Raw genomic sequence first — 72,089 nt, forward strand, 5'->3', positions numbered from 1 at the left:
AAAATGTTCTGGCAATGGAGGGAGTGCATAAATGTTTACCAAATTGATTTCAGAGATGGCAGGACTGATGTACGGGAAGAGACTAGATCTGTTAGTGGTGGGGTCCTGAACCAAGAACCAAACTGCATAGTGCTCTGCATTTACTCCTTTGTGGTGAACACATCACACCTTGACCAGCCTAGAGACGGAGGGCTGGAAAGCTGGAATACGGCACAGAATCTAACCGTCACCCCTTGACAGTCAATCAGTCAATGGTGTAACTATCATTGAATTCCCTACTGTCAACAGCCTGGGGGTTCCATTGACCAAAAACTGAACTGAATTCTTCATACAAACACAGTGGCTACAAGAGCAGGTCAGGGGCTAGGAATCCTGTGGAGTGTTTCTCACTTCCTGACTTCTCAAAGCCTGTCTATCATCTACAAAGCACAAGTCAGGAGTGTAATGGAATACTCCCTACTTAATACCCAAGAAGCTTGACACCATCCAGGAAAAAGCAGCCCCCTTGATTGGCTCCACATCCATCAACATTAACTCCCTCCATCACTGACATTCAGTAGCAGTACTGTGCATCATCTACTAGATTACAGAATCTTTTTGGTGCAGATAGAAGCCATTCAGCTCAATACATCTGCAAATGTCACAAAGAGTATCCCAACCAAACCCCGCATTCACCATGATTAATTCAACTGACTTGCACATGTTTAGACTGTGGGAGGAAACCAGAGCACCCAAATGAAACCCACACAGACACAGGGAGAACATACAAACTCCAAATAGTCATCCGAGGCTGGAATCAAACCCAGGTCCCTGGCACTGTGGGGCTGCGGTGTTATCCACTGTGCCACTGACATGTGCTGCAAAAATTCACCAAAGATCCTCAGGCAGCTCGGCCAAACCATGACACTACCATCTATGAGAACACCACCAGCTGCAAGGCCCCCTCCAAGCCACTCACCATCCTGACTTGGAAATATATTCTTCAGTGTTGCTGGGCCAAAATCATGGAAATCATGGCCAATCCCTAAGGGCCTTGTGGGTCTACCTCCAGCATATGGACTGCACTGGTTCAAGATGGCAGCTCAATTTCTCAAGAAAAACTAAGGGTCAAAGGTTATGGGAGAGAAAACAGGAACAGAGGAATGAATTGGATGATCAGCTATGATCAGATTGAGTTGTGAAGCAGGAGGAAAGGCCTGAAATGGCCTACTACTGTACCTAATTTCTAGGTTTTGTATTCTCTAATTAGTGTGGATAATAAACACTGACACAGCCTGCAATGTCCACGTCCCATGAACGACTAAAAAACATTTGACTCACAAATAGGAGGTTTTATTGGGCCCATCAGTTTGCAGGAAGACTGGGAATTTCCTGCACCACATTCCCTTCATGCTGTGGACAAGGAGATGCTGGTCAGGAATCTAAATCCAATAGAAAACCTGGCCTCCTGCCCATAGGACTGAATTGGTCTTATTTCACACCCCCATCTCCTACCTAGTATGACTCTCAGAATACACCCAGGACAAAAATGCAGTTTTCAGGCCTTACAGCTTGTTATTCAGAAAAGAATACACTGAATGTATAGTTCAGCCAATTTTATTGCGTAAATTAAGTAAAAAAAGGCAAATTTTTTTGCAAATCCATTGGACTGCTAAGTGCATACACATTTCTATATTTTATTGTTTAAAGTCTACACATCAACACATAACACTGCAATTTTCCCTTTTACGTCCAGTGCATAAGGTTTACATCTACATAAAACTAACATTTTTCTGCAGAAAATCTTTAATGTTAGACACCAAGTCCAGTGGTGAAGGGAGACTCCAAATCAGAATGACAAATATACTGTTGAACTGTTTGAAGGGCCCAGCTTCTTGTTCAGTGTGTGGGATTGGTCCTTCATACCAATATGAAACATGCCAACTACCAGGTCACAATGTTGCAATAAGTTTAGTTCAGTGGCTTGTAAACACACAAAACCCCTGCCAAAGCGACATCCCTCTGATCCAAAATCCATGTCAGTGTTACAGAGCGGTCTGTGTGTGACTGTGTGTCTGTCTGTGAGAGACTGTATGCATGTATCTGAGTATGTGTGTGCGAGAGTGTGTCTTTGTATTTATATCTGTGTATGTGGGCGTGTGGGTGTGTGTGCAAGGGGGAGGAGAGGTGAAGGTGGCAAAGGGTTCACAGCTGGAGTATTGCAATTAAGTCTCCTGTCACCTTAATGCATTCACCTTTCGAGTTACATATCTAATAATCTCTCCCCTGTCATGACCCGTCAGCTAATAAAGTGCGTTATTACATACAAAAAAAGCAAAAAGATTTTTTTTAGAAAGAAAAGAATCCAAGGCCAGTTTAGATCCGAAACCACTGTGTTTGAGGGCTTTAACATAATGATCGTGTGGCTGACAGATTCCCTTAGGACAGAGACCTGCTCGATACAATCGGGAAACATTATGCTGCTCTCAAAGACTAGGCACCTCTAGCACTTTGTTCTCAAGATGTGGGCCATCCTCCGGCCGACATCGGGTTTCCAAGCCTGCACAAAGCTCTTCATGTTGACTATCAGATAGCCTCTCTGAATGTCCTCACGCCCTGCGATTAGATATTCTGTACCTGTGAAGAGTGAAAGTCTCGAGTTAATGCAGTGCTCAGCACTGGGAGGAGGATGAATGCTGCACATGGAAAAATAGCACCAATAGTCATTTAGGAGTACAGAACTGGAATACTGCGTTCACTGGTTGCAATACACTGACATCCTAATGCCATGACTGGTGCTACATAAATGCATGCCTTTCTTTTTGAAATGACACACTTTGAAGGTTCTTGCCAATCCTTACCAGCGAGCACTTCCTTTACAGCTGACTGTGTACCAATTGCAGGCCGACCAGGAAATCACTCATGCAAATAACTATCAGGAAGTATGGGCCAGGATTCATTCATGGCAGTTGTGTGGAATTAATACAAAAAGTGGTGAGATCGGCAAGGGCAAATCATTTTACAGAATCGCTCTGTTAAAGAAAAGGAGGAATAATTTCTTCAGCATCTTCAATAATAGATTGCATTCAAAGATATTGAAGGAACAGCCATATTAATTTGGAGGTACAGAACTCAAGGTTTGCTGACAAAGACATTTTATCAAAGTTTTAATCTTGCTCTCATCTAGAAATACTATATGAGAGGGTAGTGTCGATTGGCTGACGAGACTTTGATTGGCACGAGCATTACCATGGAGAGTACACCAGTTAATTATGACTGACAGTTAACTGTCAAAAAATAAAAGACCAAAAGAGAAAATGCTGGAAACTCTCAGCAGGTCTGGCAGCATCTGTAAGGAGAGAAAACAGCTGACGTTTCGAGTCTAACTGACCCTTTGTCAAAGCTAAAACAAGGGAGAAATCGGGAGGTATTTATACTAGGCTGAGAGAAGGTGAGTCATGACTCCAGAAGCAAAGGTAGCAGTAAAGAGGTGATAATGACAGAGTGCATAGAGAGATTATAGGGAGATTAGGAGCTGTGAATGACCAAGGCTGAAGCCGGTGCTATATGACAAAATATGTGGGGGATGGGGGGCATGGGTGAAGCAGAGGCAAAATGGAAAACAGGGGAGAAGAGGAGAGGAATTTACGGAGCAGAATGAAAACAGAGGGGTCGAGATGGGATAATCATCTGAAGTTGTTGAATTCAACGTTGAGACCGGCAGGCTGTAACGTGCCCAGTCGGAAGGTGAGATGCTGTTCCTCCAGTTTGTGTTGAGCTTCACTGGAACATTGCAGCAGGCAAAGAACAGACATGTGGGCACAGGAGCAGGATTGTGTGCTAAAGTGGCAAGCCACGGGAAGGTCCAGGACCTGATTGCGTACAGACCGAAGGTACTCAGCAAAGCGATCACCCAGTCTGCGTTTTGTCTCTCCGATATAGAGTAGACCACATTGGGAGCAACGGATGCAATAGACCACATTGTTAGCCTGACTGATAATATAAAATTGGGTATGTGCAATTATGCAGGAGTAAGACAATTGAAATGTTGGACTTTATTGCAAGGGATGGATAGAACATAATGGTGAGGAAATCTTGCGAAATATAGAGGGCATTAGTGAGACCACACCAACATCGTATACAATTTGGTTTCCTTGCGTTTTGGGAGAGGTCAGTGCAATGAGCTAGTGCATGGATCAAATTAACACCACCAGCACAGGATTCAATTCTTGTCCCACCTAGGTTGGTAGAAAACTTGCCTCCTCACCTTCAGAGCTCAAACTGGTTTCAGGATCCATGGTCTTTTGAGGCCAGAGAATTCTAGATTCCCACCCTCCGCGGTGTGAAGAAGGTGCTTTCTAATTTCAGGCCTGAATGTGCAGGCCAGCTGCTTTGTTGAATAATGTACACAGAGCATTGTGCTGGTAGCTAATGGCCATGCACCTTGTGTAGGTCTGCAGCCACATGTAAGTCAGACCAGGGAAAGCTATAAAGTCATACAACACAGAAACAGACCTTTCAGTCTAACTCCTCCACGCTGACCAGGTATCTTAAACTGAACTTGGCTTTTTTGTCTGTATTTGGCCCATATCCCTCAAAACCTTTTCCATTTATATACCTGTCCAAATGTCTTTTAAATGTTGTAACTGAACCTGCATCTACCATTTCCTCTGGTAGTTCATTCTGCATACGAACCACCCTCTGAGTGAAAAATTGCTCCTTAGGTCCCTTTTAAATCTTTCCCCTTTCACCTTAAACTTATGCCCTTGAGTTTTAAATTCTTCTACTGATTTCCTTCCTGAAAGAGGTGATAACAAACCAAATGGCTTTTTACAATAATTACACGGTCACCATTGGGCAAACATTTTGGTGTGGCACAGTGGATTTGTAAATGTAGGAGAACAACATTAAAATGAGGAAGAATAAAATTATAAAAATTAGAGAAGTAAAATGTAAAGAAGAAATGAACAGATTAGCACCTTACGTGAAGTAAGAAACAGATAGTGCTGGAGAAACTCAGCAAGTGGTACAGTGGCTCAGTGGTTAGCACTGCTGCCTTACAGCACCAGGGTCCCAAGTTTGATTCCACCCTTGGGGGACTGTCTGTGTAGGTTTCCTCTGGATGCTCCAGTTTCCTCCCGTAGTCCGGAGATGTGCAGACTGGATGGATTGGCCATGGGGAATGTGGGGTGACAGTGAAGGGGTGGGTTTGGGTGGGATGCCCCTCAGAGAGTTAGTGTGGACTCGATAGGCCAAAAGGCTGCTTCCACACCACAGAGATTCTATGATTCTTAATCCAGATTTTCTCTGAATTGAAATTTCACCATTTGCCCTGATGGGGTTTGAACCCATTTCCTCAGGACATTAGCCTGAGGTTCTCTGTTACTAGCCCAGTGATATGATCACTGCACTGCCCATTCTCTTGGTGGTGATTTATGTCCCTCTGTTCCATCACAGCTCTGCATCTCTCACCATTGGGAAAATAACACCAATGGTTGCTCACGTAATGTGAAGAGATTCCTTTATTCTGACTGGTCATTGATTCTATAGAGATCTGCTGAGCATAGTTGTGCTTCAGTAGCCTTTACTCCCAGTGTGGCGTGACAAGGTAACTAGTTTCATTTGCATGTTGGGTAATGAATATTCATCATGATAGTGACAGCTTTGAGCTAGGTGCTCTGATGTTAACATGTTTCTTACCAGGATTCAGAATTGGGCATGTGCAGCCTCGGTTTGTCCACGATTCTAGGTACAGGACTCTTTTGCCCCGGTGAATCTTCAACTTTGTCAGTTTCAACACTTTCTTGACCTTCACGACGACCTCTGCATGTGACCCTTTGTCATGAGCTGAGAGAATCTTTACTTTCAGGACTGTTGCAATGACAGGAAAATGGATAGACAATGATTAAAACCAAATTCTGAATAACAGCATAACATTGCAGATGCAGATGCACAGAGAATGCTGGACAAACTCAGCAGATGTGGCAGCTTCTGGGGAGAGAAACAGAGTTAATGTCTCAAGTTTGGCAATGAAGTCTAAAGGTGATTCATACCAAATGGAAACATTAACCCTGGGTTCTGAAGAAGGGTCACTGGACTCTAAACACTAACTCTGCTTTTTCTCCAGAGATGCTGCCAGACCTGTTGAGTTTCTCTGGCATTCTCTGTGTTTGTTGTATTAAACCAAATTACACTCACAAGACAAGGCAAAACCTGGAAAGTACCAGAAAAGCGATTCCTACACAGTCAACATATTATTCATAACATTAGCGCACAGCATTAACTTCAGGGCTGTCACTTCAGCACAAGGTTTGAAGACTGATTTACGAAGCTATTCAATTAGATTATTCATTCTAATTACTCATGGGTATCCATTATTGCTGATATAATTCCTGTTATTTCGCAATAAGGAAGGAGAATGATTTTATCGATGGGCTTGTCATGGAGTCATAGAGTCATAGAAATGTACAGCACAAAAACAGACCCTTCAAAGCAAATTTTCCATGCCGACCAGATAGCCTAAATTAATCTAGTCCCATTTGCCAGCATTTAGCCCATATCCCTCCAAACCCTTTTAATTCATGTATCCATCCAGCTGCCTCCTAAAAGTTGTAATTGTACCAGCTTCCACTACTTCCTCTGGCAATTCACTCCATACACACACCACCGTCTGCCAGAAAGGGTTTTGCCTTAGGTTCCTTTAAAAGTTTTCCTCTCTCACCTTAAGTGTACAACCTTTACAAAAAATAGTATGTCATACAACCTCAGGGACATCATCTAGTACATTGCAGCCAATACGGTCCTTTTGGAGGGTCGTCATTGTTACAATGTAGGCAAAAGGAGCAGCCAATCCATACACTGCAAGATCCCACAACCGACACAAAAGGATGACACAGATAAATATCAGTCTTGGTTGAATTCTGCGCTCTTCAAGTAGGGCTATGAGACTTTGTACATCTAATGGAGCGGGCAGGCGCACTGACCTCTACACCGCTGATGCCAAACGCCAACTCGAGGACACATCTTCCTACTGCCCTCTCGACCATGACCCCACCCCTCATCACCAAACCATCATCTCCCAGACCATACAGAACCTCATCACCTCAGGAGATCTCCCACCCACAGCTTCCAACCTCATAGTCCGGGAACCCCGCACTGCCCGGTTCTCCCTCCTTCCCAAGATCCACAAGCCTGACCACCCTGGCCGACCCATTGTCTCAGCATGCTCCTGCCCCACTGAACTCATCTCTACCTACCTCGACACTGTCCTATCCCCCTAGTCCAGGAACTCCCCACATACGTTCGAGACACCACCCACGTCCTCCACCTCCTCCAAGACTTCTGTTTCCCCGGTCCCCAACGCCTCATCTTCACCATGGATATCCAATCCCTCTACACCTCCATCCACCATGACCAGGGCCTCCAAGCCCTCCGTTTTTTCCTCTCCAGACGTCCCCAACAGTACCCTTCCACCGACACTCTCATTCGTTTGGCCGAACTGGTCCTCACCCTTAACAATTTCTCCTTTGAATCCTCCCACTTCCTCCAGACCAAAGGGGTAGCCATGGGCACATGTATGGGCCCCAGCTATGCCTGTCTCTTTGTTGGCTACGTAGAACAGTTGATCTCTCCACCCTCTCCTCCCTGACCTATCACCTTCATCTCCTCCCCCACTCACCTATTGTACTCTATGCTACTTTCTCCCCACCCTCACCCTCCTCTAGCTTATCTCTCCACGCTTCAGGCTCTCTGCCTTTATTCCTGATGAAGGGCTTTTGCCCGAAACGTCGATTTTGCTGCTCGTCGGATGCTGCCTGAATTGCTGTGCTCTTCCAGCACCACTGATCCAGAAGGTGGAGTCTCAGCTGAACATCACATGTAAAAAACAGCACTTCCAACAGGGTAGCACCCCTACAGCACTGCACTGGGAGTATCTGACTGGACTTTGTGTTTCAGTATCTGGGGTTCAGTGATCTGACTCAGAGCTGACAGCATGCAACTGAGTCACCGCCCATGTGTGATTACAATTCATTCCCTCATGGGATGTGGTGTCACTGGCTGGCCAGCATTTATTGCCCGTTCCGAGTTCCCCCTTGAGAAGGTGGTGGTGAGCTGTCTTCTTGAACCGCTGCAGTCCTTATGCTGTAGGGAGACCCACAATGCTGTTAGAGAGGGAACTCCGGGACTTTGACCCAGTGACAGTGAAGGAACAACAATATATTTCCAATATATATTTCAGGATGGTGAATAGCTGGGAGGGAAACTTGCAAGTGGTGATGTTCCAATTGACCTGCTGATTGTCTCGATTCCCTGTCTATAGAGCACAACACTGGGGTGATGGCTCAGCAAATGGTGATTTTACACAAGAGATGAGGTGGAGCCTGATCATGCACAGTGTGTGTGTGTGTGTGTTTGTGCCCGCGCGCGCAGGGCCTGGTGCTCTGAAGTGCAGTTGAGATAGCGTGTCACACCCGAACAGTGGGAGTGGGATTTTTGGCACCATCAAGGTGGCTTGGCAGAGCTTCAGTGGCACCAGCTCTGCCAGGCCACTTCCGCCAGCAAGTCCAGGTTCAATCGTTATCTTCTTTCAAAGTAGGGGTCTCTTATGAAACTTCAGCTGGCACAATGTATAGAAACATAGAATCCGTACAGTGCGGTAAGAGGCCATTTGGCCCATCAAATCTGCACCAAGCCTCTGAAGGTCATCCCTATCCCCACAATCCCACATTCCCCATGGACATTATGGGCACTTCAGTCCACCTAACCTGTACATCTTTGGACTGTGGAAGGAAACTGGACTATCCAGAGGAAACCCACACAGACATGAGGAGAATGTGCAAACTCCACACAGACAGTTGCCCGAGGGTGGAATCGCACTTGGGCACCTGGCACTGTGAGCCTTTATGCTGCAATGTTGGGTGGAGGGTGTATATTTATACATACATATACACACACACACACACACATGCAGGTACCCACACATGCAGACACACACGCGCAGGCAGACACACGTGTAGACACACACACACACACGTGCAGACACACACACACACACGTGCAGACACACACACGTGCAGACACACAGCCTTTGGCATGGAACAAGGTGGAGGCAGTACATCTGCCCATGGCCCCCCTTAAACTGGGCATTTTGAATGGCAAGGCAGGTTCCAGCAATTTTCAAAATGGAAAACAATGAGATGAGTGTCTCCACAACTCACCAAATGTATACTTCATGTTGCAGAACACTTTGGGATTTCCTAGGATTTGCTTCCTGCACTCACACTTCCCTGCAAGAAAAAGTTAACAGGTGAGATCAGAGAGAAGAGCATTAGTTCCGCCTTAAGTATCAGAATCTGGATGGAGACTTGACAAATCCAGGAGGAACAATAATGTATACCAATTGAAATCTTGTGCTGGATTTCCCTCTCCCAATGCTAAGTGAATCATGTCACTGGTTCCTCATGTGGGAAATGTGCTGGGTCAAAATTCAATACTCACATAAAGCTACAAAGGGGTAGTTTAAATGGTGGATAATTTAAATGTTTTGAAAAGGTTCTGAGCAGTGATTTATTTTGATTGATTCATGAGGAGAGAGTGTTTTTACAAGGGGAATCTCAATGATTGTGTGTTTGAATGACAGTTTTATGGCTTTCTAAGTGGGGTAAGGTTTTTCACCTGGAGTTTGAATAGCTGATTTTTTTTCCTTTAACTTCCATGTCCTTTTCCTAAACTCAGGGTTATTATAAAGCTCTGTACATAGTGAACACTGTGTGAATGGATATTAAATATAGGAATGTTGGGAGCAGGATCCTGTCCTGAATGCATCAGCCACTGAAAAGCCGTCAGAAATGCACTCAGTGCAGGAATAGTGTCACAAGCAGAAACTCACCCGTTTTTTGACAGTTGCTGTGGAAATAGTTCAGTGGGGAAAGACATAAAACCAGATGGTGATTCATTACCACTGTCTGTAAAGCCAAAGTACACAAACCAGCAGGAAGCAGGAATCCTTGAAAACATTTTGATGTAAAGTGTGAAGAATGAGGGTTCCTCACCTGAGTGTCTAAGAGCAGAAAAACCTTGTTCATCTTCCCAGTTCCAAGTGAGATCTCTCTCAGTGAGAGTGGACAAGAGGCCCTGGTTGGGAGCTGCGTCAGCAGGCTGCTGGTACCAGTTTACATCGACAGCACTATCGGATTCAAAGAACACCCATCAGTGGCATTAAGGAAATTTTAAGAATTCCATCTGAATTAGCTTTCTCCTCAATATCTTATGAACGGTAGTGGTGACCTGCTCCCTCTATTCCAAACCCAGCAGCTACCCGACAGGTTTTTTTCCAAGATAAAGTCCCTGAGGACATCAGCCAATCCCAGACTAGAAGATTGGGTTTTGACAGGATCAGGGGGAGCTATTCTATTCCAAGTCACAGCTTCCATCCCACATGCCAGGCTGCTCATCTCTTAAGAAAGCATTCCTTCAAAATTTATATACCAATGATGTTTAACGATTTAATGATGAAGACAGATTGCATAAAACTCTACTTTGAGTTTTGAAGTTTGAAGTGTGAATTGAGGGATTTGATGGGATAAACAGATAGAAATTACTTCCTCTGCTGGGGGTGAGAGGCGGTACTAAGTCCAAAAAAGGAACCAGAACCTTAAAATTAAGGCCAAGCTGTTGGATTGGGGGTGAAATCAGAAAGTATTTTTTGAGACATTCTGAAATTTTTGTCCCCAAAATGCTGGGTGTGGAGGGACCTTTTCAAGACCAACATCGACGGCTTTTTTTTGGTGAGGGTATAGGGATAGGGACCAAAGGCAAGTTAATGAAATTTATCAGTCATGATTGAATTGAGCTGATTAACAGGCTTGTGGGGCTGAATGGTCTCCTCCATTCATGTGTGCCTGTGACCCAACTGACAGAACACAGTGTACCACATCTGGGTTACTTCAGAAGGCATTAAGGACATATTGTGGATTGGAGGAATGAGCAAGCCTGAGAAAGTCAGTAACTTATCTTCCTGGAGGGATATCAGGGAAATAATTGAAAGTCCACAACAACCTAATAGTTTTTTGATGGTAATAATTGCTCTCTGGCACGAGCCACAAAATGATTTAATCGTTCTACTTTTGTGAGGCTGGGCTTTGAACTCACAACCTCAGAGTTGCTGGTACAGTATCCATGCCACAGTTAGGCTAAAAGGCATGAATTCGAGCTCTGTTTCTGTGGAGCTCTGCTGGGTTGCACCCTCTCATTGGAGCCTGTGAACCTACCTGCTGGTACAGTCCCCAGTGTAAGGATCACAGCTTTCAGGGCAGTCACATGGTCGGCAGCCATATTCTCCAAGGCCCCAGTATCCCAGCATACACCTGTCACACTGGGGCCCAGTCACACCAGGTTTACACAAACAGTCACCAGTCACGGGATCACAGGGGGCACGGGGCTGTGAAGGTAACATGGCAGAGCCAACAGGGTGGCATGAGCAGGCTAGAGACAAACAAATAAAGAAAAGATTTTCAGCACATCCAGCAACATCCTGGGGGTCACTTCTGACCAGAAATTCAACAGGGCTTGCCACATAAATACAGTGGCTACAAGGGCAGGTCAGAAGCTAGGAATACTGCAATGAGTAACTCACCTCCCAGCTCCCCAAAGCCTGTTCATCCACAAGGCACAAGTGAAGAGTGTGATGGAATTCTCCCCACTTGCCTGGATGGGTGCAGCCCCAACAACTCTCAAAGAGCTTGACTCCATGCAGGACAAAGCAGCCCACTTAATTGGCAGCACACAAGCATCCACTGTCTTCACCACCAATGCTCAGTAGCAGCAGTATTTACAAGATGCACTGCAGAAATTCACTGAGGCTCCTTAGATAGCACCTTCCAAACTCATGACCACTTCCATACTTCCATCTAGAAGGACAATGGCAGCAGAAACATAGGAACACCACCCCTTGCAAGGTCGCCTCCAAGCCACTTACTATCTTGACTTGGAAATCTATTACCGTTCCTTCACTGCCGCTGGGTCGCAATCCAGGAACTCCTTCCCTAAGGGTATTGTGGATCAAGCCACAGCACATTGATTGCAGCGATTCTAGAAGGCAGCTCACCACCACCTTCTCAAGTGCAGCTAGAGATGGACAATGCCTACTGGACTTCAGTGGGCACTTGCAACAGATTGGGATGACCGTGTGAACACAATAACAATTTCGAGGTGGACTCTGCCAATCAAGGAATTATTTTCATTAAAAAATCAAAATAGAAACAGCAGACCTGTCCATGTTTCTTTAGGTAATGCCAGGGGAACACACAGACAGTGAGCAATGCTGCTTTGCAGGCATTTGCTAACATTTCAACAGCTTTTGCAGTTTGTAATTAGAGGTTTGTTTTCCTGAAGGCAACAGAATGCAATCAGGACCATGCTGACTTGAGGGTGCCACAACCCTCACTACTCAGCATCTGGAGGTGCAACACCCTGCACTTTCTAGCATAGCTGCTTTTGATTTGCCTCTTAAGACTCTTCCCCTCCTTCATACGTCACTAATGGAACATCACTGGAATTCTGCAACTGGTTTACAGATCAGTCTATCTGTAGAATTAGAATTAGCTTTCTTGTCATGTACTCAAATGAGTACAGTGAAAAGTGTACAGTCACCACTTTTGGCATCATCTTCGGTACAAAGGTGTCAAGATACAGATTCTGAAGTACAAATTCTCAGGGGAAGAAATATAGAAAAATAAAGAAATAAAAAGTTCAGAATGTAGAATGGAATTGTTTGAAACTGTCTGCTCAGGTGGAGTCAGGAATTATGATTTTTTTTGCTGCTGCCAACATAATCCCTCAAGCCTACATCAAAAATCAAGGAGAGAAAATCATTTCCATTCACAAATCTCTGGGAATGTTGGACATGGAATTTAACTTTGGGGAAGATTTATCACTAGATATGTCCCTGAGCCAATACTGACCCCAACACAGGGTATTCATCAATTTATTCCACTCATGTCTGGAATCAATCTTGAGACACATCTCTCTCCAGCTGTATGTGCTCAGCCTTTACTTGTTAGAATGATACAGTCACACGGGATAGGAGGAGAAGACCATTCAGCCCATTGTGCCAGCACATTTTTCACAATGTGGTATATTGGAGATGCAGCATGTGAGTTATGTAAGATCATAAGCCATTGCCTTTATTATCCCTCTCTAAATTTCGCCACCACTCTACCTCAGACACTCCTTCAAAAGACTACCTTTGACCAAGCCATTGGGTCATTTGACCAAAGATTGCCTTAAATGGCTCAGCGCCATTTATTGTTTCATAATTCTTCTGTGAATTACTTTGGGATTTGTTACATTAAAGGTGTTATATAAATGTACATTGTTGATAGATGATATATATTTGCAAGTAGGAAGTGATTTTTGAACCTGTGGCTCTCAGAGCTCTCCAGTGTGTGGGTTTTCGTTGCTTCGTGACTGGTCTGCTATCAACTAATTGATCAAAATGTCGGGTCAATGTACCATGGGATTCACAGAGCCAGAGGATGCAGGGTAGTGTCTCTGTCTCAGTTTGCTGATGGCCGTTCTGGATCAGATTGGTGCCAAGCCAGAACAGAACACTTCCTTTTCTGGCCAGGGTGGTGGAGATTATGACACTGGGTTACACCTGCCTTTCAGACAGAAAACCAAAGAAGAAGTGAAGGTGGCTACATTTCTCCTCTACTCCATTGTGTCTATCTCCCTCCTGGGTCTGTAAGCACTGTGAATAAAAGTGATCCCACAGTAACAGCATCACATACAAGGGGGCCTCCATGTTAGTAACCTGAACCAGGAGTGTGAAGGTGATGATGAGGAATCAGCAGCCTCCTGTAAGCTGTGCTGGCTTTCTTTTGTATCAGGCTCCTAGCAAAGATCAATTTCAGCCCAGGCCATTTGGCCCATCTAGTCCACAATAATCCCAATAGTGATGTTTTTATAATCTGAATTCCATTTGTTGCCAAGAACCTAATTCCTTCTTAAAACCTATAATGCGGTCTTATTTCATTGCTCATAACGATAATGACAATTATTAAAATATTCTACAACAATCAGATTCCATCTGCTTAAAGTGTTAAATTGTGGATAATAATAATAATGAGGAGATTAGCTTGGCTAAGAGTCACGTTAATGCAATCCAATGCAACTCCTTTGCAAAGACTGTAAACATAGTGGGAGAGACTAAGAGGCAGTTCAGCATTAATTCAGAGGTTTATTAATCCATATTCAGCAATGATTCAAGCAGTAACACTCTTACCGAGGCAGGTATCCGGAGCAGACAGGGGGACTCTGATGTTTCTGTAGAAGCCAGTCTGGCACAGTTGGCAGTGCTGTCCCTCGGTGTTGTGCCCACAGTTGTCACACACTCCACCACTATGATTACCTGATGCCAACCAAACCTTGAGGTCAAAATGGCAGCTGTTTGCATGGTTGTTGCATGTGCATTCTGTTACATGGGGAAAAATAATAGATAATAATCGCTTCAAGCGAGCAAGACAGAACTAAAACTCATTGGAACAAACTCATTCAGAAATGCCAAATGATTCATTTGTCTGCATTAAAGTTTCTCCTGGATGACTTCCCTACCTAGAAATTGCCAATTTTGGCCAACCGGATTTTATTGGTCTTTATTCTCTACACAAATGGTACTTAATTCGGAGATCAGAATGTTTCAATCCCCCTTTGCCATTTCTTTAAAACAGGGCTTTAAAAACTCAGAGCTTGATTGAAAACCCCCAGCACTAGGGCAGTGGTTGCTGGGTGGGCTGTTGTTGGGGTACAGAGAATGTCCACCTGTCGTTAGGGGCCATCACAGACAAAGGCCCCTTAAATTTACCATGACACATTTTACCAAGGCCTCGGAGAGGAAGTGGGTCACACAGCAAATTGGCAGGTGTGGCCTATCCACCGGGGCCTGCGTCCGAGGCCTTTGGGCGGATAAATCCTCATGGGGAGAACAGGCCACAATGGGGCCCTGGTCCAGTGCTAGATTGGAGCAAGGAGCTTTACTTGTTAGAATGATACAGTCACATGGGAGAGGAAGAGAAAACCATTCAGCCCATTGTGCCTGCACGTCTATTTTGGAAGAGCACTTCAATTAATCCCATTCCCTTCACTCCCTGTGCTTTTTCTCCATTGCCCTCCAAATTCCTCCTTTCCAAATATTTATCCAATCTTCTTTTGGGTGTAACTGTAGAGTTGGCTTCCACCACACTTTCAGGTTGTCATAACAACTCGCCCCGTACTCTTTAACATTCTACTCTGCTATTCCCACTCTCCTCAATCCCGGTATAATCTAGAATATCCTGAGGAATAGAATTTCAGTCTCTCACTCGCACCCCATAATCCTTATTATCCCATCAAAACCATAGTCTCCTCCCCCTAGATTATAATAATACTGTCTGTCTAACCCCTCTCCAGATCACACAGAGCCATAGAAAAGTTTACAGCCAAGAAAGTGACCATTTAGCCCATCTGGCTGAATAAATCAATTCATCATCTTTCTTTTGCCAATTACCTTCAGTCTCTATTCTTTAGTTGTTTCCTCTCCTGTAGTGGAATCAGTTTCTCCTCACTTTCTCTCTTAATCTCTTCGTGGTTTTGAACTTCTGGGAAAGTTCTCCTCAATCTTCTCTGACTCAGGAAACCAATCCTGGTTTCTCCAGTCTCTCTGCAGCCATCTTCCCAGGGACTGTTCTGGTCAACATGTACCAAACGATCCACATTCATGAAGTCATACAAGTGGACAGCATGGAAACAGGCCCTTCGGCCCAACTTGGCCATGCTGCCCAGTTTTCACAATTAAACTAATCCCATTTCTATCCATATGGCCCAATATCCCTCCATTACTATCATCCAAGTATCTGTCCAAATGTTTCTTAACTGATGAAATTGTACTTGTTTCCACCATCACCGTTGACAGTCTATTTCAGACATGCACCATCCTCTGTGTAAAAGAAATTGCACATTTAGAATCTCTCCCCTCTCATCTTAAACCTATGCCCTCTACATTTGGACTCTGCTATCTTGGGGAAAAGCTGTTAGCTGTCTAACTTATCCATGCCATTCATGATTTTATAGACCTCTATAAGGTGACCCCTCAGCTCAGGGAGAAAAGTGCCAACCTATCCATAAAACTCAAACCTTCCAATCCAAGTAGCATCCCAGTAAATATTTTCTGCACTCTTCCCAGTTTACATAATATCCTTTCTATAGTAGGATGACCAGAACTGCATGCAGTACTCCAAATGTGGCCTCACCAATGTCTTGTACCACTGCATCAAGCTCTGGCCGATGAAAGCAAGCATCCCAAAAGTCATCTTGTTACTTACTCCGGCATGGATTCGCAGTTCCCCTCTTGCCATCTGCTGGTCTCCATGGTCGGTTGTTGTACAAAGGCCTGCACCGTTCACAGTGCTCCCCCATGGTGTTGTGTTGACAGATACACTTCCCATGGACCTGTCAGAGAAAGGTATGGAGAACCTCAGGAACTGGGGAAGGAGCTGATCACTCAGTGACAGACTGGAAAAAATAGTGAAAAACTTCATTTATATAGCACCTTTCACTCTCTCAGAATGTCGCAAAACACTTTAAGCACCTTTATGAGATGTAGTCACTTACATTACCAAAGGAACACAGCAATCACATAGAATATATAGAACATTGAACATTACAGCACAGTACAGGCCCTTCGGCCCTCGATGTTGCGCGGACCTGTCATACCAATCTGAAGCCCATCTAACCTAACTATTCCATGTACGTCCATATGCCTGTCCAATGACGACTTAAATGTACTTCAAGTTGGCGAATCTACTACCGTTCCAGGCAAAGCATTCCATACCCTTACTACTCTCTGAGTAAAGAAACTACCTCTGACATCTGTCCTATATCTATCACCCCTCAATTTAAAGCTATGCCCCCTTGTGCTCGCCGTCACCGTACTTGGAAAAAGGCTCTCCCTGTCCACCCTACTTCCAGCTCCCCCAATTCAGCAATAAAAAATGCACAGAATCTGTTTCATGAGGGATAAGCATTGATTGGAAAGAACGCTCGGCCTCATTGAATGCTCATTGGAATGTTGGCTTGGATAAGATACTCAACTGTTTAAATCTGGGACCTTCATGAATCCAAAAAAACGGTGCAAACACAGGCTAAGATACACTTCCGTGTCCAATCCTAGTCCACTTGCTCCCCATACCTTTTAACATCTCACTTAGGCTATTCCCTTTCTCTTCAATCCCAATACAATTTAGAATATCCTGAGGAATAAAATTTCACTCTCTCACTCATACCCCATAATCCTCAGCATCACATCCTAAACAATAGTTTCCTCCCCCTGGATTATAATATACCAATCTATCTAATCCATCTCCAGATAACACAGAAAAATTACAGCACAGGAGGAGGCCACTCTGCCCATCAGGTCTGCACTGGCTGAATAAACTAGCTACTTTTTTTCCCTACTTTCCACCCCTGATCTACAACCTTGTAGATTACAGTGCTTCAGCGGCAAACCCAGATTCCTTTTAAGTGACTTGAGGGGTTCCACCTCAATCTGCAACCTAGGCAGGAATTCCAGACATCCACCATTCTCTGGGTCAAAAGACTTTTTTGACAGTGTGGAAACAGGCCCTTCGGCCCAACAAGTCCACACCGACCCTCCAAAGAGTAACCCACCCAGACCCATTTCCCTCTGGCTAAATACACCTAACACGATGGGCAATTTAGCGTGGCCAATTCACCTGACCAGCACATTTTTGGACTGTGGGAGGAAACCCACGCAGACATGGGGAGAATGTGCAAACTCCACACAGACAAGGCTGAAATCGAACCTGGGACCCTAGTGCTATGAGGTAGCAGTGCAAACCACTGAGCTACTGTGCCACCCCCTAGCAATCCTCCTCGTGTCCCCTCTAATCTTTCTACTAATCATTTTAAAACTGCACTCTCCCTCCATTACTGACTGCTCCATGAGGGGAAACAGCTCTTCCCTGTCCATGCTACCCAAGCCCCTCATTACTTTGTAAACTTCAATTAACTCATCCCTGAGCCTCCCCTGTTCTAAGGGAAACAGCCCTAACCTATACAATCTCTCCCCCCTCAAAGCTGCAATGTTCAAGCTCTGGCAACATTCTTGTAAATTTTCTCTCTAGAGCAGTTACGTCCCTCCTGTTATGTGGTGACAAGAACTGTACACAAAGCTTTAGCAGTGACCAAACCATTGGCTTACTCCGTTTCAGCATTCCATCCTTCTCTTGTGCTACATCAACAAAGTATCCCATATGCCTTCTTTACTACCTTACTTACCTCTCTGGTCATAGTCTAGGACCCATGCATTCCAGGGTCTCTCACTTACTCTACCCATCTCAATATCCTCCTGTATAGCCTTGCCCTTCCCAAATGCATTGACTCATATTTTTCAGGATTGAATACAATTGCCACTTTTCTGCCCATTCAACCAAACCATTGATACCATCCTGAAGTTGACTACCATCCTCTTCACTCTCAAGTATCTGGCCAGTTTTTGGATAGTCTGCAAATTCTCCCAACGGTGCTACGGATTTTAAGATACCCTTTAACATTCTGCTTTATCCAAGAATTAATTCCTTTCCAAAATTTTTTTTAAAGGTTCGACTTCAATGGATGGGCCAATGGGCTGAGAAGTGGCAGATAGAGTTTAATTCAGATAAATGCGAGGTGCTACATTTTGGGAAAGCAAATCTTAGCAGGACTTATACACTTAATGGTAAGGTCCTAGGGAGTGTTGCTGAACAAAGAGACCTTGGAGTGCAGGTTCATAGCTCCTTGAAAGTGGAGTCCCAAGTACATAGGATAGTGAAGGCGGCGTTTGGTATGCTTTCTTTTATTGGTCAGAGTATTGAGTACAGGAGTTGGGAGGTTATGTTGCGGCTGTAAAGGACATTGGTTAGGCCACTGTTGGAATATTGCGTGCAATTTTGGTCTTCTTCCTATCAGAAAGATGTTGTGAAACTTGAAAGGGTTCAGAAAAGATTTACAAGGATGTTGCCAGGGTTGGAGGATTTGAGCTATAGGGAGAGGCTGAACAGGCTGGGGCAGTTTTCCCTGGAGCGTCGGAGGCTGAGGGGTGACCTTATAGAGGGGCATGGATAAGATAAATACAAAATTATGAGGGGCATGGATAAGATAAATAGGCAAAGTCTTTCCCTGGGGTTGAGGAGTCCAGAACTAGAAGGCATAGGTTTAGGGTGAGAGGGGAAAGATATAAAAGAGACCAAAGGGGTAACCTTTTCACGCAGAGGGTGGTACTTGTATGGAATGAGCTGCCAGAGGATGTGATGGAGGCTGGTACAATTGCAACATTTAAGAGGCATTTGGATGAGTATATGAATAGGAAGGGTTTGGAGGGAAATGGGCCGGGTGCTGGCAGGTGGGACTAGATTGGGTTGGGGTATCTGGTCGGTGTGGACAGGTTGAACCGAAGGGTCTGTTTCCATGCTGTACATCTCTATGACTATATGATAATGGCTTGAGGCAGGGAATTTGACATTGTGCGGAATAATTTTTAAACTTGTGATTATCAATTTTGTTACTATCTCTTTATCTATTTTGTTATTATCTCTCAAACTCTCAGCTATCCCTTACCTTTTTGGCTCCGGTCAATAACCCCAATAAGTGCAATGCCTCATCCCCAGTAGTATCTTTGCCAGTGTTCATATCTTCCAAAAATGAAGCATGAACTGTATACAACTCTCCTGGCCACCTTAGCAAGGCCCTCATATTATAAAAAATATCTCCCTTCTCCAATTCACTGTGTCTCTAGATTAGGAGCAAATGATTCTGCCTGTTCCTTTATGACCTTTAATGAATACATTTCCAATCTATTTTTATTCTTGGCATTTAATGTGTATTACCTTTCCCAACCTTCCTCCAGAAACCATCACTTCATAACTTCCTTCATTTTTTAATTGATTCTCGGGTTAAGAATGTCTCTCAGAAGATCTCATTTATTGTTCATTCCAAATCTAAACCTGCCCCAAATGTAAGAGGTGAGAAAATAAAGTTTACAACAGACTAGATAGGCTGAGACGTTTTTCACTGGAGCGTAGGAGGTTGAGAGGTGAGTTTATAAAATAATGATAGGTAGTGGTAGTCAGCTTTTCCGTAGGATGACGAACTTCAAGACTAGGGTGCAGATTTTTAAGGTGAGAGGAGAGAGATTTTAAAAAGACATAAGAGGCAATCGTTTTACACAGAGGGTGATTCAAGTCTGAAATGAACTTCCCAAAAAAGTGGTGGATGCAAGTATAATTACAATGTTTAAAAGACATTTGGATAGATACATGAATAGGAAAGGTTTGGAGGAATATGGGCCAGAAACAGGCAGGTGGGACTAATTTAGTTTGGGATTATGTTCATCATAGACTGGTTGAACCAAAGGGTCTGTTTCCATGCTGAATGACTCTATGACTACGACTCTTATGAGCTTTTCTCATAGCACAAAGTATAGAAATTGTAAAGTTAACTAAAAGAAGGAACATGTGGAAGCAAAGGGAAGGTATGAAAACATAATTTTACTGCCAATAAGGAAGAGAAAATTCAATGGACACTTGAAGGACACTACTGAAACTTACAGTATTATGGAGGAAGGGGAGGAATTGGCACTAAATCACGATGGTCATTAGGAGAGCTGATAAAGACATGATGAGATGAATGGCCTCAATACATTACTCTACATCCCTAGCTGCCTTCAAGATAGTGGATGACCTGCTATTTGGGGAACAAGCTTTACTGGTGCTTGTATCAACACATCAGCCTAATGATAAACATCATCCATCAGGTTTACTTTTAAAGATCGATTTAATTATCCAGTGTACAAGGTAGTTTTAAAACAAAACACAAAGATTTTTAAACATCTAAACATCGCTGGCACCTATTGTCCATCCTACCTTGAGAAGGTGGTAGGGCATCACCTTGTTTTATTGCGTGTATGAGGTTTGGCAGCTTTAATCTCCCAAGTGCCACTTCTGGAGTACCGCAAATTGTTTTCTTTAAATATATTTGACAGCAACATAGAAACACATATTCTCTTAGACTCTGGACAGCTTCTGCCTCTTTCCAAGTCACTCTACATGGTCAAGTGACATTGGCATCACTAATACACATCATCAACAGACCTTCCCCTCATGACCTTATATTTTATAAAGAGCCACAGACTCGGACAGAGCTGGTGGTGGAGTGGCATTGTCACTGCACTAGGAATCCAGAGCTCAGATTCTGGTTTGCGAATTGATACAGTGACACCAATGGTTGGGGTTCAATTCCCATTCTAGCTGAGGTCAACACGGAGGCTCTGCCCAAGGCAAGATGACCCCGAGGTTCAACTCGCAATTAGTTGCCTCTCTCTAATGAGAAAGCAGCCTGGGGTGCCTCTGGCATGAGGGCAACTTTCACAGTCAGGCACCGTGCAGTACATTCTGGGAAAGACAGATTGAATCCTTCTGCGGCAGTTGGTGAGATTTTGATTCAATTGATATATCTGAAATTTAAGGTTTTTTGCTGAGTTCTGTAGCTCAGGTTGTGGATGAGGTAATTGGTTAGCTTGCTGACCTGCTGGCTCATCATGCAGATGTTTTGTAACATCATCATCACCCAGCATGGTAACGAAACGTCTGCACGATAGCCAACTACCTCATACCTCACAAAGCTAGTTTCGTGTTGACCACAAAACAATTGGTGTAAAAACCCATCTGGTTCACTAAAGTCCTTTAAGGAAAGAAATCTGCTATCCTCACCTGGTATGGCCTATATGTGTCTCCAGACCAACAGCATTGTGGCCAACTGTTCAAGTCCTTCAAACAGCGTAGCAAGTCATTCAGGTGTGTCAAACTGTTTCTATGTCTGATAAAGCTAACAAAACTAGACAGCATCAACCAAGGGACTGGAAATGACAATGGTGCACACAGCCATTGATTTTGTTACTCCTTAGGTGTTGCTAGGTCAAACCCCAGGAATGCCCAACAGCATTGTATACATTCCTACAACTCATGGACTGCAGCTCACTGCCCCTTCTCCGAGCCAATAAATTTTGGGCCAGCCGACCATGTCTGCATCCTACGAATATAAATAGAGCTGATTCTCTTTTCAAAAAAAAAATTGTGCGTGGGGAAGGAGGCACTCCCACAGTTCCTTCAGGTGAGACATTCCAAAATGTTGACATAGCAGCTGTGAAATATTGAGGCATGTTCCTGAGACCTGAACATCTGAACACATTACTCCAATTAGAGAGGTCGCCATTCACAAACCTTTTCTATATGAACACCAAGTCTTCCAGGGTGAAATTTGCCACATTCTGCCTGGTTTCCCTTTTTACTTTATTGAGAAAACAAATTGTGTCAGAAGCTGCAGTTCTGCAACACTCTGTAAGGGTTATTCTGCTCACTATGACAGATTACAGTTGAAAAGCTGCAGTGATTTGATTGATGCATTTTATGTTCAGCTTCTTGGAATCATTGGTAGTTCTGGAGGTAAATCTCTACATTTTCCAACTGCCTCAACTGCCAAATGGGACTTGAGGCAGTTGGAAAATGTAGAGATTTAATTCATACTTTTTTCCATTGGATGTCCAACATTTGTTGCCCAGCCCAATTGCCCTTGAACCGAGTAGCATTTCAGAGGGCAGTTAAGAGTCACTCACATTGCTGTGAGTCTGCAGTCACATGTAGGTAAGGATGACAGTTTCCCTCCCTAAAGAACATGTGGGAACCATGTGGGTTTCCATGTCAATTGATGATGGTTCTCAGGGTCACCTTCATGGAGATGACTTTTCAATTCCAGATTTATTAATTAAATTTAAATTCCACCAGCTGCCGGGCTGGCATTTGAAGTCATATTCCCACAGCATTAGTGGGATTTTCAGTCTCTTGCTTGGGATGGGAAATTGTTCCAATTGGAAAGCTGTTGAATTGATGATGGAGGAGGTTCATGTAGTATAACTTGTTTTCGGAGCCGGAGGGCAGAGCAGAGCTGTACGGATATAACTAACTGACCGCAGGGAGCAAAGCGAGTAACTGAAACCAAACTGAAAAAGTGACGTTACATGAATGCTGTGACGTGATTGGCTGATAGGAAATCTGTCTGAGATTTGAAAAAAAGACACTCCAAGACAAACTAGATTAACTAATCAGGGATTAACTAACTAATAAATTAATTAACTAAGTAGATAATACTGGGCACTTCAGTCCCATGCTCCTGATCTTTGGCCACCCGGTGCGGAGGGTGGAGGGTAGGTCAGAGACCTACTCATGGGTCTGTTCCTAGGCCTGGCCAAACAGGCTATAAACAGAGTTGAAACTTTATTGCTGGAACAGCACAGCAGGTCAGGCAGCATCCAGGGAACAGGAGATTCGACGTTTCGGGCACAGGCCCTTCTTCAGGAATGAGCAGAGAGTGTTCAGCAGGAGAAGATAAAAGGTAGGGAGGAGGGACTTGGAGGAGGGGAGTTGGAAATGTGATAGGTGGAAAGAGGTCAAGGTGAGGGTGATAGGTCGGAGTAGGGTGGAGGCGGAGAGGTCAAGAAGAAGACTGCAGGTCAGGAAGGCGGTCCCGGGCTGGAAGGATCCGGCTGAGACAAGGTGGGGGGAGGGGGGATGAAGAAACTGGTGAAGTCCAAGTTCATCCCCTGCGGTTGGAGGGTTCCCAGTCGGAAGATAAGACGCTCCTCCTCCGACCGTCGGGTTGTTGTGGTTTGGCGGTGGATGAGTCCAATGACCTGCATATCCTCGGTGGAGTGGGAGGGGGAGTTGAAATGCTGTGCCACAGGTTGGTTGGGTTGGTTCGTCCGGGTGGCCCAGAGGTGCTCCCTGAATCGCTCCGCAAGTAGGCGGCCTGTCTCCCCAATATAGAGGAGGCCACACCGGCTGCAGCGGATGCAGTAGATGATGTGGGTGGAGGTGCAGGTGAATCTGTGGCGGATATGGAAGTTTCCCTTGGGGCCTTGGAGAGAAGTGAGGGGGGAGGTGTGGGCGCAAGTGTTGCACCTCCTGCGGTTGCAAGGGAAGGTGCCGGGAGTGGTGGTTGGGTCGGTGGGGGGTGTGGATCTGACAAGGGAGTCGCGGAGGGAGTGGTCCCTCCGCGACTCCCTTGTCAGATCCACACCCCCCACCGACCCAACCACCACTCCCGGCACCTTCCCTTGCAACCGCAGGAGGTGCAACACTTGCGCCCACACCTCCCCCCTCACTTCTCTCCAAGGCCCCAAGGGAAACTTCCATATCCGCCACAGATTCACCTGCACCTCCACCCACATCATCTACTGCATCCGCTGCAGCCGGTGTGGCCTCCTCTATATTGGGGAGACAGGCCGCCTACTTGCGGAGCGATTCAGGGAGCACCTCTGGGCCACCCGGACGAACCAACCCAACCAACCTGTGGCACAGCATTTCAACTCCCCCTCCCACTCCACCGAGGATATGCAGGTCATTGGACTCATCCACCGCCAAACCACAACAACCCGACGGTCGGAGGAGGAGCGTCTTATCTTCCGACTGGGAACCCTCCAACCGCAGGGGATGAACTTGGACTTCACCAGTTTCTTCATCCCCCCTCCCCCCACCTTGTCTCAGCCGGATCCTTCCAGCCCGGGACCGCCTTCCTGACCTGCAGTCTTCTTCTTGACCTCTCCGCCTCCACCCTACTCCGACCTATCACCCTCACCTTGACCTCTTTCCACCTATCACATTTCCAACTCCCCTCCTCCAAGTCCCTCCTCCCTACCTTTTATCTTCTCCTGCTGAACACTCTCTGCTCATTCCTGAAGAAGGGCCTGTGCCCGAAACGTCGAATCTCCTGTTCCCTGGATGCTGCCTGACCTGCTGTGCTGTTCCAGCAATAAAGTTTCAACTTTGATCTCCAGCATCTGCAGACCTCACTTTCTCCAGGCTATAAACAGATCCAGGCAGTGGGCTGTGGAGGGGGTCGCTATGGCCGATTGCCTGCCCCTCCTCCGCAGCTATGTCAGAGCCCGGATGTCCCTGGAGAAGGAGCCTGTGGTGTCCACCAACACCCTCGAGATCTTCAGGGAAAGGTGGGCACCGCAGGGAGTGGAGTATTATTTCCCTGTCCAACTCTATTTTGATTTAATCCCTGCCCTCCCCTTCACCGTTTGATCACGCAGCATTGCCCTTTGATGTGAAGGGCACTGCTTGTCACTGGCCACCCTGGTGTTTCTTTTCTTCCTGGTGGTGGAAACTGAATAAAGATTTGTACACCTGTTGTCTTTTACTGTATCTCACACCTACACACACAACATGGGTGCTGAAGAAAATATAGTGTGGGGTTAAAGGGAAAAAAGAAAAGAAAATATTCGAATTTAGAATCTCCTTAGTTCAGGGGGGAAAAAAATAGAGAATGCTGGGCAGGTGTTGTGCTGTAACTGCAGGAGGTGGATGCTAGCTAATCCCGTTGTGAACTGCAGTTACCACATCTGCAGCAAGTGTTGGTTGCTCGAGGAACTCTGGCTCAGAGTTGAGGAGAGGGAAACTGAGCTTCAAACATTGCGGCACATCCGGGAGGGGGAAAAGGACCTGGATTTTTTGTTTCAGGAGGCAGTCACACCTGGTACATTAAGTAGCACAAATTCAGACAGTGGCCAGGGACAGCAGAGTGTGACTGCAAGTGAGTCGGGTAGAGGGATCCAGGTAGAGCAGTCTCAGCTCTTGACCTTGTCCAACAGGTATGAGGTCCTTGCTCCCTGTTTGGATGAGGAACAGAGCTGCAGGGATGATGAGCCAGCTGACTACGACACTATGGTACAGGAGACCTTCGGGGGAGGGGGAAGGGAGTGGAATCAAAACATCAAGTGGTAGTTGTAGGGGATTCTATAATTAGAGGGATAAATAGTATCCCTTGTAAGCAGGATAAAGAGTCCCACATGGTGTGTTGCCTGCTCTGTGCCAGGATGCAGGACATCTCTGACCGGCTTGAAAGGATATTGGAGAAGGAGGGGGAGGATCCAGTTGTTGTGGTCCACGCTGGGGCAAATAACATAGGCAAGGTAGGAGGACCTGTTTGGGGATTAACATCCACTAGGAACGAAATTAAGGAATGGGTCCTCAAGGGTTATAATCTCTGGATTACTACCCAAGCCACATGCAAATTGGTTTAGGGATAGGAAAATTAGGCAAGTAAAAGGAGTGGTGTGGGAAAGAGGGGTTTCATTTCATGGGGCATTGGCATCAGTTTTGGAACAGGAGGGATCTGTGTCGATGGGACACTCTCCACCTGAACCAATTTGGAAACAGTGTTCTAGCGAAAAGGATAAATAGGGTGGTCACTAGGACTTTAAACTAGTTAATTGGGGAAAGGAAGGGGAAAACGACAGGAAGTATGATGGTAAATAGAAAGGAAAGCAGCAGGTTAGCAGATGTGTAGGAGTGTTTAACTACATGGCACACTATGAAAGAAGTTATAAAAGGAAGGATAATTCAGGAGATATTATTATTGGAGATGTTAGAATTCATAAAGAGGGTATAAAAACTAGCGTAAAGGCACTTTACCTGAATGCTCGTAGCATTCAAAACAAGGTAGATGAGTTAACGGCACAAATCATCACGAATGAGTATGATTTAGTAGCCATTACAGAGATATGGTTGCAGGATGGTCACAACTAGGAGTTAAATATCCAGACTATTTGGAAGGACAGACAGGAAGGTGAGGGAGGTGGTGTAGCTCTGATATTTAAGGATGACATTAGGGCGGTGGTGAGAGGTGATATAGGTCCTATGGGGAAGAAGGTTGAATCCATTTGGGTGGGAATTGGAGATTCTAAGAAGAAAAACTTACTGATAGGTGTCGTCTACAGGCCACCAAATAATATCATGTTGGGGCAGGCAATAAGCAAAGAAATAACTAATGCCTGTAAAAATGGTACAGCAATTACCATGGGGAATTTTAATTTACATGTCAATTGGTCGAACCAGGTTCGTCAGGGTAGCCTTGAGGAAGAATTTGTTGAGTGTATCCGTGATAGTTTTCTTGAACAGTACGTAATGGAACCGACGAGGAAACAAGCTATCCTAGATCTGGTCCTGTGTAATGAGACAGGAATAATTAAATGATCTCATTGTTAGGGATCCTCTTGAAAGGAGCAATCACAGTATGAATTTAGAATTCAGCGAAACTACATACCAGTGAAAAGGAAGAACTGTAGGAAGAGGGATTATCTGCCATTTGTGTCTCAGGAAATAAGGGAGACTATCAAATTGAAAGAGAAGGCACACAAAGACCAATGGGAAACTAGGAGATTGGAATAACTTTAAAGGTCAACAGAAAGCCACAAAAAAGCCAAACAGAAAAGAGAGATTAAGAGAGTAAACTAGCTCAGAATATAAAGACGGATAGCAAAAATTTCTATAAATGAAAAAGAGTGGCTAAGGTAAACATTGGTCCTTTACGGGATGTGAAGGGGGATTTAGTAATGGAAATATGAGGAAATAGCAGAGATATTGAACAGATATTTTGTGTTGGTCTTCCCAGTGGGGGAACGCGAATAACATGTCAATAATCGACAAGGAGACTAAAGTAGATGAGGACCTGGAAACAATCATTATCACGAAAGAGTTAGCTAATGGAGCTAAAGGTAGTTGAATCTCCTGACCCTGATGGACTGCATCCCAAGGTACTAAAAGAGTTGGCAGGAGAAATAGCAAATGCACTTGTGGTAATTTCCCAAAGTTCGCTCGACTCTGGGACAGTTCCAGCAGATTGGAAAACAGCAAATGTGGTGCCACTGCTTAAATAGGGAGGTAGACAAAAGATGGGGAATTGTAGTCCAGTTATTTTAACTTCTGTAGTGGGAAAATGCTTGAATCTATTATCTAAGAAGAAATAGCAAGACATCGAGATAGAAATTGCCCCATTAGGCAGAGGCAGCGTGAGGGGTTCATGAAAGGCAGGTCATGCTTAACTAATCTACTGGAATTCTATGAAGACATTATGAGCACAGCAGACACTGGGGACCTATTGATATGGTGTATCTAGATCCCCAACAGGCATTCATCAAGGTGTTGCACAAAAGGCTGCTGCTACATGACATTATGGGTAATGTATTGAATGGAGGATTGGTTAACTAACAGAAAGCAAAGAGTGGGGATAGATGTGTGCTATTCTGATTGGCAATCAATGACTAGTGGTGTACCTTAGGGATCAGTGTTGGGACCACAATTATTCACAAATTACAGAGATAATTTGGAGTTGGGGACCACACGTTGTGTGTCAAAGTTTGTAGATGACACTAAGATGAGTGGCCAAGCAAAGTGTGCAGAGGACTGTGAAACTTTGCAAAGGGACATAGATAGTTTAAGTGAGTGGGCAAAGGTCCGGCAGATGGAGTACAATGTTAATAAATGTGAAGTCATCCATTTTGGTAGGAATAACAGGAAAAAGGATGGTTACTTGAATGATAAGAAATTGCAGCATGCTGCAGTGCAGAGGGACCGGGGTGTCCTTGTGCATGAATCACAGAAGGTTGGTCTGCAGGTGCAACAGGTAATTAAGAAAGCAAATGGAGTTTTGTCCTTCATTGCTAAAGGGATGGAGTTTAAAAGCAGGGAGGTTATGTTGCAACCGTACAGGGTACTGTGTGCAGCTTTGGTCTCCTTACTTGAGAAAGGATGTGTTGGCACTAGAGAGGATGTAGAGGAGGTTTACTAGGTTGATTCCGGAATTGAGAGAGTCGGCTTATGAGGAGAGACTGAGTAGACTGGGATTATATTCAATGGAATTTAGAAGAATGAGGAGGGAGTCTTATAGAAACATATAAAATTCTGAAGGGAATAGATAAAATAGAAATAGATAGGATATTTCCACTGGTAGGTGAGACTAGAACAAGAGGGCATAACCTCAAAATTAGGGGAAGCAGATTTAGGACTGAATTTAGAAGGAACTACTTCACCCAGAGGGTTGTGAATCTGTGGAATTCCCTGCCCAGTGAAGCAGTTGAGGTTTCCTCATTGAATGTTCTTAAAACTAAGAGAGGTAATTTTTTCAACAGTAAAGGAATTAAGAGTTATGGTGAGAGGGCAGGTAAGTGGAGCGGAGGCCATGAAAAGATCAGCCATGATCTTATTAAATGGCGGAGTGGGCTCAAGGAGCCAGATGGCCTACTCCTGCTCCTGGCTCTACTGTTTTTATATAAGCAATCGGCCTAATGGTGACAGCTACAAGGAGCCCTACTAGCTGTTTGTCACAGATGCTGTACATAGCATTGGAAGGTGGCATGACTATGAAGGCCCAGTTCTCGAATAGTAGCCCTCTGAGTAGTATCTGTGGGTGATCCGCACCAGCAGGCAGTTTTACCATCTCCTCGTGTTTTGCAGAGTCAGAGTGGTTGGCTCCTTCAGTAACTTGGAGTTGATAATTACCTGTCAGACTGTACTTCCATGTTCACACTGCCATCAGTATAACTGCGGTCCCCATCTACTGTCTGTGATATCAAAGATTGAAGATTCAGATGAAGGGGCAGCCCAGTGAGCATGCAGTCATTTGTTGCTATTTTGATTGAGCCCTCGTTTTAATCCTTTTCTGTCAGGAGGTTTACAATCAGTCAATATTCTACCTACAACTTCATTCCTGTTGACAGTACTCAGTCACAATCATCTGTACATTAAATGAGGAACAAAAGAATTATCCTTGTCTTCTGCTCTTAGACCATAACTGATGTTACTAGCAACTGATGGTTATGGGTTGAGGGGGTTGGTGGCGAGTACAGTCTAGGCTGGGTCCTCCTCTCTGACAGTCTTAGTTTATGACCTCCCACAAGTACCTCTTACCTGCACAGTACATAGCAGGATGCAACCAAGTGGAAAGGGTCAGTTCACAAATCCTTTTGCCCATGGTGTGGGCAGGATATCACAAACCTCCTAAAAACTGTAATTGCCACTGTTTTCATGTTTCCCCTTTCTTCAGATTAAAACCCCTTTGATTTTTGACTTGTTAGCTGCTGGTGGTAAAGAGTTAATCTCACCAACACAGTGTTATTATTATCTTCCCCGCACTTTGTAAAATATAATTGAGTTTATTCTAAACAGCTCCCAGCCTCTTTAAAGCAAAAGCTAAATAACAAACCTTGTTACAAACATAAAATCTGATCCCTTACATGTCAGAGAAGTGAGGTTAATCCTATAAGCCGATTAAGGATCTTAAACTTTACAGGAAGAGTGTAGCCATTTACCTCAAAATGTTATTCGAGGGAATAATACATGCTTCCTGCTGTCTCCCAGCTTTCCCTTATTGCCATGGATTACTCATTCCACAATTACTCAGTCAATATGGAACACTGTTTTATAGTCAGACCATTCCTACAGAGACCAGCTGCTGTCCAGAGTGAGCAGGAGCCTTCTCTCCAGTGCCTTATTTATCCATCAGCCCATATCACTTAAATGAGATTATCTACTCATGGCTACATTGCTAGTATGGGATCTTGCTGTGTGCAAACTGGCTGTCACATCTCCTCCAGTAAAAGCACCCCATTGCCTGGAAGGCAGGATATCCTGAATTACCTCACAGCCAACAAAGCACCAGTCACAATGTTTACAATAATGGCCAAGGTCAGGATGGATTTATTCACTAGCTCTTGCTGCCAGAGTGGGACAATGAATGATGATGCCAATGGCTGCATTAGAAAGGAGAGCTCCATATTTAGTAAATGTATGCGGAGGTGTTGGACAACATTCAGGCTGGCCCTGATAGGGGCAGGAAATGTCTATGTCACAGAGAATGACCATATCCAACATCAACATACTCTTTCTGGGCAGTAGATAGTAAAGGATTCCTGGGCTGATTATTGGCTCCTTGAACCTCATTACGAACAATCATCCATCATCAACAAGTCCTCAGGTAGGCCTGGAACCTGAATCTAACCACTGTTACTTATTTCAATCATGTTACCATCACTGAATCCACGTCTATCAACATCTTGGGGTTACCATTGACTGGATTCACCATTTAAACACAGTGGCTATAAGAGCAGATCAGAGGTCAGGGATACTGCAGACAGTAACTCACCTCCTGACTCCTCAAAGCCTGTTTGCACTTTGAGCTTGTTTTTTTGAGAGACAGGAGGTATCAAATGATCTATTTTCCTTGTCTTTTCAGCATTATCCTGTTCATGGAAAAGCAGATCTAGCAGTTGTTCTGTCCAATATTTTGGAGTCTCCTTACACAGCAGAGCACCTGTTCCATGAGCCCTTCATGGACCCACCCACACCTGCCAACCATACAGACAGAGAGGGGCCTCTTTGCTATTGTCATGGAACCTGCAGGAGCCGCCACTAATGTGAGGGATGGCACTGAGCAGTGTGGCCCAAGCAGTTGTATTGGGACCAGCCGCAACAGGTGATGGATGGTGACAGACAGCAGCGAGCAGGGCAGCTTGAGCAGTTGTGGTGGGACCTCCACAGCAGTTGGAGATAGTGAGGAAGGATTCTGAGCAGGGCAGCTTGAGCAAGTGAATAGAACGTCTCTGGAGGAAAGACTGTCTTTGGGGGAAGTAGATCTTACGGGGAGAAGGATCAGCAGACAAGAAAAATTCTCAACCAGGGAATTCCATGTAATTGCTGTGTCTGCCTTGCTTAACCTCAATTTCCCTTCATGTTTGTAATGCCCTTATGTCAGTGGAAGAAAGAGTACCTGCTTTATGATCTTGAGCCATCTGTGTTTTCAAATCTCATGTTAAACTATCCAGTGTAGAGCTGACTGCAGAGATCTCACATTGTCCCTGTTAGGAAGGAGGAAACATACTGGCCCATTTCCTCTTGACCGAGCCAGGATCCAGTCATGGGGGAGGGGTCTGCTATCCATTAGTGAGTGGTGGTGACTGAGGGTGGGTGTCAGATGGGATTTCAGAAAAGAAGTATTCGACAAGTAACCAAAAACTGATTGAAATGCGAGACTTGAAATGATTAACTTCTGCAAGTGCAGGTTTTTAACTGGAAGTTTTTGGGAAATAATGAGCAGTGAAGACTTTTCTCAGTACAGGTAGTTTGTTATATGTACATACAGATGTCAATGTTGGGGAGAGTGTGATTACTGCTCTAATACATCGTGCAATCTCAGTGCTGAGGGAGGAGTGCATTGCTACATATGTCAGCCTTTGGGGGAGTGATTTGGAGTCTGATGAAGGTCCTGTCTAAGCATTACTATCAGAGTCTGTTGATGTAGAGAGTACTGGCCAACAGGGTGGCATGGTGGCTCAGTGGTTAGCATTGCTGCCTCACAGTGCCAGGGACCTGGGTTCAATTCCACCATTGGGTGTCTGTCTGTGTAGAGTTTGCACTTTCTCCCCATGTCAGTGTGCTCCAGTTTCCTCCCACAGTCCAATGATGTGCAGGTTAGGTGGACTGGCCATGTGAAATTGCCCCAGGTGCCCAGAGAAGTGCAGGCTAGGTGGATTAGCCACGGAAAGAAAATGCAGAGTTATTGGAACAGTGTGGGTCTCGGAAGGATGCTCTTCAAAGGGTCAGTGCAAAACTCAATGGACCGAATAGCCTCGATCTGCACCACAAAGATTCTCTGGTTCCTCTGTCACCTAACAGCTCCAAGTTGATCACCAGCTCAGTTTGAGATCAGTGCTGCATGCAAATTGTCTAAGCACACAGGAGTTTTCAAGCTGGACCTGAGAGGTCTCATTTAAGACAAACACTGGAATGTTTTCCTCTCGGAGAAGGGGGTCAAGATTGATTTTAAGCACGTCAACATATTCTCTCTGGGGAGTAGGTGGAAAAGGATTCCTAGGCTGATTATTGGCTCCTTGACCCCAGCATGAACAATCACCCATCACCAACAAGTCCTCAGGTAGGACTTGAACCTGGAACTTCAAACCCAGAGGTAGGGACACTACCTCTGTAGCACCACAAACATCTTGAACAGTTTAAAAAGGCAGATGCAGAGAAGAGACTCCCACTGGAGTCAGTTTTAGGCTAAAGGGGATGGGCAGATTTCAAACACAGACGAGGAGCAATTACTTTTCTCCAAATTATCATCAACTCACTTCTCAAGAGTGTGATGGACACCAGGACACAGTATACGTTTGAGGGGGAAATGGACAGATTTTTAAATTAGTAATGGGTTGATGGAATGGGGAGCAGCAGGAAAATGGAATTGAGGCCAAGCTAAAATCAGCCATGATGGTGTTAAATGGCAGTGCAGGCTAGAGGGGCTAAATGGCCTAGTTCTTAAGTTCACGATCAGAATTAGGAGCCAAATATAAGATAGGTGCTAAAACATATATCAGACAATTCTGCCGAAGTAATTTTTTCTGGGCAGCAGTGAGAAATCTACTGCTATTATGGAGTAATTGATGTGAATAGCAGAGAACTGGAAACTGGATAAAAGATAGGAGGGAGAAATAAATAGAAGGTAATGTTGACAGGTTTGAAGAAAGGGAGGTGGGAGAAAGCTCACGTGGAGTAGAAACATAGTGAGAGTGGCTGCATGGGGCTGGGTCTGTGCTGTAAATACTTCGACATCAAAGTAACATGATTCTTGTAAAGTGCTTCAAGATGTCCTAAGAACATGGGCCGAGTTATAGAAAATGTAAATTCTTTCTCTTAACAGAAATCAAAGCCTGTGAGAAGTGATTCTATTTCACAAGGCACAGCTTCTATTAGCAGCCTCTCTCCTGCAGGGAAATAGTGATTACACATACCACGGTCTGAAAGTTGCCCCTTGCTGGCCTGAAACTCTCGGTGGGCCCACACTCCTCAGCATGGCCATTACAGAAGCAGCTCCCCATTGCGATAAAGTCATAGATTGCGTAGTGTGCAAACCGCTGGGGTTTCAGGCTGGCTGCCAGGCTTGGACAGGGGCACGACTGCCGTTTGAGAAGACGCACTCGGATGTTGGTGACTTTCAACAGATCCTGGGCTTGTACGCTGTAAGGGTCTTCCACAGAATGCGGAGGGGAGAGAACACGGAATATAACCTGTTGGACAATGAGAAACACAAGAATAATCAGACAACAGGAACTGAAATCAGGCTCACTTCTAAACCTACAAACATATAGGTTAGGAGGCAGGGCCTCTCAAGTCTGCCCCACAATTCAGTAAGATCATGCCGTATCTGATTACTTCATTTTCCTGTCTACCTCTGATAAGCAAGGGGGTGAAAGGTTATCAAGAATCCACCCACCTCTATTTTATAATTACTCAAAGTGTCTGCTTCCACTGCCTTTTGAGCTAGAGCCCTCCAAAGCCTCAGGATCGCACAAGTGAACTTTCAATCAGACAGGAACCAATACCCCTGTTGGCACAGAACCCGCAAGGTTGGCACAGAGCCTGTAGTGCTGTGAGTGAGAAGGGAGAAGATGATGGAGGGAACAAAACAGAAAATGATGTGTCAATTTGAACTGACATCTAAAAGTAGTAATTCAATGTTTGCGATGACATGGAGCCAGTGTGGGACTGGGGTGGACAAGGTCAGAAGTCACATGACACCACATTATAGTCCAACAGGTTTATTTGAAATCATAAGCTTTCAGAGTGAAGTAACCTGACGAAGGGGCAGTGCTCCAAAAACTTGTGATTTCAAATAAACCTGTTGGACTATGGTTGTGTGACTTCTGACAATGTTTGTGCGGTAGAGAAAGAAAGTTTGCTGACTGGTGCAAGGACAGATTGCAGTTTTGGGTGAAGCCTATGGGGCGACACTGTGGAGAATCTATTTTACATTGTGAGAAGGAACAATCTGGATCTCTCTGGCCACGAGGATGGACACTATCAATACTTTCAAAGGAAACTAAACAGGCAGTCAAGGGAAATAATTTAAAAAAATGAACATGAAGGCTATGCAGTTAGTGTAGAAACTGACTGCATTTTTCTGCAAAGAGCCAACATGGATTCAACAGGCTGAATGGCTTCCCATTCTGCTATCATAAAGACTTTATGGCAACTAATGAATATGCATATGCATCAAGACTTGATTAGGAGATAAATCCTCCAGTCAGATCACAGGCTTGTACATTCCTATGTTTATCCATTCTTTTAAGTGTAAGATTTACTCAAGCTGTTTAATTGCTGCTTAAGGAATGAAAGCAACAGAGAGTTTTAAATTAGACGTTAGGTATTGCCTCGAGTGACAGATATTAGATCATTATACAGATTGGAACGGCATGTGTCATATCAATAACGCATTTAAAACTTTCTACGCACGCTTTCTGTCAACACATCATTACAAATTTCAGGATCTCCTTTCATAATGTACACAAGTGCCTGTCCTGTCCTGTCCTGCTCGTGGCTACTTCTAGCAGGAGATCTGCTATCACAATATGTCACACTTCTGTCTTGCAACAGCCTCATCGATCCACTGCATCAAGACCACTATTGGTCTGCAGGGCTCACTATGGGCAAGAGTATGTATTTACAGTGCCACACATTCACTTAGGCAGTACCATTATCAATGCAGTTACAGGGATTTATTACAAAAATAAGATACAACCTGACATTGAAACAGGGGTTGAACAGATCAAATGATCCTGACTTCTGACCCCATTTCCCTGGTAACTGCAGTGGGTCTTCATTTTGAGCATAAGCTCTTCATCAGAAATGTGGGGGAGGCTCAATGGAGCGGAGTGACAAACGGAAGCGGGGTGGGGCTGGGGGGAGCTGGGACCATGATAGGTAGATGAAGGTCGGGGGTGATAATGATAGATCAGAGCAGAGGTGGAGCGGATAGGTGGGAAGGAAGATGGACAGGTAGGACAGTTCAAGAGGGCAGTGGCGAGTTGGAGGGTGAACTTGCAGAATGTTTCAGAGAATGTCTCTGAGACACACACACTAAACAACCCCACCGCCCTGTGGCCAAACACTTCAATTCCCCCTCCCACGCCTCCAAGGACATGCAAGACCTGGGCCTCCTCCACCACCAGATTCTAGCTGATGCATGGAGGAAGGATGCCTCATTTTCTGCCTTGGGACCCTCCAAACACACGGGATCAATGTTGATTTCACCAGTTTCCTCATTTCCCCTCCCCCCATCTTATCCCAGATCCAACCCTCCAACTCAACTCCGCCCTTTTGAACTGTCCTACCTGTCCATCTTCCTTCCCACCTATCCACTCCGATCTATCACCATCACCCACCCCCCCACCTCCATCTACCTGACGCATTCCCAGCTACCTTGCCCCCAGCCCCACCCTGCTCCCATTTATCTCTCAGCCCCCTGGGCCTCCCCCACATTCCTGATGAAGAGCTCATGCTCTAAACTTCGACCCTCTTGCTCCTCAGATGCTGCCTGACCAGCAGCACACTTTTTGACTCTGACCTCCAGCATCTGCAGTCCTCACTTTCTCCTGCAGTGAGTCTTGCCAATGGAAGACAGATCAATACAATCTATCGGGGTGACCTGGGGAGAATGAGCCAGTTTTGGACTGTCCATGCTGTTCGCAATGGGCACAGTGCAATCGAGGCAGAAGTGAGGACTGCAGATGCTGGAGATCAGAGTCTTGACTAGCGTGGTGACCTGCTGTGCTTTTCCAGCACTACTGTAATCTAGACAGTGCAATCTTGGCCTGTTGAGTCCTCCCGCAATCTCCACCGCATCGGTTTGTGTCCAACACTGTACAGACCAATCGTGCTTGGCACGTTTTAGAGTTTGAGGCTGCACAAGAAAGCCAAGATCTTGGCGAATGATTTACTAGAATGGGGGCCTAGTGTTCATACAAACATATGAATAAGGAATGAGTAGGCCCTTTGAACCTGGTCCACCATTCAATAAGACCACGGCTGTTATGATTTGAATTAGATTAGATTAGATTACTTACAGTGTGGAAACAGGCCCTTCGGCCCAACAAGTCCACACCGACCCGCCGAAGCGCAACCCACCCATACCCCTACATTTATCCCTTACCTAACACTACGGGCAATTTAGCATGGCCAATTCACCTGACCTGCACATCTTTGGACTGTGGGAGGAAACCGGAGCACCCGGAGGAAACCCACGCAGACACGGGGAGAACGTGCAAACTCCACACAGTCAGTCGCCTGAGGCGGGAATTGAACCCGGGTCTCTAGCGCTGTGAGGCAGCAGTGCTAACCACTGTGCCACCGTGCCGCCCAATCTCAGCTCTATTCTGCACATTCCTGATAATCTTCCATCCCCTTGGTAATGAAGAACACACCTCTGCCTTGAAAATATTTGAGGATTTGAAAGACTCTGTAGCCACCAGTAATGTGCAGAGACTGGAGAAACTGTCACAGGACAGAAGAGGAGGAATGTTCAAATTTACCAAGGATTTTGGGTCTGAGTGTTCACGAGAAACCAGGGGGAAAGAGTCAAAACAAGAGGATACTGATTGAAGATAATTTCTTCCAGACGAAACAGGAAATGAGTTCGAATCTGGAATGCAGTGTCTGACTCACGTTTGATGGTAATTTTCTTCAGGGAATTGGATAAATATTTGAATGGGAGCAGAAAATGCAGAACTATTGGGCAAGAATAGGTGAATGAGTGACCTGTCAATAGCTCCTTCAGATAGCAGCTGCAGACACAACGGGCTGAACAGCCTCCCTCTGTGCTGTAAGATTCTGCAACCTGATCTTAATTAATGCCAGTGAACTTAGAAATAAAATTGGAAAAAAGGAAAAAGATGTGCAGATAGGAGTGACATTTTTGTGCTTGAAAGTGTTTCCTGTTTAGGGTGTTGTAAACTTGATTGTGAAAATGTTTACTTGTGAGGCTTCATCCAAGAACAGAATTCCTCCAAACTCTGGCTTAAAGAGACAGCTATGGCTCAGTGGTACCATTTTCGCTTCTCAGGACGTGCCTTACACCCGAGATTTGAGTCTAAAGGGTAGATGCTATTGAGGGAGTAAGATATCTGATCAAGAGTTGGGGAAGGGATGGTAGGGGGCTACTCCACAGTGACCTATCAAATTTTACACCTTACATCTAAAATGGATTGCCTGGCCATTATCACACTCTGCTAATCATATGCACAAGTTGGCAAATCCATTTCCAACAGTGACGATGCTGCTCAGGTACTGAACTGGCTGTACCAGAGGTTATGACAAATGCTATACAAATACAGCTTTGTGACTGCCGTATTTCCATTGTGCGAATCCTGCTCAGATCTGCCCAAGTATAAGTGTGCGCAGCTCTGGGGCACAGAAAGACACTGGGGCGATGGTGTAGTGATAATGTCACAGGATTAGTAATCCAGGCTAATACTCTGGAAACGTGGGTTAAAATCCCACCACAGCAGGTGGCACAACTTGAATTCAATGTAATCTGGAATTTAAAAGCTGGTCCAATTGAGATTATGTCAATTGTTGTAAAAACTCATTCCCTTTAAGGGAGGAAATCTGCTGTCCTTACCCAATTTGGCCTGTACGCGACTCTAAACCCACTGCAAGTTGTTGACTTGTGACTGCCTTCTGGGCAATTAGGGAGGGTAATAAATGGTGTCCCTGCCCACATCCAATTAATGAATTAAAGGAATGGTTAAATCACAATGTACGATGATACAAACCTGCCCAAGGGCTCAAAGGTATAGCATTACGGGGTGATAAAGAGTTGTGTGAAATTATTACAGGCCAGATGGAAGAAAATGAGTTCCCCCGGTTGGACAGTCCTGAACAATGGGACCATTGCAGCCAGGTCATTCTGAGCTGAAAGCAGGAAACACTGCTGTGTACAAATAAAGGGGAGTGGAAATCTGGATGCATTGCCTGTGCTCCAATGTCTCAGAGGGTTCCAAAGGACAGAATCAATTTGGCTAGAGCTTGGGAACAAGAAGGGCTCAATCAATTGCTCAGTGTGATCTATGCAGCACCTACCAGTGGGAAGGTGATGAAAATTAAAACATAGACATGAATGCATCAGAGAGATTGCAGAAAGGATTCACAAGAAATGAAAAACTTCAATTTTGAGGATGGATTAAAGGAGATGGGACTGTTCTCATGGACAGAAGAAGCCTGAGAGGTGATTGGATAGAGATTTTGGGTAGAGGGCTCTCGGCAGAGCAGATATTGGGAAATCTCTCCTGCTCATAAAAGGATCAAGAAAGAGAGGGCACAGATTTAAAGCAATTTGCAAAAGAAGCAAGGTGATGTGAGAAGTAAAACTTGCTTCACACAGGGATCTGATGGAGGCAGGTTAAATTGAGTCTTATAGAGAGGCTTACAGAAGCTAGGCAGAAGAGTGAGATCAAGATGTGATGCCTATTTAGCGATTCTCCTGCACCGTAACAATTTTGTGATTCAGAGTTGGTAAGAGAATGATAAGGAGCATGCAGTTCAGACAGCGAAAGAAAATTCAGTGGCAGGACAGTTGTGATCAAAACTGGACATCAAAATAGGCTTCAGGGGCCAAATGTCCAACTCCTCTCTCAATTTATTCGCTTCAGAATTCCTGGCTCATTTGCACAGCTGACTGACTCTGCTGGAAAATGTTGCAGGTTTGGGCTTAGGTGTGATGCTGCATGTAGTTGAATAACATACCCCCACCCACTATGAAGGTGTCAGCTATGCAGGATGGAATAAGGAAGAAGATAGTTAAATGGGAAGGCGTGGCAGGGAGTGGGAGGATTAGCAGGATTCCATGAATGTGGATGTTTGGGGGGGGGGGGGTGGAGAAAATGCGGATTATATGTGAGTTGAGAGGTGTGGGGGAACTGGGTGTAGGGGCTGGCCAGAGTGCCTCTGGGAGCGTACCACATACACTGGGCGGCACAGTGGCTAGCACTGCTGCCTCACAGTGCCAGAGACCCGGGTTCAATACCCGCCTCAGGCAACTCTGTGTGGAGTTTGCACATTCTTCTAGTGTCTGCGTGGGTTTCCTCCGGGTGCTCCGGTTTCCTCCCACAAATCCAAAAAAAAATGCAGGTTAGGTGAATTGGCCATGCTAAATTGCCCGTAGTGTTAGGTGAAGGGGTAAATGTAAGGAAATGGGTCTGGGTGGGTTACGCTTCAGCGGGTCGGTGTGGACTTGTTAGGCCGAAGGGCCTGTTTCCACACAGTAAGTAATCTAAAAGGTGAGGAATTTATGTCACTAAAGGCTCCTGAGGCATTGTTCTCAGGCCTTATGGGACGAGAGGTTCAAGCCCCCATGGAGAATATGCTTGGGCTGGGCAGGGCGGACCAGACATCTTTTTAGCATCCACAAGTAAGATACCTTGACAGGTGTTGATTTGAAACTGAACAACTCAGGAAGCCCGGTCTCCACAGCAACATGGGAATGAGTCATTCGGTGTGATAAATGTATTTGCCAATGTTGTCAAAAAGAGTCCAAATGTATATAGAGTGTGTAATCACCACAGTGCATGAAGTAACATGTTCAAAATTCTTTTCAAATTCTTCACTCCCCCTTCATGACCCACACCCTGAAGCAGTTTCATTCTTTGACGGGTTTGGGAATTTGCACTTGATCTTTTAACTTGAATCACACATATGTTTGGTGTTTCAGTGATGTGTGTAAACTAATGACCAGTAATGTCAGCTGGCTTCAGAACCCTCCGTGCGCTGTGCTAAAGACTGGAGATTGTCATATTTTCAGGAAGAGAGGGTTACTTCATGGAACAACCCGACATTACAACATGGACAGAGATAACTTTGGATCCTGCACAACATCTCATGTTCTAAGACAGATCCTCATTGGCACTGTAAATTACCTTTGATTTTACAGATAGAATCATAGAGATGTACAGCATGGAAACAGACCCTTCGATCCAACCTGTCCATGCCGACCAGATGTCCCAACCCAATCTAGTCCCACCTGCCAGCACCCAGCCCATATCCCTGCAAACCCTTCCTATTCATATACCCACCCAAGTGTCTCTTAAATGTTGCAATTGTATTCGCCTCCACCACTTCCTCTGGCAGCTCATTCCATACCCTCTGCATGAAAAAGTTGCCCTTTAGGTCTCTTTTATATATCTTTCCCCTCTCACCTTAAACCTATGCCCTCTAGTTCTGGACTCCCCAACCCCAGGGAAAAGACTTTTTCCACTTATCCTATCCAAGCCCCTCATGATTTCGTAAACCCCTATAAGGTCAACCCTCAACCTCCAACGCTCCAGGGAAAACAGCCCCAGCCTGTTCAGCCTCTCCCTATAGCTCAAATCCTCCAACCCTAGCAACATCCTTGTAAATCTTTTCTGAACCCTTTCAAGTTTCACAACATCTTTCCGATAGGAAGGAGACCAGAATTGCACACAATATTCCAACAGTGGCCGAACCAATGTCCTGTACAGTCGCAACATGACCTCCCAAATCCTGTACTCAATACCCTGACCAATAAAGGAAAGCATACCAAACACCTTCTTCACTATCCTATCTACCTGTGACTCCACTTTCAAGGAGCTATGAACCTGTACTCCAAGGTCTCTTTGTTCAGCAACACTCCCTAGGACCTTACCATTAAGTGTATAAGTCCTGCTAAGATTTACTTTCCCAAAATGCAGTACCTCACATTTATCTGAATTAAACTTCATCTGCCACTTCTCAGCCCATTGGCCCACCTGGTCAAGATCTTGTTGTAAACCAAGGTAACCTTCTTCGCTGTCCACTACACCTCCAACTTTGGTGTCATCTGCAAACTTACTAACTGCACCTCTTATGCTCACATCCAAATCATTTATGTAAATGATAAAAAGTAGTGGACCCAGCACCGATCCTTGTGGCACTCCACTGGTCACAGGTCTCCAGTCTGAAAAACAACCCTCCACCACCACCCTCTGTCTTCTACCTTTGAGCCAGTTCTGTATCCAAATGGCTAGTTCTCCCTGTATTCTGTGAGATCTAACCTGTTAATCAGTCTCCCATGGGGAACCTTGTCGATCACTTTACTGAAGTCCATATAGATCACATCTACCACTCTGCCCTCATCAATCCTCTTGATTACTTCTTCAAAAAAACTCAATCAAGTTTGTGAGACATGATTTCCCACGAACAAAGTCATGTTGACGAACCCTAATCAGTTTTTGCCTTTCCAAATACATGTAGACCCTGTCCCTCAGGATTCCCTCCAACAACTTGCCCACCACTGATGTCAGGCTCACTGATCTATAGTTTCCTGGCTTGTTCTTACCGCCCTTCTTAAACAGTGGCACTACGTTAGCCAACCTCCAGTGTTCTGGCACCTCACCTGAGACTATCGATGATACAAATATCTCAGCAAGAGGCCCAGCAATCACTTCTCCAGCTTCCCACAGAGTGCTGGGGTACACCTGATAAGGTCCTGTGGATTTATCCACCTTTACCTGTTTCAAGACATCCAGCACTTCCTCCTCTGTAATATGGACATCTTATAAGGTGTCATCATCTATTTCCCTAGATTCTAGATCTTCCATATCCTTTTCCACAGTAAATACTGATGCAAAATACTCGTTTAGTATCTCCCCCATTTTCTGCAGCTCCACACAAAGGCCGCCTTGCTGATCTTTGAGGGGTCCTATTCTATCTCTAGTTATCCTTTTGTCCTTAATGTATTTGTAAAAACTCTTTGGATTCTCCTTAATTCTATTTGCCAAAGCTATCTCATGTCCCCTTTTTGCCCTCCTGATTTCCCTCTTACGTATACGCCTTGATACTCGAAGGATTCACTCGATCTATCCTGTCCAAAGCTTACATATGCTTCCTTCTTTTTCTGAACCAAACCCTCAATTTCTTTAGTTATCCAGCATTCCCTATACCTACTAGCCTTTCCTTTCACCCGAATAGGAATATCCTTTCTCTGGATTCTCGTTATCTCATTTCTGAAGGCTTCCCATTTTCCAGCCGTCTCTTTACTTGCGAACATCTGTCTCCAATCAGCTTTTGAAAGTTCTTGCCTAAAACCGTCAAAATTGGCCTTTTTCCAATTTAGAACTTCAACTTTTAGATCTGGTGTTTCCTTTTCCATCACTATTTTAAATTTAATAGAATTATGGTCGCTGGCCCCAAAGTGCTCCCCCACTGACACCTCAGTCACCTGCCCTGCCTTATTTCCCAAGAGTAGGTCAAGTTTTGCACCTTCTCTAGTAGGTACATCCACATACTGAATCAGAAAATTTTCTTGTACACACTTAACAATTTCCTCTCCATCTAAAGCCTTAACACTATGGCAGTCCCAGCCTATGTTTGGAAAGTTAAAATCCCCGACCATAACCACCCTATTATTCTTACATAGCTGAGATCTCCTTTGTTTGTTTCTCAATTTCCCTCTGACTATTAGGAGATCTATAATACAATTCCAATAAGGTGATCATCCCTTTCTTATTTCTCAGTTCCACCCAAGTAACTTCCCTGGATGTATTCCCAGGAATATCCTCCCTCAGCACAGCTGTAATGCTATCCCTTATCAAAAACACCACTCCCCCTCCTCTCTTGCCTCCCTTTCTATCCTTCCCGTAGCATTTGTATCCTGGAACATTCAGCTGCCAGTCCTGTCCATCCCTGAGTCATGTTTCTGTAATTGCTGGATATCCCAGTCCCATGTTCCTAGCCAAGCCCCGATCATCTGCCTTCCCTGTTAGGCCTGCATTGAAATAAATGCAGTTTAATTTATTAGTCCTACCTTGTCCCTGCCTGCCCTGTTTGACTCGCTTCTGTTCTCAACTGTACCAGTCTCAGATTGATCTCTTTCCTCACTTCTCCATGGGTTCCACCCCCCTACCTTACTAGTTTAAATGCTCCCAAGCAGCTCTAGCAAATTTCCCTGCCAGTTTAGGTGCAATCTGTCCTTCTTGTACAGGTCACTTATACCCCAAAAGAGATTCCAATGATCCAAAAATGTGAATCCTTCTCCCATACATCAGTTCCTCAGCCATGCATTCATCTGCTCTATCCTCCTATTCCTGCCCTCACTAGCTCGTAGCACTGGGAGTAATCCAGATATTACTACTCTCGAGGACCTCCTTTTTAAATTCCTGCCTAACTCTCTGTAATGTCCCTTTAGAATTTCAACCTTTTCCCTTCCTATGTCGTTGGTTCCAATGTGGACAATGACCTCTTGCTGGCCCCTCTCCCCCTTGAGAACATTCTGCACCCTCTCTGAGACATCCTTGATCCTGGCACCACGGAAGCAACACACCATTCTGATTTTTCGCTGCTGGCCACAGAAACATCTGTCTGTACCTCGGACTAGAGAATCCCCTAACACAATTGATCTCTTGGAACCCGATGTACCCCACGTTGCATTAGAGCCAGTCTCAATACCAGAAACTTGGCTGTTTGTGCTAAGTTCCCCTACATTTTCCAAAACAGCATACTGTTTGAAATGGGTATAGCCACAGAACACACCTGCACAAGGTGCATACCTCTCTTACCTTTCCTGGAGTTAACCCATCTACGTGACTGTATCTGAGACTTTTCCCCCCTTCCTATAACTGCCATCCATCACATACTGTTGCTGTTGCAAATTCCTCATTGCTTCTAACTGTCTCTCTAACCGATCCATTCGATCTGATAAGATTCGCAATCAACAGCATTTATTGCAGATATAATCCGCAGTAACCCTTAAACTCTCTTTAAACTCCCACATCTGACAAGAAGTACATATCACTCTACAAAAGGCCATTTTTGCTCCTTCACAATCTACAGACCCAGAAAATAACACCGTCTTATTCCTCTACAAAATACTGGCCCAGGTTAGATTAATAGTTATGGCTTATATTTTAAGTTTAATCAAGAGACAAATCTCAAAAATCAAGAAAAAACCCACTCTACTCACTACTGCAGATTTTCTGTAGGCCACTTAAAACAATTAACTTATTCAATTCTGAGCTGTGAACTTCGTCCAAACAGTTCCTCAAAGATCATTTGTGAATTTCACTGTTTGTTAATTTTCCCAGACACACTGTGATGTCCAGCAATACATGAATTCAAACAGCAAAGGTTCACTCTGGTGTCAGTTTCTCTCTCTCTCTCTCTCTCTCTCCCCTGCACTGACCACACCATGTGCTTCCTTTGTCTGGTCTTCTCCCTTTTAAAACTGCTGTTGTTTTGACTTTTTTTTTCCAGAAGTTCCAAAATAATGCAACAGCATACAAAGCAGTAATTGCTGCTCCTGGAATTCGAGGAAATCACCTCCAGCACCTAAAATACCTCAAAAAAAAGAGCAGCTGTTACAGCCAGAAATTTTTCCCGTCCTCCATCTTGGATTACCCAGAATTCCTCAATATCAACATTTTGGGGATTACCATTGACCAGAAACTCAACTGGATTTACCACATAAATAGTGTAACTGTAAGAGCAGGTTAGAGGCTAGGAATATTGCAGTGAGTAACTGACCTCCTGACTCCCCACAGCCTGTCAACAAGGTAAAACTCAGGAGTTTGATCGAATACTCCCCAATTGCCTGTTTGAGTGCAGCTCCAGCAACACTCAAGAAGCTTGACACCATCCAGGACAAAACTGATGCTACCATACATCAGGAGCATCTCGGAACTGACAGCCAGACTACTGCGACTCCTAGGACTCATAACGGCACACAAACCAACAGCCACGCTCAGACAACAACTCACCAGAACGAAGGACCCGATACCCAACATGAGCAAGACGAACGTAGTGTACAAAATACCATGCAAGGACTGCACTAATCACTATACAGGACAAACAGGAAGACAGCTAACAATCCGCATACATGAACATCAACTAGCCACGAAACGACACGACCAGCTATCCTTAGTAGCCACACACACAGACAACAAGCAACATGAATTCGACTGGGACAACACTACTATCATAGGGCAAGCCAGACAGAGAACAGCCAGGGAATTCCTAGAGGCATGGCATTCATCCACAAACTCCATCAACAAACACATCGACCTGGACCCAATATACCAACCACTACAGTGGACAGCTGAAACTGACAACCGGAAGCGGCAAGGACAGACCACTATAAACACCTGAGGAAACATCAAAGAAGCGCTTCGCAGGAGGCTCCCAAGCACTGATGATGTCGCCTAGCCAGGGGACGAAACGTTTGCAACAAAAACTTCCAGCTCGGCGAACAGAACCACAACAACGAGCACCCGAGCTACAAATCTTCACACAAACTTTGAACAAAACAGCTGTTTGTTTGGCATCACATCCATAAAAATACACTCCCTCCACCACAGATCCTCAGTAGCAGCAGTGTGTACTATCTACAAGATGCACTGCAGAAATTTGCCACTGATACTTAGACAGCACCTTCCAAATCCATGACCACTTCCATCTAGAAGGACAAGGGCAAGTAATACATGGGAACGCCACCCCATGCAAGTTCCCCTCCTAGCCACTTACCATCCTGACTTGGAAATATATCACCATTCCTTCACTGTTGCTGGCTCCAAATCCTGGAATCCCCTCCCCATTGTGAGTCTACTTATAGCACATGGACTGCAGTAGTTCAAGAAACTCACCATCATCTTCTCAAGGGGAACAAGGAATGGACAGTAAATGCTGGCCAGCCAGTGATACCCATGAACAAGCGTGAACAAGAGAAAACTACCATCGTAGAGACACTTCCCACACAGAGACATCCCCATTCACAAAGATAACTTTGACCCCTCATTCAGAACAATTCTAACTGGAGGACCGAGAGCAGGCTAAGCTGATGGAGATTGTTCACAATTATTTTTGGTCACAGGACGAGTGAATGAGGCATATGGGATTATCAACACTTTCTCCTAAAACTGCACCCCACCCACTCCTGTCCTAGAAGCCACAACCTCGGGGAAAGAATGTCCCAGCATCTATGCTGGCAAGCCCTTCATTGTATACATGTTTCACTAACTTCACCTCTCATTCTGGTGAACTGTAGGGAACATTGGAACAATTCACTTAGCCGCTCCAGGCAGAAAAGGTCTCCAATTCCAGAGACCAATCCTGATAAGAGCCAGAAACATTATTCTGTCACCTGAAAATTGAGAAATTTTGTTTTTGACTCTGAAAAGTGACATCCCAACAGTGACCCCTATGTGTCACCACTTCCTGCCTTCTGCCACTGTGAATAAACCCCCTCTTTAGTTACAGACTCATGCAGCACAGAAAGAGACACTTTGGTCCAAACAATCCATGCCAACCAAAATCTCAAACTAAACTATTTGTCAAAGTGTCCCCTGGCTTCACAATCTCTGATTTTATTTGTCTATTATGGGATAAAGGCCTTTTGAAAATCCAGAACAATTACATCTTCTGCATGTGTCGAATCTATATTAACTCATCAAACAAATTTAACAATGATGTTGCTGTGCAAACGAAGCAAGGATAATGTAGAGAAAAAAAACGTTTTCACACAGTGAATGGTTAGCATTTGGAATGTGCCTACTGGAAATGTGGTGGAAGCAGCTTCAATTGAGGCATTCAAGAGGGTATTGGACGGTTATTGGGATAGAACTGGTGTGCAGGGGTGTGGAGGAAAGGCAGGAGGATTAGCACTTGGTAATAGAACTAGTGAAGACATAATGGGTTGAAATGGAGACAAAGGATCGTGGTGGAGGGTTGCTTTTCGGTCTGGAGGCCTGTGAACAGTGGTTTGCCACATGGATCGGTGCGAGGTTCACTGCTTTCTGCCATCGATATAAATGATTTGGACAAGAACTTAGTAACTATGGTTGGTAAATTTGCAGATCACATCAAATTGGTAGTGTAGTGGACAGCGATGAATGTTACCTCAGAGAACAACGGGATCGGAGTAGATGGACCAAGGAGTGGCAGATGGAGTTTAATCTAGAAAAATGTGAGATGCTTGATTTTGGAAAAGCAAATCAGGGCTGGGCTTATGCAGTTAATCGTAAGGTCCTGGGGAGTGTTGTAAATTCATAGTTCCTCAAAAATGAAGTCACAAGTAGACAGGACAGTGAAGATGGTGTTCGGTACACTTGCCTTTATTGGTCAGTGCATTGAATATAGGAGTTGGAAGGTCATGTTGTGGCTGTACAGGACATTGGTTAGGCCACTTTTGGAATACTGCATGCAATTCCGGTCTCCCTGCTATAGTAAGGATGTTGCGAAACTTGAAAGGGTTCAGAAAACACTTACAAGGATGTTGTCAGGATTGGAGGGTTTGAGCTATAGGGAGAGGCTGATTAGACTGGGACTATTTTCCTTGGAATGTTGGAAGCTGAGGGATGGCCTTATAGAAGTTTATAAAACCAAGAGGGGCATGGAAAGAGTGAACAGCCAAGCTCTTTTTCTTGAGGTGTGGGAGTCAAAAACTAAAAGGCATAGATTTAAAGTGAAAGGGGAAAGATTTAAAAAGAACTGAAGGGGCAACGTTTTCATACAGAGGGTGGTGTGTGTGTGTGGAATGAACTGCCAGCCAGAGGCTGCTACAATTACAACATTTAAAAGGCATCTGGATGGATAGATGAATAGGAAAGGTTCAGAGGGATATGGGCCAAGTGCTGACAAATGGGATTAGATTAATTTAGGATATCTGGTCAGAATGGACAAGTTGGACCCAAAGGGTCTGGTTCTGTGCTGTAGAGCTGTATGACTCTATCTAACTGTAAATCATTGGTATATACCACAAAGAGCAAGAGGCCCAGTACTAATCTCCGTGAAATCCCATTGCAAACAGACTTCCAGTCACAGAATCATCCGATTACTTTGTTTCCTGTCAATGAACCCTTTGGTCCACTAGACATTTGTTCTCTGGCCAGGTTTTCACATGGCACTTTGTCAAAAGACTTGCTAAATGTAATATACATTACATTAACTACACATCCCTCATCACTCCTGCTTTTGATCTAAAAAAAATCAATCATATTAGTTGGGAATAACCTCTCTTAACAAATCAATATTGACTATCCTCGATTAATCCATTAAAACATTTTAGCTGTCACATTCTGGGCAGTGATTGCTATGGTCCCAGCTTCTAATGAGGATATAATTTAAGTTACCTGTGAAAACTTTGTCTCAAGTTGGAGATCATGCAGCAGTGAGCAATGAGGGTGAGATTTCCAATGTAGGAAGGGGGGAGTACTTCCCCATCCACTCTTTGGTTTTGTCTTCTTTGACATCAAAGGAAAAATCTAAATATCACATTTTGCCCCCCACTCCTGAAAATCTAAACATTAACAGACCAAGAAGGGCGATCTCTCTCGATGGTGGCCCCAGAATGGTTTCAGTATTTGCATTTTGCCAATTAAAGAAGAACTGTAATGTTAAACTTTTAAGTTATTCTATTGGTACCAAAGATTTTGTCCCTAGGTACCTTGAACCTAAAATGGTGCCAGGAGTGACGACTTTCTAATTATTCTACCATGACAATAAAACCTGATTTCTTATTGGTCCCATCCTAAATGATGAATATCACTGTCCTTCCCATTTGAAACAACAGGACACTCCCACCTATACTCTGATTGTCCAACACTGTGCATGTAGCCATCGGGGATTAATCAGAACCTCTGCTGTTGCTTCTCTTAACAGCGTGAGATAAATGCCATCAGGAAGTGGTGAGTTATCCACTCTGTAAGATGCTAAACCCCACACTACTTCCTTCAAGTGTGTTTATCTGTTTCAATATTTCATATTCCTCTTCATGAACCACAATATCTTCTTTTGTGAAGAGAGGTGCAAAACATTTAATAAGGACTATGATCATGTTATCCACCTCCACTATTTTGCTTTTTAATAGGCCCTCCTGCTTACTTGCTTATTCTCTAGTTCCTTATGCATTAATAAAACTGTGTGTGTGTGTATGTGTGTGTTGTGGGGGGTGGGGGTTTCTAGATTTTTGCCTGACAACGTCTTTTTCATGCTGCCTTTTTACTTACCTCATGCTCTGTTTGTTTTCAGCCCTGTAATTTCTATAGTCTACTCGGCTTTCTGCAACTTTGAAATCTCACTGGACTGGAAACATTCATCCTGTTTCTTTCTCCACAGACACTGTCAGACCTGCTGAGTTTCTGTTTTGATTTGAGCACTGTGAATCTGTCCTTTATTGTCACATCTTAGCCTTTAAGCGCCTTGATGTCTAAAAGGTTGTGGATTTGGGAGTCCCACTCATTTTCTTTTTCTGTTGCAATACTTTTTTTCCTGAACATCAGTATCTCTTCCTAGTATGTTTCCCACTACTCAAACACTGATTTACCTTCAAACAGCAGGTGAGTACACAGAAAAATACCAAGCATTTAGTTTTGGTGTGTAGCCTGTGGAGTCACAATCCAAACCAAAGAGTTAGGTTCTGAAGAAGGTACGCAACAAAGTGACCAGGGTTCTACGTGCAGTGCAGGTTGAGAATGTGACTTAAAAAGTCACACAGGATCCTAGTCTTTATAAACACAGGCATAAATACAAAACCAAGGAAGCTTTGGTGAGCCTGTATAAAACATAAGGTCAGCCTCAACTGGAATACTGTGACCAATCCTGGGCATCACACTTTAAGAATGACGTGAAAAACTTTGGACAGGTTGCAGATTAGACTTATAATAATGTTTACAGGGACGAGGGAATTTTGCTTCAGCAGATAACTCGGAGCAGCTGGGACTGTTGTCTTTACAATGTACAGATGAGCTCAAAGTGATGACATCCAATCAAAATTGAGTGTGAAGAACAGTTCTGGATGGTGAAACAGTGAGAACCAGAGGGCAAAAATTTAATGTGGATGGTGAAAATGTCATACATGTCTGATATGTGGCCATCAGTTATTTTGTTTGTCGTGAAGAAACTGGAGGGCAATATTTTCTCCTGCTTGAATAAGGAAATTTCTTCACAGCAATTTGTCAAATGTACATTCAACCCCAAATTAACAATATCTCTCACACTTCACCAGCATTCATCATCTCAGTTGGAAGAAGTGATTAAGACATTATCATTGTTGTTATAGTGTGAGAGCTACTTTGTAACAATTGCCAAAATGATTGTGTCAATTTGTAATTAAACTTAAATATTAAAGTCTGCCCTCCTTCCCTAGTGTGACCTTCAGTCATAACATACATATCAAGTCCAACACACTTATAGCTGACAAATGGTCACCCCTAATGTGGAATGGGGGATAATAATGGGAAATAAACATATAAGGATCAATGTACTTTTAACCAGAAACTGACACCTTTAAACAGTGTGGTACTCCCTCAGCACCACCCCCTCAACACTGTGGCGCCTCTTCAGCGCTGACCCTCTGACACTGTGGCACTCCATCAGGGCTGAACCACCCCCAACACTGTGGCACTCCCTGAGCACTGACCCCCTACCCTGACACTGCAGCACTCCCTCAGCAGTGACCCACTCCCAAACACAGTGGCACTCTCTCAGCACTGACTATCCAACACTGTGGCACTCCCTCAGCACTGACCTCCACTGACACTGCGGCGCTCCCTCACCGTTGACCCCCACCGACACTGCAGTGCTCCCTCAGCACTGACCCCCTATCCCGACACTGTGGCACTCCCTCAGCGCTGACCCTCCAACACTGTGGCACACCCTCAGCACTGACTCCCTACCCTGACACTGCAGTGTTCCCTCAGCACTGACGCAACCCCCCCCCCTCCCGTGGTGCTCTCTCAGCACTGACCCTCCAACACTGTGGCATTCCTTCAGCGCTGTCTTCCTGACAGGCTGAAGTGGGAAACTGAGGTGCTATATGGCTGAATGTAGACGTTTTGATGGAGAACAGGGGAGTTCTGGCCAATTTCTAATCCCTCAAAGATTGACAACAACAAAAAGAAAGTCACTTTTTTCACTGTGGCTTGTGGCAATGGGCACTGAATACCTAAGGTGTAACATCTCTGTACAGCTGAACAGTAATTGCATCCTGAAAGTATCTCATGGACAGAGAGGAGCAGTTTGGGATGGCCTCAGTTTGTGAATGGTACTACATAAATGCAAGCTGCTTCTATCTTAAATATGGATGTCTCAACAAGGAGTCAGGCCCATAGCCATTCATAGCCTAAGTCAGCACCATTCCAGTCAATATGAATAAAAATAGTTACCTCTCCTCTGTTACAAGGGAATGGATTTGAATATCTGGAAGTACAAATTGCCCCGATCTGGTTCAGGTCATCGGGCAGTCCAAAGGTCTCACTGCAGTTTGTGGCAAAATATTTGTAGGGGTTCCAGGTGGAGCCGAAGTCTTGGGAACGTTCCAGAACCATGGCAGCGGGTCTGGGAGATTTAAAGATCATGATGAGGTGGGTGAAGTAGAAGTAAGTGTCCAGATCCAGCTGGATGGTCTCTCTGTAACTCCCCGGGCTGGACTGCCACCAGGTCTGCGGGAGCTGGAATGACGAATCGGTCATCGCCACCGCTGGGTGGGAATGCAGGCTAGAACTTCCACTGCACTTCCCACATGTCAATGCCTCTGAGCAGCCCCTGCCCAAGTGTGAGCAGAAGAGCTGAGTGCTGTTTACTCCACAGGTTGTACTGGTTTGGAGCTGCCTGGCTGCTGCCAGGTTTCCCAGGTGAGGATTACAGGCACCAGACTCACAGTGCCTCCTCACCCCTGGCACATCCACCAACCCTGAAACAGACAGAGACGGGAATCCAAATTACTGACAGCAGTAAGCACAGCATCATCACTGCCCCACAGCACAACAGCAAACAACTCGAATGGCAAAATTCAATCCTGTTTCACTGCAGTTTGATATAACGAGAGACAAAACTCCTTCATCTAGATACACAATCCTTGTGCTACTCAAATGGTGCAATTCACATTTAGTTACTTCCAAATGGAGTAATCTGCAGGTTAGATTTGTACACGGAGGTAGACACAGCAGTGCCAATCACAGCTGTCAACATGTGCATAACTCCAGGGACACTCTACAATCTGATATTACTCCCAATCAATCTCCTGTATCCCTGCTGGAGACTGGACAGTTTGATCCTCGGGCTCAGTTACTCTCCCCCTGGCCTCAGTCAGTCTGGGGTCACTCTCTCTCCCCCTGGCCGCCGTCAGTCTGGGGTCACTCTCTCTCCCCCTGGCCTCAGTCAGTCTGGGGTCACTCTCTCTCCCCCTGGCCGCCGTCAGTCTGGGGTCACTCTCTCTCCCCCTGGCCGCCGTCAGTCTGGGGTCACTCTCTCTCTCCCCCTGGCCTCAGACAGTCTGGGGTCACTCTCTCTTCTTGGCCTCAGACAGTCTGGGATCACCCTCTCTCCCCCAGCCCCCGTCAGTCTGGGGTCACTCTCTCCTTGGCCTCAGACAGTCTGGGGTCACTCTCCCTGGCCTCCATCAGTCTGGGGTCACTCTCTCTCCCTGGCCTCAGACAGTCTGGAGTCACTCTCCCCCTGGCCTCAGACAGTCTGGGGTCACTCTCCCCCTGGCCTCCATCAGTCTGGGGTTACTCTCTCCTTGGCATGATGAGTTCCAAGTCTCCATGGTCACATTGCGCAGTCATATTGGCTTCAGTGACTGAGCTGGGACTGGGATCAGTGGAAACAAGCTGTTCACCTACTGAGGGTAGCACAAGAAAGCAGCAACATGGGGAGGGAGAAAGGGAAGAGGAGTGTGAGAGAGAGGGAGGGAATGGGAGTGTGAGAATGGAGAAGGCAGGGTTGGAGTGAGGGCTCTGCGCTCTGAGACCTGCCCGCTCCCCAGCCCTCCTGGTACATACCGGCTGCCCGGGGCAGCCAGCCCAGGGCCAGGAGCACACCGGCAGCCAGCAACACGCTCATCTCCGTCCCTCGCTCAGGCGCTGCCGACAGCCCCGGGCTCAGCCCCGGGCTCAGTCCCGAGGAGCCGGCTCCCTGCTCCCGGATAGCGCTCTCCTCTCCCTGGCTCCTACATCTCCCTGAGCAGCCTGTCCTCCCGCTTTATATAACTCCCCCCTCCCCCAGGCCGGCCGGCTCCCGTCACTTGTTCAAGAATGTCCGCTCACACACACCCTCTCCCCCTCCCTCTCTCTCTCTCCTCCCTCCCTCTCTCTCTCCTCCCTCCCTCTCTCTCTCCTCCCAATACCTTTCCCTCCCACTCTCTTCTCCCTTTATCTTTCCGTCTCCCTCGCCATTCCTGAATCTCCTCTTCCCTCCCCTCTCCCTGTCACCTCCCTCTATCTCTTCCTCTGTCTTTTTCCTCCATCTTTCTTTCCTCTGTCTTTCTATCTCTTCCTCTCTGTCTCCTCCTTTTCTCCCTGTCTCTGATTTCAGTCTGCACTTTCTCCCACGTCCTCCTGACATTCTCTTCTCTCTCTTTACTTTCTCCCTCAGCCTCAGGATTTCTTGCTCCCTCCGTCCCTCTCTCTAATAATTTGCTCTTCACCTCCCTCAGTCTCTCTCTCTGTCGTTCCCTCTCTTGTCTGTGTTGCCCCCTCTATCTCCAGGTGTCTATCTCTCTTGAGAAAGCTCCTTTCACTGACTCCATCTCTCTCTATTTGTGCATCTACCTTTAGCTGTTTCTATGTCTCTGTTTTTATCTCTCTCCATTATTATCTCTATTTATTTCTCTCTTCTGTTTTCATTTCTCAACCTATATTCAGTGGGAGCCACTGAGGTTCAGACCCTCACTTCTCGCTCACTCAGACCATCACTTCCCCCCCCTCACTCAGACCCTCAGTCCTCATGGAAAATCCCATCACCATGAAACACTGTTTGACTTTAGTTCTTTCACGTTTACAACTCCTCAGGGTTTGGGATCTCCTCTTCATCTATGAATTATACCGCTCCCCGCCCTCACCAGGTCCGGTTCACTCTATCCCATCCCCAGCTGTCCCTTTCTGACCCCTTTAACACACAGCCAAAACCTGCAGGGCAACCAGGGAGTTGAGAGACTCACAACCGTACAGAGTGAAACACCAGGCTGGCAAAGCAGTCAGACTTGTAACAAATTAAACCATGGGAGAGAGGGAGAGGTGACAAGAGAGATTGGGAGAGAATCAGAGGGAGAGAGACTTGAGGAGAGAGATTGGGAGAGGAAGTGAGAGACTGGGGGGGAGGGAAAGAATCTGGAAGATACAGTATGTGAGAGAACAGTCAGAGAAAGGAGAGAATGAAAGATAGAGAAATGGAGTGTGAGACAGCAATAGTTAGAGAATCAGGAAGAGAGACTGGAGGAGTAGAGAGAATGGGGAGGGAGAGAGATAGGTTGGGAGAGAAAGAGAGAGACAAAGAGACGGAGAGAGGGAGAGAGAGAGAGAGAAGGGGGAGAGAGAATGGGAGACAGAAGAAGAGACAGAGAGTGGGAAATAAGGAGATAAGGAAACTGGAGAAGGAGAGAGTAAGAGGGAGTGTGACAGAGAGGTGAAAGTGAGAGACTGGGAGAGAGGAAAAGAATGAGGGAGACAGAGACAGGGAGTGAGAGAAGCAGTCCATGTCCAAATGCAGCAAGATCTGGACAATATCCAAGCTTGAGCTGAGAAGTTGCAAGTAACATCCATGCCAGATAATTACTGTATTCCACCTCAGAGAATTTGACCATCACCGTTTGCTGTTCAATGGCATTACTATCACTGAATCCCCCACTATCAACATCCTCGGGGTTACTATTGACCAGAAACTGAACCAGGCTCATTTGAAGAAGCAACAAAGAGGATTGATGAGGGCAGAGCAGTAGATGTGATCTATATGGACTTCAGTAAGGCATTCGACCAGGTTCCCCATGGGAGACCGGTTAGCAAGGTTAGATCTCATGGAATACAGGGAGAACTAGCTGTTTGGATACAGAACTGGCTCAAAGATAGAAAACAGAGGGTGGTGGTGGAGGGTGTTTTTCAGACTGGAGGCCTGTGACCAGTGGAGTGCCACAAGGATCGGTGCTGGGTCCTCTACTTTTTGTTATTTACATAAATGATATGGATGTGAGCATAAGAGGTACAGTTAGTAAGTTTGTAGTGGCCAGCGAAGAAGGTTACCTCTGATTACAATGAGATCTTGATCAGATGGGCCAATGGGCTGAGGAGTGGCAGATGAAGCTTAATTTAGATAAATGTGAGGTGCTGCATTTTGGGAAAGCAAACCTTAGCAGGACTTATACACTTAACCGTAAGGTCCTGGGGAGTGTTGCTGAATGAAGAGACCTTAGAGTGCAGGTTCATAGGTCCTTGAAAGTGGAGTTGCAGGTAGATAGGATAGTGAAGAAGGCGTTTGGTATGCTTTCCTTTATTGGTCAGAATACTGAGTACAGGAGTTGGGAGGTCGTGTTGCGGCTGTACAGGACATCGGTTAGGCCACTTTTGGAATATTGTGTGCAAATCTTGTCTCCTTCCTATCGGAAAGATGTTGTGAAACTTGAAAAGGTTCTGAAAAGATTTACAAGAATGTTGCCAGGGTTGGAGGATTTGAGCTACAGGGAGAGGCTGAACAGGCTGGGGCTGTTTTCCCTGGAGCGTCGGAGGCTGAGGGGTGACTTTACAGAGGTTTATAATATCATGAGGGGCATGGATAGGATAAATTGACAGAGTCTCTTCCCTGGGGTGGGGGAGTCCAGAACTAGAGGGCATAGGTTTAGGGTGAGAGGGGAAAGATATAAAAGAGACCTGAGGGGCAATTTTTTCATGCAGAGAGTGGTACGGGTATGGAATGAGCTGCCAGAGTAAGTGGTGGAGGCTAGTACAATTACAACATTTAAAAGGCATCTGGATGGGTATATGAATAGGAAGGGTTTAGAGGGATATGGGCTGGTGCTGGGACTAGATTGGTTTGGGATATCTGATCAGCAAGTTAGACCGAAGGGTCTGTTTCCGTGCCATATATCGCTATGACTCTACCCCCTCACCTAACACTATGGGCAATTTAGCATGGCCAATTCACCTCACCTGCACATTTTTGGACTGTGGGAGGAAACCAGAGCACCCGGAAGAAACCCACGCAGACACGCGGAGAATGTGCAAACTCCACACGGTCAGTCACCTGAGGCGAGAATTGAACCTGGGTCTCTGGCACTGTGAGGCAGCAGTGCTAACCACTGTGCCACCGTGATGATGGAATTTGAATTCAATAAAAGAATCTAATGGTGACCATGAATCCATTTTTAATTGACAAAAAACCATCTGGTTCACTCATGTCCTTCAGAGAAGGAAACTGCCATCTGTCTGGCCTATATGTGACTCCAGACTCAGAGCAATGTCGTTAACTCTTAACTTCACCCCAGGCAATTAGGGATGGACACTAAATGCTGGCCGAGCCAGTGATGCCCTCATCCTGTCAATGAATTAAGAAAAAACTCGCTCACACTCTCCCAGTTTCTCACGTGCAGTCTCACTGTGTCTCCTAGTCGTCTCTCTCCCTTTCAGCCTCATTCCCCAGGTGGATTTGGATGTTGGTAATAGAGCTCTTTCCCACTGGCTGGAGAGATGACCAGCGTCTCTGGTAATGTATGTTGAGGACAGCCCAGTGGAATTACCTGGCCAGTCTCCAACCTTTCCCAGGATTAATGCCCTGGGGTAGACATCCTATGCCTGAAAGCTGCCAGCCAATCAACCAATCCACAAGCCTTCATGCCAGCAGACCCAGCTCCGACATCCTGCCCCTGCCTGTTTAAATCCCCCTACTCCAAACCTGCTACTATTAAATTTCATCTCTCTGTCTCACTTTTTCCCTGTCTCCCTCACTCTCACATCTCAGTCTCACTCTCACTCTCTCCCTCTCATTCACTCTCTCTCTCCGTCTCAATTTCACTCTTGCATGCCTTACTCAGGCTCTTATTCTCTCATTCTCTCCTGTCTCTGATGAAGCTACGGCGCTCCAAAAGCTAGTGTTAGGTGGGTCTGGGTGGGTTGTGCTTCGGTGGGTCGGTGTGGACTTGTTGGGCCGAAGGGCCTGTTTCCACACTGTAAGTAATCTAATCTAGTCTGCTGTGGCAACACTTGAACCCAAGTCCCCAGTACCTGGGTCTCTGGATTAACAGTCCACTAATAATACCACTAGGCCATCGCTTCCCTATAAGAGACTGAGAGGGAGAGAGAATGTAAGCAAGATGCTGAGGGAGACAGAGAGTGAAACTGAGAGAGAGACAGAATGAGACTTACAGAGTGTGTGTCTGAGGGAGAAAGACTCAGAATTCCATCTTCATTGACCAACCTGCCTTGACACTTGCAATGATTTACAGAAGGTTATGTTAAGGTCCTCCTGCTTGTATCCATGTTAGAATTACATTCTTTATCTTGCCTTTTCTGGTTCTTCCTACTAATGTTCACACTTCTCCCCATTCACTTTCTGCAGTGTATTCACATCTACCGTACCTGCCAAATTATTGCCCATGGTTTTATCTCAACACCAACTACTGCTATGTATTTGTCTGACCTCTTACATAGTCTGTTATAATGTAATCTATCTGGAGCTGTGTTAACAGGTGAATAGGGCCAAGTATATAATTGCTCCCTCCTCCTGAAATTGTCTAACCCACTCTAATTGGCAATTATGGAGCCAACTCATGGCAAAATTCGTGAAAGTGGAAGAGTGAGATCAGTTTTTAATGCATGTGTGAGATGTGTTTGAGTGAAGCTCAATCACAATCAGCGTGAAGTTGAGAATGAGAAAGAGATGGACACAGAGAAGGACAGTAGCAGAAATGAAGAAAGACAGGAAAAAAAAGAGAAAGGATTATTTGAAGAGTCTTTCATCAAGATGGAAAGAATTAAATCAGCCACTGGTTTTACAATCTGTCTGATTGTACTTTCCACTGACAGAGACAAGGAGAAACAGAGAAGGATGACACAGATTTTGGACAAGTATTTTGTACTTATCCTCACAGTGGAAGACACAGAAAGTATCCCAGGAATAGTAGAAAATCAAAAGGGAAAATGGAGAGAGAAAATTAAAATAACCACGATCACTAAAGAAAAAGCACCAGGAAAGTAAATGAGACTGAAAGCTGACATTTCCCCACGACCTAATGGCCTCCATCCTTAAAATAAATTGCTGCAGAGACACCAAACCTTCAAAATTCTGGAAAGGACCCAGCAATTACAAAAGTGTAACAAAATGTAACACTTCTATTCAAGAGACAGACATAAAGCAGGAAATTGTAGGCAACCTAGTCTAAGAAATGATTTTGAACAAATGCTAGAATCAATTACTAAGGAGGTGATAGCAGGAGTGGTTCGTGGGCCAGATTAAAGGGAGGCCATTTATCCTTTATTTATTGATTTTCATTCTTTTTATTTTGAGAGTCCAGGAAACATTCTCTTCTAGTTAGCTAGGGTAGGGGAAACTTTAAGAGTCAAAAAGTGTGGTGCTGGAATCTTATGCTCGAAATGTTGTCTCTCCTGCTCCTCCATTGCTGCCTGACCAGCTGTGCTTTTCCAGCACCACACTTTTAGACTCTGATCTCCAGCATCTGCAGTCCTCACTTTCTCCTAGAGGAAACTTTAGGCCATATTTTGCTGGTGCTGTCTCTACCTCAGGAACATCTGATGGGAGCGGTGTCCAAGGAGTCTTCACTTTGTTGTTGATATCCTTTGTTTAAAAGAGTGGAGTGTTGCTTTATGGACTGGAGGCCTGTGACCAGCGGTGTCCCACAAGGATCAGCGTAGGGTCTACTGCTTTATGTCATTTATATACATGATTTGGATGTGAATATAGGAGATATAGTTAGTAAGTTTGCAGATGACACCAAAATTGGAGATGTTAACTCAGAATACAGTGGGACCTTGATCAGATGGGTGAATGGGCCAAGGACTGGCAGATGAGGTTTAATTCAGATAATTGTGAGGTGTTACATTTTGATAAAGCAAATACAGGACTTATACAGTTAATGGGAGGGTCCTGGGAAGTGTGGCTGAACAAAAACACCTTACTGTGCAGGTGTTTCCTTTAAAGTGGAGTAACAAATGGACAGAGCAGTGAAGGGCAGCGTTTGGCACGCTCACATTTATTGGTGAGTGCACTGAGTATAGGAGTTGGGGCATCATTTTGTTACAGGACATTGGTGAGACCATTTTTAGAATACTGCTTACAATTCTGGTCACCTTCCATTGGAAGGATGTTGTTAAACTTGACAGGTACAGAAAAAATTTACTAAGATGTTGCTGAATGGAAGTTTTAAATAGGCTGATGCTTTTTTCCCTGGATCATGAGAGGTTGAGGAGTGACCTTACAGAGGTTTATAAAATAATGAGGGGCATGAATAGGGTGGATAGCCAAACTGTTTTTCCTACCGTGGGAGAGTCCAAAACTAGAGTGCTTGGTTTAGGGTGAGAGGGGAAAGATTTAAAGAGGACCTGAGAAGTAACTTTTTCACACAGAGGGTGGTACGGGTATGGAACAAGCTGCCAGAGGAAGTGGTAGAAGCGGGTTACAATTACAACATTTAAAAGGCATCTGGATAGGTACATGAATAGCAACGGTTTAGAGGGATATGGGCCAAACACTGACAAATCGGAGTAGGTCAGATTGGGATGTCTGGTCGGGGTGGATAAGTTGGACCGAAGGGTCTGTTTCCATGCTGTATGATCCTATGAAGGTTATCAGGGACAGTCCAGGAAAGTGGAACTGAAATCACAATCATACCAACTACAATCTTATAGAATGACAGGTTCGATGGGCCAAATGTGTTCTCCTATTTCTTCTAATTTTATGAGATTGGCAGGAAACCAAAAGGGAAAGATATTGAGAAAAAGAGGTGAAACGTGGAGAGCTTAAAAATGAAATAAATGGAAGAGAGAATAAGATTGTTGTACAACTTGTGAGCAAGGAGCAGGGTTAAGGGAAGGAAGTGTGATAGAGTGAATGGAGAGACATTTCAAGAGAAAGGCAGAGAGGTTAGTAGCAACAATGATGAAGTTGAAGGTTCACAACCACACTGAGGAGGCTCTGGCATGCTGAATCTGTGATACATACTGGGCTTTTGTACTAGGAGAAGGACCTCTTTCGGCAGCAGTCCCACAGCTTTGTTATACTTGTTGGATCTAATGCAAGTATGAGATCCATTCTGGTGTATGTGCAATGCGTTAAGTCCAAGACTCCCTCCAAAAATCATCCTGTTTATATAGGATAGGCTTGAGCAATGTTCCTCTCCCTTCCTTTCTCTTAGCGAGTTTCTGAATAAGTTTTGACTCTTGCTGAGTTTCACTAAGAGAGGTCCAGGATCTTCCATTGAATTTTCAAATCACAACTGATTGTGCAGAAAATCCTGGGGATTGCAGGAGTTGAGTTATTAACAGGGTTGCAAGAAATTCTTTGTAAGCACCAGAAATGACCTATGTCAGTGGAAATTCTGTTTGCATGTCACGTTCAGGGGTAATGACAATCATCTGCTGACTTTTTAGTGACCAGTTTGGAGAAATTGCCAGGGACATTGACATTAACTGCAATATCCCAAGGAATCTGAGGGTTGGCTTGTTGAGTTTAAAAATCACTTACATTTCCATCAGGTATTGCATTTCCTCAGGATGCTACAGAGCATTTTCCAACCAATGAGGAGCTTTTAGAAGTGTAGTCACTGTTGTGGAGTAAGAACAAGGAAGCTAACTTATGCACAGTGAGATCCCACAGACAGCAACAGAACAATAGCCAGATTACCTGCTCCAGTAATGTTGGCCCAGGATAACAGTGAGTACACCTCCTTGGAGCCCTCTTGATACCCTACAAATGGATTTCTTGATGAAGTATAGTTTGCAGGTCCAAGCTTGTAGAGTATAGCACTGTAAATAAATGCTTATGAAAGTGTATATACATTAGCTGAAGAGGTTGGAGGGAAGTGAGAATAAGGTAGTGAATGTGATTGGGGGCTATTTACTCAGCTCAGGTAGCCTATTTCCATGTCATAACTTTGATGCATTCCCATGTGGTTAGACTGGAACAGGCTTTAAGTTGAACAGAATATTATTTAAATGGAGAAAGACTGCAGAAAGCTGTGGCACACAGGGATTTGGGTGGCCACGTGCATAGATCACAAAAAGCTAGCATCCAAATTCAACAAGTGATACGGAAGGCAAATGGACTGTTGGCCTTTATTCCAAAGCGGACGGTGTATAAAATAGGGAGATCTTGCTAAAACTGTACAAGGCATTAGGCAGACCACTGGCGGAATACTGTGAGTAATTTTGGGCTCTTGCCTTAGATATTACGGCATTGGAGGCAGTCCAGAGAAGGTTTATGCTGAAAATGTGTTGCCGGAAAAGCGCAGCAGGTCAGGCAGCATCCAAGGAGCAGGAGAATCGACATTTCAGGCATGAGTCCTTCTTCAGGAACGATTCCTGATTCCTGAAGAAGGGCTCATGCCTGAAACGTTGATTCTCCTGCTCCTTGGATGCTGCCTGACCTGCTGCGCTTCAGCTCTGATCTCCAGCATCTGCAGTCCTCACTTTCTCCTAGAGAAGGTTTATGTCAACTTTAAGGTTCATGGGAATCACTGATTACTCTCCCTGTGGATATCGCTGAGTATTTGTTACCTTGGTGACAGGCAATGGCTATCCCAGTTGAACTCATCACCTGAGCACTTTGTAAAGTGAACCCACTACATCTGCCGACTGACTGTCCCTCTTCCACAGTTACATTTTGTCCAGGTGTCATTGGGGAAGGAGTATGTGGTGTCCACCAATGGTCCCAATGCCTTTAGAGAGAGGTGGGCATCGTGGGTGATACATACTTTATTTTCCTATCCAACTCGATTTTGATTTTAGCCCCCTTCCCTCTCTCTCTACTTTCCCCTCACTTGCTGATGGTTCACATTACTGGTGATGGGCTCTGCTTGTAAATTTCTAACTGGCTATACTGATGATTTACTGGTGGTGGTTAGCAGTTAAAAACAAAATAAATGTCAAGGTGCTTTGGTGATGGGGGATAAAAACATTCAGTTGTACGTGATAGCACTTCCAGATATAAAAAAAAGACATAAAATAAAGCAGATACAGTCCCTTCCCACTCTCCTTTTCTCTTCCTCACTTGATGGTGTGCATTGTTCGTTATGGGCTTTGTATGCAAATACCCAATTGGCTACACAGGTGATTTACTGCTGGCAGTTATTAAGGGAAAAAAGCCATGGTGATGGGAAAGAATATTCAGTTGTATGTGATAGCACTTCTGGATGGAAAAAAAAGGCAAATAAAGCGGACCCAGAGGGGTTCCTGTGGTGCAGTGGCAGTATCTCTACCTCTAAGCCAGGATGCCTGATTTCAGGTCCCACCTGCTGAAGATGTGGGATGGCATTTCTGAGCTGGTTGATTTTTTAAAAAAAGGAATAAAGCAGAAGTAGGCCCCTCACAGTCTTCTGACCTCTTCCTCACCTTCGATGGTTCGCAAATCAATTATTCAATTACAACCATAGGTGATTTATTGGTGGTGGGTAATAGATGAAATAAAAATACCACAGTGATTTGTTGATGGCAAAAAAACAGTATGTAATAACACTTCTGGATATAAATAAAAAGAAACAAAACTGTTCAGTTGTGTGTGATAAAACTCTGGAATAAGAAACAAAACACAGACCTAGATGGGGGTGTCCTTCACTTTCTGGAATTTCTATTGTTGCTGACATTGTCTTTTGTTTAAGGTGTTTGGATTTTAAACCGACAATAAAAACTACACTCACCTACCTGTGATTCAATCTCAGTGAACTCTTCCCAGAGCTTAAAGCAAAATAGTACCGATGCTGGGGAGAGAGAAACATCAATATTTCCAGTCCCACAGATTCTTCATTTGAACTCTCCTAAATGATCTCTTTTTATACAATATTCTTTTAATGTCATGTGTACTCCATTGTAGGAGTACAGTCGAAAGCTTTTAGAATGTCTGCCTTCTTATGGTGACATCTTAGATACAAGTACCTAGGTATAATCCTTGGATACAGCAGAGGAATAAAACTTTGTGGAATGTTCCAAATGATCATTTGGTGGATTATTAAAATCTGCCATGCATTCTTAGCAGAGAAAGAAAATACCTGCCTTTAAAAAAAAGCAGGCCCATATGTCCTGGGCTGGGACTAGCCTTTGTATGTCACGAGTAGAGGCTCTCTTTTTTTGGTGTTCAACAATAAATGTTCCTTTCCAGTCAGGCTTCCTGAGTTATTACGATTCACTAAGCTTCACTAAGAGGGATGGTCTTATGGGGAGAGGTTGAGTAGATTAGAGCTGTACTCATTGGAGTTTAGAAGAATGAGAGGGGACCTTATAAACATACAAGATTCTTAAGGAGCAGGTTAATGTGAAGAGATTGTTTCCCCTTGTGGTATTGAATCTTACGGAGAGCATAATCTCAGAATAAGGGTTCGTCCAGTGCTGACAGATATGAGGAAGTATTCTTTTCTCACAGAAGGTGGTTGATCTATAAAATTATTTCTATAGAGGTCTGTGGAGGCCAGGTTGTTAAGTATATTTAAGGTTAAAATAGCTAGATTTTTAGACAGTAAGGGAAACAAGGGTTATGGGGTAAAAACAGGAAAGTGGAGTTGAGGATTATCAGGTTAGCCATGACCTCACTGAATGGTAGAACAGATTTCATAAAATCCTGCCAGTGTGGAATTAGGCCATTCGGCCTATTGAATTCACACTGCCCCTGGAAGAGCATCCCACCCAGACATATACCCTATCCCTATAATCCCACAGTTTCCCATGGCTAATCCTTGGACATGTGAGCAATTTAGCATGGTCAATCCATCTAAACTACACATCTTTGGACAGTGGGAGGAAACCAGAACACCCGGAAGAAACCCACACAGACACAAGGAGAATGTACAAACTCCACACAGACAGTCACCCAAGGCTGGGATTGAACCCGGGCCCCTGGTGCTGTGAGGCAGCAGTGCTAACCACAGAGCCACCACGTGAGACTTGATGGACTGAATGGCCTAATTCTGTTTACAGAAACTTTATCAGGTCTTTACCTCTGAACTGAATCAATTTTACTAAGCAAAGCTGATCAGTGAGATATTACTTTAAAAATATTCTAAATATTGCCCACTGGACAAAATATCACTGGAATGGTACTATCTGTCACAGTTCGGAAGTTACAGAAAAATTATGTGCCCATAATTGTTCCCACGGAAACCTCACAGCCAAAATAAATAGTAACCTACTTTGTCATCGTAAAGAAGCACCTCACATTCTGTGGTATATTGATCAGGTGGTTTTATCCTGTATTTGTGCATCTCTATTTCACATGGCCCACTTCCCTTCCCAACTCTCTGCAGCTGTTACTGGATCTAGGCCATGTGAAATAGAGATGCACAGAGATTAGTCTTTGTCTTATTGTTCAAGCAATAGTATTGAAGTTGTGTGCTCCAGAACTTGCTGCTCCACTAGCCAAGCTCTTCCAATATGGTTACAACAACGGCATCTACCCAACAATGTAGAAAATTGCCCAAGTAAGCGCTGCACATAAAAAGCAGGACAAATCCAATCCAGCCAATTACCGCCCCATCAGTCTACTGTTAATCCGCAGTAAAGTGATGGAAAATGTCAACAACAGTGCTATCAAGCAGCACCTGCTCAGCAATAACCTGCTCAGTGATGCCCAGTTTGGGTTCAGCCAGGGTCACTCAGCTCCTGACCTCATTACAGCCTTGATTCAAACATGGACAAAAGAGCTGAATTCCAGAGGTGAGGTGTGAGTGACAGCCCTTGACATCAAAACTGCATTTGACCGAGTGTGGCATCATGGAACTCTAGCAAAATTGGAATCAATGGGTATCAGGAGTAAACTCTCTAGTGGTTAGAGTCATACCTGACACATAGGAAGATGGTTGCGGTTTCTGGGGTCAATCATCTTAGCTCCAGGACAGCTCTGGAGATGTTCCTCAGGGTACTGTCCTAGGACCAACCATCTTCAGCTGCTTCATCAATGACCCTCCCTCCATCATAAGGTCAAAAGTGGGGATGTTCGCCAATGATTGCACAATATTCAGCACAATTCATGATTCCTCAGATACTGAAGCAATCCGTGTCGAAATGCAACAAGATGTAGATAATATCCAGGCTTGTGCTGACCAGTGGCAAGTAACATTCATGCCAGGCTATGACCATCACTAACAAGAGACAATCTAACCACCACCTCTTGACATTCAATGATGTTACCATCACTGAATTCCCAACTATCAACATCCTGGAAGTTATCATTGATCAGAAACTGAACTGGACTCACCATATAAATGCAGTTGCTGAAAGAACAGGTCAGAGGCTAGGAAGATTGCAGTGCGTAACTCATGTCCTGACTCTCCATATATGGGAATACCACCATCTTAAAGTTCCCCTCCAAGCCACTCACCATCCTGACTTGGAAATATGTCCCTTCACTGTCACTGGGTCAAAATCCTGGAATTCCCTCCCCAATGGCATTGTGGGTCTACCCACAACAGGCGGACTACTGCAGTTCAAGAGGGGAGCTCACCACCACCACCTTCTCAAGGACAACTAGGGACGGGTAATAAACACTGGCCAGTCAATGATGTCCCACAAAATGAATATTTTTTTAAAAATTACACTGTAAAAGCAAACTTCACTTCAACTCACCCTGGGTTGTGGAAGGCATGGTAGAAATAGAATCTATTCTGTTACTTTGGGCAGAACGGGCTGGTGCCTGGGTGTAGAGAGGGAATTGAATTAGGATGGTGTTGGACCAGAAACCCACCAGCTTCGTCCTCCACTTGGATTATATGAGGACTCAAAGGCCCAGGCTCCATATCCCCCCCCCCCCCCCCCCCCCCCCCATCACCAAATGAAGCCTTTCAGTGGTCAATTAATGACTGATTAAAGTTAGGCCTCACCCTGCCTGGATTGCAGCTATTTCTGCTCCAGCTGGGATGGGAAAATTTCAGCCCAATATTGCGTTGGGGGTGGTGGGACTCCACTCAAGATTGAGGGACTGGACCTCGGAGGTGGGGGAGGCGGTTAAACATACACTCCTGGTGTGTAAGATATACACCCCTGCCTTGGCTTCTGACCCTTGCAGAGCACTTCATGAACCTACCTACATTACATTGGCCTTTATTAATTGAGGCATAGAGTACATCAGCAAGGAAGTAAGGCTGAACTTGTACAAGACACTTGTCAGACCTGAGTTGAAGTTATGTGCAATTGTGGGTGGCACATCAGAGGAAGGGTGTGAATGAATTGGAAAGAGTGCAAAAGTGCAAATGAGGAACTTCAGTTATGAGATAAGTTGAAGAACTTGGGACTGTTCTCTATGGAGTCAAGATGGCTGAGGAGATTTGTTGAGTTTTCAAAATCATGAGGGAGGACGGAGAGACGATCACAAAATTTAAACTATTTACAAAAGAAGCCAATGTTTGCCCACTCAATTAATCTGTCTATATCCCTTTGCAGATGGTTATTTTCCCTTCTTTTGGCATTCCTCATGCCAAGCTTGCCAACTTCTCATCTTCCTGCAAAGTCAATTAGATCAATGGCTTTGACACTCACCCCAGTCTCCAATTGGTTAGCATCCTGACACTGGTCAAGAAAGCCAGCTATTTGTTCCTTCCTTAGAAATTTCTGCTGACTGGCACATCGGAATGTCTCTGAGAGACTCATACTAAGACCTAGTGGCAAAGAAAGTAACATGGTGAGTGGTAACAGTGCAAAGTACTGTAGAACTGAAAATATTACTTTGAACAATAGCACTTTTCTTGATTCATAAAACAAACTGCAAATAAACCTTATTATTTCACACAGAACATCATTCTAGTACAAACCAACCCTGTTCTATACAGAGTATAGCTTGATTCTTTTATAAGCAGTTGAAGAATGTAATAACGCTGGGAGCTATGTCAATCCATAATGAACCCTTTATCATGAAACCTCTCATTAAACGACTCTTCTGCATTCACAAAGGCATCCGTATGATTTCTTGGGTATTATGGTGCACATTTAAGGAATGTAATCGGTGAGTTTAATATTGCTTCATTTTTTAATCAGACTCAGCTCTCCACTTTTTAAAAGCCATTATCATGATGTTTTTGAAACTTGAATTCAATTCTTTGGAAGTTGCATGAAGTTTGCTTTCCATGGTAACAAAGCAGAGTGTCTCAGAAAGAGATGCCACAACCCTTTTGGTTTTAGATGCCAATTAACAAGGTTTGGCTCACAGAATCATACAGTAAAGAGGCCAGCCATTTGGCCTATAATTTCTATGCTGACTTTGAAAGAAGACCCACTCCCTTGCTCTCACCCCACAGCCCTGCTCCATCTGTTCCTTTTCCAATTCCAGTTTAAGAACGTAACATCAGAACATAAGAACTGGGACTAGGAGTAGGCCATTTGGTCCTTCCAGCCTGCTCTTTTCATGGCCTCAGCTCCACTTACCCGCCCTCTCACCATAATTCTTAATCCCTTTACTGTTCAAAAAATGATCTATCTTAGCTTTAAAAATATTTACTGAGGAAGCCTCCACCACTTCACTGGGCAGGGAATTCCACAGATTCACAACCCTCTGGGTGAAGAAGTCCCAAATTTGCTCCCCCACATTTTGAAGCTTTACCCTCTTCTCCGAGTTTCATCCGCCTGTGGATATATCCTCTCTATTTCTTCTTATCTATTCCCTTCATAATTTTATATGTTTCTATAAGATCCCCGCCCTCATTCTTCAAAATTCCAATGAATATAATCCCAGTCTATTCAGTATCCCCTCATAAACCAACCTCCTTAACTCCGGAATAAACATACTCTGCATCCTTTGTGCTGGTACATCCTTTCTCAACTAAGGAGATCAAAACTTCACACAGTACTCCAGGTATGGCCTCACCAATTCCCTATACAGCTGCAACATAACCTGTCTGCTTTTAAACTCAATCCCTATAGAAATGAAGGACAAAATTCCATTTGCCTTCTTAATTGACTGCAACCTTGAGAAAATTTGACATAGAAACCGGAGTGAGGTCCAGCATGCCAGTGTAGCAGAGAGGCGCCATGAGGATCGTGAGTGGTTGGCCAATGCTGAATGGCAATGTCTGTCAATGAGGGGTGTATGCAGCTGGTGATCATGGATTGAGCCCTGAGATGTAGTTTGGTCGTATAAGACATGTGGGGCATTCAGAGCGAACAGTGAGCTGAATCTGCCAGGATCCCACTCCGGTTTCTATGTCAGGTTTTCTCAAGGGCAGAGTCACAAGAAGATGGTTGTGTTTGTTACAGGTCAGTCATCTCAGCTCAGGGACATCTCTGCAGGAGTTGCTCAAGATGGGCCTGATCATCTTCAGCTGCTTCATCAATGACCTTCCCTCCATCATAAAGTGGGAATGTTCGTAAGTGATTGCACAATGATCAGCGCCATTCATGATTCCTCAGATACTGAAGCAGTCTGTGTCCAGATGCAACAAGATCTGGTCAATATCTAGGCTTGGGCTGACCAGTGGCAAGTAACATTCGCATCAGCCAAACGCCAGGCTATGACCATCACGAACAAGAGACAGTCTAACCTCAGACCCTTGACATTCAATGGTGTTACCATTACTGATTCCCCAACTATCAACATCCTGGAGTTATCAATGATTATAAACTCACTGGACTCACCAAATAAATACAGTGGCTAAAACAGCCGGTCAGAGGCTAGGAATACTGCAGCAAGTAACTCACTTCCTGACTCCCTAAAGCATGTCCACCATTTTCAAGGCACAAAATCAGGAGGGCAAAAAGGGGACATGAGATAGCTTTGGCAAATAGGGTAAGGAGAATTCAAAGGTTTTTTATAAATACATTAAAGACAAAAGGATAACTAGGGAGAGTATAGGGCCCCTTAAAGATCAGCAAGGCAGTCTAAGTGTGGGGCCGCAGGAAATGGGGGAGATGCTAAATAAGTATTTTGTGTCAGTATTTACTGTGGAGAAGGACATAGAAGATATACAATGTGAGAAATAGATGGTGACATCTTGAAAAATCTCCATATTACAGAGGAGGAGGTGGATGTCTTGAAATGTACAAAAATGGATAAATCAACAGGGCCTGATCAGGCACACCTTAGAACTCTGTGGGAAGCTAGGGAAGTGATTGCCGGACCCCTTATATTTATATCATCGATAGTCACAGGTGAGGTGCCGGAAAACTGGAGGTTGGCTAACGTGGTACCACAATTTAAGAAAGGTGGTAAGGAAAAGCCAGGGAACTACATGACCAGTGAGCCTGACATTGGTGGTGGGCAAGTTGTTGGAGGGAATCCTGAGGGAGCGGATTTACATGTATTTGGAAAGGCAAGGACTGAGGGATAGTCAGCATGGCTTTGTGAGTGGGAAATCATGTCTCACAAACTTCATTGAGTTTTTTGAAGAAGTAACAAAGATGACTTATAAGGGCAGAGCAGTAGATGTGATCTATATGGACTTCAGTAAGGTATTCAACAAGGTTCCCCATGAGAGACTGGTTAGCAAGGTTACATCACATGAGATCTAAGAAAGCTAAATAATTGGATTCAAGATTGGTTTGACAGTAGGAGACAGAGTGGTGGCAGAGGGCTATTGTTCAGACTGGAGGCCTGTGACCAGTGGGGTGCCACAAGGATTGGTGCTAGGTCCACTGCTTTTTGTCATTTATAGAAATGATTTGAATGTGAAACATAGGATGTATAGTTAGTAAGTTTTCAAATGACACCAAAATTGGAGGTGCAGTGGACAGCAAAGAAAGTTACCTCAGAGTACAATGGGATCTTGATCAGATGGGCCAATGGGCTGAGGAGTGGCAGATGGAGTTTAATTTAGATAATTTTAAGGTGCTGCATTTTGGAAAAGCAAATCAGAGCAGGACTTATAGACTTAATAGTAAGGAACAAGGAAGTGTTACTGAACAAAGAGACCTTACAGTGCAGGTTCATAGTTCCTTGAAAGTAGGGTCGCAAGTAGATAGGATTTATAGGATTTCTTTTATTGGTCAGAGCATTCAGTATAGGAGTTGGGAGGTCATGTTGCAGCTGTACAAGACATTGGTTAGGCCACTTTTGGATTATTGCGTGCAATTCTGGTCTCCTCCCTATCAAGAGGATGTTGTGAAACTTGAAAGGGTTCAGAAAAGATTTACAAGGATATTGCCAGGGTTGGAGGATTTGAGCTAGAGGGAGAGGCTGAGTAGGCTGGGGCTGTTTTCCCTGGAGCGTCAGAGGCTGAGGGGTGACCTTATAGAGGTTTATAAAATCATGAGGGGCATGGATAGGATAAATCAATAACGTCTTTTTCCTGGGGTGGGGAGTCCAGAACTAGAGGGCATAGGTTTAGGGTGAGGGGGGAAAGATATAAAAGGGACCTAAAGGACAATCTTTTTATGCAGAGGGTGGTGCGTGTATGGAATGAACTGCCAGAGGAAGTTCTGGAGGCTGGTACAATTGCAGCACTTAAAACGCATCTGGATGGGTATATGAATAAGAAATGTTTAGAGGGATAAGTGCCAAGTGCTGGCAAATGGGACTAGATTAGTTTAGGATATCCGGTCGGCATGGGCGAGTTGGACTGAAGGGTCTGCTTCCATGCTTTATCTACATCTTTGTGACTCTATGACTCTAAGTCAGGAGTGTGATAGAATATTCTCCACTTGTCTGGACAAATGCAGCTCCAACAACACACAAGGACCTTGACACCACCCAGGACAAAGCAGCCCACCTGATTGGCACCACATTTACAAGCTTCCACTCCCTCCAACGCCAATGCTCAGTTCCAGCACTGTGTACTATCTACAAGTTGTCCAGAAGGACAAGGGCATTAGTTATGCTGGCCAGCTAGTGATGCTCACACCCCATGAGTGAGTAAAAAAAAGGTTTGTTTTTTGCTTGTTTTATGAGTTAGAGACAAAAAAAACTGCAGATAGTGGCTCAGTGAGGTAGCGGCAATGCTGTCTCACAGCGCCAGGCACCTGGGTCTGATTCCAGCCTTAGGCGACTGTCTGTTTGCACATTCACTTTGTGTCTATGTGGGTTTCTTCTGAGTGTTCCAGTTTCCTCCCACAGTCTAAAGTGTGCAGACAGGTGAATTGGCCATCATAAATGGCCCATTGTGTTCAGGGATTTGTAGGTTAGATGCATTAGTGTGGGGAAATGAGTCTGGGTGGGTTACTCCTTGGAGGGTCAGCGGGAACTAGTTGGCCAAATGGTCTGTTTCCACGTTGTAGGGATTCTATGATTCTACGTTAGAATCCAAGATAGACAAACAGCAGGCTGGAAAAACACAGCAAGCCTTCTTCAGGTTACACCTGAAATGTTGACTTCTCCATCTCCTGATGTTACCTGGCTTGCTGTGTTCTTCCAGCCTCCCGTCTGTTTGATGAGTTTGGGCAAGATAGGAGGCTGAATGTTAATGAGATGAGTTGTGCTGTCAACAAGGCATTTAACAAACAATAATCCCCCTTTATCAGCAACTTGCTGCTAAAT

At 44.8% G+C, this 72,089-nt stretch overlaps 1 protein-coding gene across 1 annotated transcript; it reads right to left on the reverse strand.

The window, feature by feature from the left end:
- Window positions 1-1,580: 1,580 nt before the first annotated feature.
- Window positions 1,581-53,596, reverse strand: ntn4 (netrin 4). The gene is made up of 10 exons (XM_043713305.2): window positions 53,495-53,596; window positions 51,878-52,404; window positions 33,689-33,964; window positions 16,338-16,464; window positions 14,264-14,452; window positions 11,250-11,463; window positions 10,032-10,165; window positions 9,198-9,266; window positions 5,680-5,850; window positions 1,581-2,616 (listed from the first exon to the last, which is right to left on the reverse strand). Exons 1-10 carry the CDS (start codon window positions 53,553-53,555, stop codon window positions 2,483-2,485), a joined length of 1,902 nt encoding a protein of 633 aa, XP_043569240.2. The 5' UTR covers window positions 53,556-53,596; the 3' UTR covers window positions 1,581-2,482.
- Window positions 53,597-72,089: the final 18,493 nt, after the last annotated feature.

This window comes from Chiloscyllium plagiosum, unplaced genomic scaffold (assembly GCF_037043375.1).
Source record: "Chiloscyllium plagiosum isolate Xiang-an unplaced genomic scaffold, Cpla_swu_hap1 HiC_scaffold_23, whole genome shotgun sequence".
Lineage (NCBI taxonomy): Eukaryota > Metazoa > Chordata > Chondrichthyes > Orectolobiformes > Hemiscylliidae > Chiloscyllium > Chiloscyllium plagiosum.

Coding starts and splice junctions, on each gene's coding strand:
- ntn4 (XM_043713305.2), bottom strand. CDS start 53,555: ATGAGCGTGTTGCTGGCTGCCGGTGTGCTCCTGGCCCTGGGCTGGCTG. Junction 52,405..53,494: donor CTGGCTGCCCCGGGCAGCCG/GTATGTACCAGG, acceptor TGTCTGTTTCAG/GGTTGGTGGATGTGCCAGGG. Junction 10,166..11,249: donor ACTGGGGACTGTACCAGCAG/GTAGGTTCACAG, acceptor TGAATCCGATAG/TGCTGTCGATGTAAACTGGT.